The sequence below is a fragment of the Chrysemys picta genome, chromosome 9 (genome assembly GCF_011386835.1).
Source record: "Chrysemys picta bellii isolate R12L10 chromosome 9, ASM1138683v2, whole genome shotgun sequence".
NCBI classification, from domain to species: Eukaryota; Metazoa; Chordata; order Testudines; family Emydidae; genus Chrysemys; species Chrysemys picta.
The window spans coordinates 70,135,549-70,207,637 of record NC_088799.1 but is presented as its reverse complement, the minus strand read 5'-3'; the positions used below and the strand labels follow the sequence as shown (position 1 = coordinate 70,207,637).

At 42.2% G+C, this 72,089-nt stretch overlaps 1 long non-coding RNA gene across 1 annotated transcript; it reads right to left on the bottom strand.

The window, feature by feature from the left end:
* Positions 1-22,939: 22,939 nt before the first annotated feature.
* LOC122174000 (uncharacterized) lies at positions 22,940-50,122 on the bottom strand. Its single transcript, XR_010590242.1, has 5 exons — positions 49,894-50,122; positions 46,807-46,868; positions 41,015-41,204; positions 34,780-34,849; positions 22,940-23,551 (listed from the first exon to the last, which is right to left on the bottom strand). It is a non-coding gene; the product is annotated as an uncharacterized LOC122174000 (long non-coding RNA).
* Between the last annotated feature and the right edge of the window lie 21,967 nt (positions 50,123-72,089).

Below are 72,089 nucleotides of genomic sequence, written 5' to 3'. Positions count from 1 at the left end.
TGCCGGGAGATTCCACTGCTGTAGTCTGGAGCCCAACAGCTCTGCCTTACTCTAGGGTAGTTCCAAATCCCTGACAAGGTCATTCAGTTCACCTTGTGTTATGAGGGGTGGTTCAGAGGAGGAGGATGGGAGAAAATGTGGGTCCTGTGACATTGATGGTTCAGGACCAGAAGTTTCATCCTCTTCCTCTTCCTCTTCCTCGTCCAACTCAAGTGAGAATGATGATGGTGCATCAGGAACCGGCAGTCCTTCTCCATGTGGTACTGGGCGTATAGCTGATGGAATGTTTGGATAATGCACAGTCCACTTTTTCTTCTTTGACACACCTTTCCCAACTGGAGGCATCATGCAGAAGTAACAATTGCTGGTATGATCTGTTGGCTCTCTCCAAATCATTGGCACTGCAAAAGGCATAGATTTCCTTTTCCTGTTCAACCACGGGCGAAGATTTGTTGCACAAGTGTTGCAGCATGTGTATGGGGCCCACCTCTTGACCTGATCTCCAATTTTGCAGCCAAAATAAAGGTGATAGGCTTTCATAACCATAGTGGTTATACTGCGCTTTTGTGATGCAAAAGTCACTTCACCACAAACATAGCAGAAGTTATCTGCACTGTTCACACAAGTACGAGGCATCTCTGCTCACTTTGGCTAAACAGAAATGTGTCCCTTTGCAAAATCAAACACTGACAAATAAGAGAGCATGACACTGTATGATTTTTAGAGCTGATATAAGGCAGTTTGTTCAGCAGATTGATGTAAGCTTCGTTATGATTGCATCATCCATGACTTCTAGGAATAACATGATGCAATTCATATCATGTATGACGCAATACCAGCTTCAGATTGCATCATTCATTGTTTTGCCTAAAAAGCAAGTACTATCCAAACCCAGTCATAGATTAATTCATAGTTCCAGTCAAAGATGTATTTTAGTCATTTCTGGTTTAAACTGAGATCCCTTCCCTTTATAACTCACTTATCCTCCGCCATTCCCAAGTCAAGGGTCGTATATACTGACCCAATAGCATATCTTGAAAACTAGAGCCAATCAACAATTTTAAGCATCATTTTCGTTCTCAGTGACCCAGAATTAGTAAAGTTCAACTACATTTATTTCAGAAGCCTTTTGGCTGTAGAGCAGTGTTATTAAAGGTCAGCGTGTTCATCCTACATTTGAATGCATCAGCAGGTGTGCAGCTGCCTACTATGGTGATACGCTTCCTATCAATTAACAGAACAGTGGAAGACAGAAGGAAATCGTCTAAATTGGATAACAAGAAAAATTGTCCTATACCTTGCAGAGTTAAGGTATAAGACACAGGGGTTGTCATTCCGACAGATGGTGATCAGTAAAAGAGCAAATTCAAAGTGACCTCTTTCCTTGATCCAGGAGTATGGATGTTATTCTTAGACACAGTGGCATGAGGAATTTCAGCCAGCGCTGGAAGAGATCCACAGCAAAAATTCATTTCTATTGATTTTATCCCAACAAAATAAAATACATTTTAATTTCAATAAAACTGTTTGGGAGTTTGGAAAACCAAGAAGTTCTGAGTTGCCCCTTTCTCCCTCCCCCTTTTCCAAAGGAAGAAAAAGGAGCAAAAAAGTGAGATGGTGAAAGGGAGGGGAAGGAAATAAGAACCAAAAGCCAAAATGAAGCAAGGTGTTTCAATCTGAAACAAATCTGTTTCATGTCTTTGTTTAACAAACAATAGGTTAGTGAAATTTCAAATAAAATGGTTCTGCTGATTTTTTTAAAAAGGAAAAACACTTGCCATTTTCCAAAAAAGCCCTAATTTCAGCTGTTAGTGATCTGGGATTCCCCAGCGCAGGATTGAGGAAGATGAAAAACTTGCTCATGTTCAAAGACCCTCTTGCAAACACTAAAAGAGGCCAGAACAGGAGCAGATTACAGCATGAAGTGTTGAGGCCCACAGGCCGGCCTCAAAACATGGCCATAACTTGTTTATATTGTATGAAGGGGCTATGGAGCAGCCAAGGATTTGGACTGTTGTGACAATTGGGCCAACAAATGTACCCTAATTGTAAGCACAACTGTAAAAAGTGAGGGAAAGTTCATAAATAGTCACAATGAGCAGCAATATAAAATTGTTTAAGAAAAGATGTACGGGTGATACAGAAAAACTGAATTAATTTAACCAGAAAAGCTTTTACTGATACCATTCAAGGACTGTGTTATGATTATGTCTGGTAAGCAAGCAGAGTTGAGAACTGGAAGTCAATAAACCAAAATTGGTGTGTCTGAAATTAGGCCTATTGGTGGACAAAATAATGCGAGGATGGCTATTCCATTCAACCCTCCTTTTTTTGGTTTCTTACAAAATAAAAGACATTTGGGAAAAACGTTTGTAGAAGCAGCAGTTCTCTGCCAACAACTGCTGCAGCAAGCTTTATCATCACAGCTGCCACCCATCTCCTGGAATCCTGGACCTTCTTCATCGTAATCTCAAGAGATGCCCTGACCAGACCGAGCCAGAGAAAGGGAGCCATATGGCACCACCACCAGAGGCTCCACTGGATCTGGCTAAAACCCAAACACCAGATGGGATGGGAGACTTTGTTTGCCCCTCCTCAATTATGTATCCTTTCCCATCCCTACCTTATTTCCTCTCTTTCCCATCTCTCTCCTTTGACCATCTGTGTAATAAGAGTCTGGCTTAATCAGCCAAGGTGCTATATTTTGTAAAACTGCCATAAGCCTGTGACTAGAAAGTGGTAGCTAAAAAAAAAAAAAACCCTAAGCAGCCCAATGCTGGCACACATCTGCCAGGTCTCAGAGTGGCTGATAAGACCGGGGTGCTATGCCTGTGTTTTTCCAGCAGTGAAACAACAAGTGAAAGTCAACACCATCAACAGAAGCTGCATTTTCTATCTTTGCTGTTCTTTTCTCTCCCCTTCTGTGTGTGTGTCTTGTTTTGTCTTCTCAGGAAATGGGGTTGGACATTAATAACTGCAGCAATAACAATAAGTTGCGATGGCCTGGACCAACAACTTCTCTTTTCCCAAAAATTAAAGTTACCACCATCTTGGCCTATGTCTGCACTACCACTTATGTCATTATCATTTACGTCACTCGGGGGTGTGAAAAAGCCACTCCCTGAGCAGCATAAGTTACACCAACCTAAGCACCAGTGTGGTCAATGCTATGTCGGAGGGAGACCTTCTCCTGCCAACATAGCTACTGTCACTGGTAGAGACTGGAGTAATCAAGCTGATGGGAGAGCTCTCTCTTGTCAGCTTAGAGTGGCTACATTAGAGAGCTTGCAGCTGTGCCACTGTAAGCTCTCTAGTGTAGTCATAGCCCAAGACTATTAAACAAGGGTTTTTTCCTTCTAAAAATTCCCTCCAGCTAAAAGGGAAGGAACAAATCCTTACTTCAAACTGTTTAATATTGGATCGTTTCAGGGTCACCACTCCACCTTTGATTCTTTGGCCCCTTTATTCTGCATCCTCCTGTTGTATTGATTTAGACAAAGTTGGTTTGAAGCCACTATAGCCCTCATTTGCCTGGGCTGCACCTTTGCTTGGGGTGGCACGTAACTTACTTTCTCAGTTTTCAAAGGGCGAAGTTAATCCATTTTCTACATTCTGAAGGGTATGAGTCAGCACTGGACAATTTAATCCTTTTTTAACAAAGTTTTGTGGCAGTTAATAGTGTAGACAGGTAAAGCTGCTATGAGCCACTAGTTGCACTAATGCAGTTTATCCCTGCTTGAAACTAGAGCAATCTGCAGTAGTGCAACGAGCAACTTCCCTTACTTCAGGAATTTACACCGGAGGTGGATGGGGTTTGCTCTGATAATGGCAATCTGCACATATAGACAAAGCCTAAATGAGACTTGTCCTGATAGTCTGAAATGTGGCTGCCCTAGGGCCACCACCTATTCTCCAAAGAACCATAATGATAAGAAAGCCACTTTTAAAAACATTTTCCTAATAAAGATGAAGAAAATATATGTGCACAAAAAAAGAGAGGTGAATTTTTATAAAATCGATGCAGTTTTATTACACAGCAATAACAATTTGAGGACTACCAGCTATAAGAAAGTGAGGGGTGGTGGTGTGGCTGGCTTCATGTTTTATTTGGAGCAAGCAGAGAAGTGGGGGCAGTAATGATATAGAATGTTATAATTTATAATACACACACACATGGGCCCTGAGCAGTACTCCTCCAAACAAAAATCCCATTTAAGTCAATTAAAATATTCAGAGATATCAAAGCCAAAGGGGCCATAATGAGCAACTGGTCTGACCTCCTGGCTTGCACAGACCACCAGAACCCCACTCAGTAATTTCTACATCAAACTCATAACTTCTGTTTGAGATCTAGCATATCTATTAGAAAGACATCCAGTCTTGACTTAAAGACTTCAAGTGATGGAGAATCCACCTTGTCCTTCAGTATGTTGTTCCCATGGTTAACTACCCTCATGGTTGATTTGTGCCTGAGAGAAAAGAGTGAATGAGTGCCGAATGTGGCACTAACGGTGTTGGTAAACATGACTATTGAGTTCACCACAAACACACACAAATGAAAAAATATTTTCATTGCTAATCATCGAAGTGTATACATATGCAAAGTAAGAAAAATGTTGCATGAGAAATGGTTAGAGTGTGATTTGCAGATGTGTTTTACTTGTAATATTGACAGTTTGTCTTTTAATGGTTATAAAGCTTGGATTTTTTTGAATATCAATGCCTGTCATTAAATAGTTATTGTTTTATCCCACACACACACACACACCCTGCCCCCCCCCCACAATTTCCTGCAGCTGTGAAAATTTAAATTGATAAAAATGGAAAAGAGCTTACACACATTCAGGGCCGGCTCTGGCTTTTTGGCCGCCCCAAGGAAAAAAAAACGGGGTGGCCAGAAGGGCAAAGCAAAAATAAAAAAAACCTGCGGCGCGGCCGGAGCACGGGTGCAGGGGGACCAGCTGGGGGTGGGGGGAGCGGGCGGGAGAGAGAGCGAGAGAAGGGAGCAGCCAGGGCTACACCAGGCTTTGCTCCGGTCGGCGGGGAGGGAAGGAAGAGGACTGCGCTCTGGTTCTCCGCTCCGCCACCCCCTACAGGGCGGCCGAAGCAGAACAAAAAAAATAAAAAGCGGCCGTGCTGCCCTGGGATTGGGCAGAATGCCGCCTCGAACAATCTGCTGCCGCAAGCACCAGCTTGCTCAGCTGGTGCCTGGAGCCGGCCCTGCACACATTCATTGGCTCTAACTGCCTTTAAAAATTTTATAAATAGAAAAAAAATGCCTAAAAATAAACAGATACTTATCAAAATTATAAAAAAAAAATTGCAAGTGGCTGTGTTCCATGGTAATCTCTCAGCAAGCTAGTATTTGCCTACAGAGAGTTGCCTGGGTGCTTTCTATGATTAAAAGCCCTGTGATGTTTGGATTCGTTATTGCTAAATTCAGTTAGCAGCTATCCCTAGCCCCAACTCTCCCAGCTGCATCTGTATTTTTAGAATGAAACTCTTAAATAGTTCATAAGTCTAATATTCCACCTACTGTCTCGAGGTTCCCAGGTGAATAGCTGCATACTTATGATGTGAGCTGCCATAGCACATAATCAATAAGGTACATGGGCACTAAATACACAAAGGACAATTTGTACTGCATTTACCTTCAGTTTCTGTACTCTGGTATTTCATAGTAACTCACGAGCACAAAAACTTTTAAAAACTTCAGCTTCATTGACCACAAATATATTTATTTTAAAAATACCTTTTAAAAGGCACATTGAGGCAATTTTGTGTTACTTTTTTATCTTTGTTTTTCAACCTACATTTAGGCTTGACATAGTTGGATTTTTTGTTTAATAATTTTAATGCATTTATTTTTTGCATTTTTCCTCTTATCAATTTAAATTTTCACAGCTACAGGAAACTACAGAGGTCAGACAATTATTTAATTATAGTAGTTGTTCAAATTCAAAAAGTTCAAGCTTCATAACCATTAAAAAAAACCCACACCCCACAAATGGTCACCATCACATGTACAATGCACAAAGTAAATATCCTTAAATCAAACTTTAACAAGCTCTAAAGCAGCAATTTTCTTACTTTGCCTATCTGTAAATTTCAATTATCAAAGACATTTTCAACTCTTTTGGTGTGTATGGTGGAAGTCAATGTTTACTGAAATTTACCAATAAAAATCTAATCCTTCCAAGCCTATGTTGCACATGACAGGAAATCAGGTAGTTGGTGTGCCCTCTCCTGACTGTGGCACTGAATCATTGTGTAACCTCGCACAAATCACAACCATGCTGTGAGCAGGTTCCTCCAGCTGCAAAGAGAGCAGCTCACCTTTCTGTAAGGCTCCAAGAGCCTCAAATCAAATGAGCTACTGTATACACAGTAGGCAGAAGCATCATTAGTATTCAAGGACGACTGCCCTGAAACTTGAATACTTATTACTTGAGCCTGCAGATGTTTAAATGAAGAGCTCACATAACTAAAGTGTCTTGAAAGATTGTACCTGGTGAGTTTGAAAATACAGGAAGAACATGTTCTCTCTCACTGTATGGCATTATGATGGAAGTTTATCTAGGACAGAGGTTCACAGCCATAAGAAAAAAAAAAAGCAACTCAATTGTCCTGATTTTTCAAGAGTTTGGCTTGGGGGGGTGGTGCGTTCAATTCTATGACTTATTAGCAGGGGAACTGGCAAACTGTTTCTTATTTTTGCAGGCAGTTTCACCCATCTCTAATTACAACCAGATAAAACTTCCAGAAAAGGAAGTCTCTCTCCCTACAACAATTTCCATGGAATTGTTTCACCCCATTGCCTGTTAAAAATCAGAGGTCAGAACTATTTTGATGGTTGCCATTCTCCTGCTATTTACCTGAAGAAACAATATCTGTTCATGTTACATAGCACCGAGCACAGTGAAAGTACTAGAGGAAGAAGCAGTCTGTCCCATGCAGCTTAGGGTATGCCTACAGTGCAACATAAACTCAGGGGTGGGGGACTGAAATCAGCTGACCCTGGATTAGCGAACGTCTACTTGAACGTCTACACTGATTGTTAATCCTATATTAAGAATTTTCTGACCTGGGATTCTGGCATTCACACTGCAGCATGAAAATCCAAGTCAAACCAACCATACCCTACACTCCCTAGTGCGCGCTTGGAATGTGGCTGCTCTAGCCATTTAACCATAGTACATGGGAAACCTGACTATCCAGTCTGCTTGTTACAGGAAATTTGAACAGTCTATCAATACATCCTGCCAAGCAGTCATTTTGGTCTGTGTGCTCTCAGTTACCAGAGTCAGCACCACGGATGCGGTACCTTTTGCCAATCTTATTTTGCTTGGACTTCACTCCTGTGTCAGGAGTGCAGGCAGAGCTTCCAGGAGATGCTGGAGGACACTTGGGTGGTATTTTCTGACCCAACAAAGGCACCTGACAAGGTTTATGATGGAGCAGGAGTACTGACTCAAGGCATACTCAAACTGGCTGATACTTCTCAGTACAATCAGTATAGCAACTGATGCTCCTTACATAGATCGGTGCTTCTGGAGCAGGGCCACAAATACAGACTGGTAGGATCAGAGCATCATGCACATCTGGAATAACTAGTAGTGGGTCCAGAACTTTTTCATTACAAAAGCTACATTTCTGGAGCTTTGTGAATTGCTGCCCCGCCCCTCCAGTATAAAGACACACGCATGAGGGCAGCCTTGCCTGTCCAGAAGTGGGTTGCCATAGCTGCCTGGAAGCTGGCTACCACAGTCTGCTATAGGCCCATTGTCAACCAGTTTGGTGTTGGAAAGTTGACAGTGGTAAAGTGGTGGCAGAAGTTTCTGAAGCAGTCAGGCACCTGGTTTCCCCCAACACGATGGGCATAATCCCCCCATAACGCAGCTGCTTTCTGGCCCTACGGCCATGGTGCTTTACTGCTCGCCCTGCACATTACAGGAAATTTGAAGCCACTCACTTTGCAAAAGACTTGATCAGTTCTCTCTCCACTGCAAACCCAGGAATCCCTCTAATAGTGTACTTGCAGATGAGTGATCAGAAGAGAAGGGATTAACACTGACCTGAGCTGCTGCAATTCACAAAGGGTGGTGATGGTTTCTGCATTCACTAGAGTAGATTGCAGATTGTTGGAAGAGAGAGGACTAGGGAAGTTGTCTCATTGACTTGTGGGATATTTCCGGCTCACTCCTGGGATCTGAGTCAAGAGGGGCTGCACCTACACTGCAAAACAGAGCTTGGACCCTGGGTCCTGGCTTAACTCGAGTTTGGACCCTCCATCTCTGCAGGATCCTGGGACTCCAGGTCCGAGCCCTGGGTTAGTGAAACTGCAGTGTAGTTAAAGTAGAGGATAGGCTTGAGCCTGGGCTTATGGGGCAGTGTAGACCTATTCTTGAAGTCTAAATTTGACAGCAGTTGCCATTCAAGGGTGATATGTTCAGAAGTATTTAAGAAGTTGGCATTTCTCTTCCACTGAAAGTCAGTGGGATCTGGGCACCTTACTCACTTGGGCACTATTGAACCCACCCTCCCCCCCGATGAAATCTTACATGCTAATTATCTATAGGACCAAATTCTAGAATGGTATTTGCTAGTGCAGTATTGCATCGAACACTAGTTTCTTGGAACAGAAAACATTTAAAGGTACCCTCTGCCTCTTTTTATACATTATACTTGTTGAAAAATAAAAAAAAATCCCAAACCCAGCAAACATTCTTCTTAATATATTCTGTAAATTGCACACCACTGTATTGAAATGATTCTTTGCTCCTGTACAGTAGCTTGTCATTTCTCCTGTTCTGCTACTTACGATCCCAGACCAAAAAAAAAATCAGATTATTGCCCTCCAAGCAACATTAGGAAAGTCAAATTAACTTGAGAATTCAGGTTCCTGGAAGGAAACTACCAGTGCAAAGTATCTACATCTTATGAATTAGTTTAGCATCGACTTTGCAACTAAATTATCTTATTATCTCTTCCTTAATGCTACTGAAGCAAAATGAAGAATGTCACAGGTAAATGAAGTAGTAATGCAGAGGTATGCGTCCCTTTGGATATGCTTCATTCGTATGCATCACATTTTACTGCTGAGCCGATTAGTCATATGTCTTGAGAGTGTTATCAATTTACTGCACAATTGTGACAGAGCCTAATAGACAGTGTGGCTGGGATCTTAATACTTAAAGGAAATAAGAGGCAATTGGAAGAGAAGCTGAGGAAAGCAAGGCACAGTAGGAGGTACAGTGATCACCATTTACATGCCAAGTTACCTAGCTGTGCCTAGTTATCGCACAGCTCCCATACATTAGTTATTGTTCTACAGGCAGGGAACAAACAGAAGATGCTGGCATCTCTGATGGTGCCATTAGGTAAATTTTGGAAATGTTAACTTTTTAATACAGCTCAACTTGTACTGGTAACTCAGTGCTTAAGTGTCCTTAAAATCAGTTTAATAAGCTGTTGGCAGAGACAGTATGGAGACACAGTTGGTCAGTTTGACCGTGTGCTTGATTGCTTGCTTGTTTGTTTGAAAAGTGTGAATTGGGAGTGCTTTGTTCCAGGTGGGCCTTGAGTGGGCCTGACTGGTATATAAGGGCAGTCAGCAGCGAACCAGCTGAGCGGCGAACAGCAGAGGCTAACAGCAGGAGTTTGCCTGGGAGCTGTCCAAGAGGAGGTATGCTAAGTGCTGCATTAGGGGGGCTGTGTTGGTGAGTATCTGAGTGCCTGCTGCTGGGACAGTTGGTCAGTTTGACCGTGTGCTTGATTGCTTGCTTGTTTGTTTGAAAAGTGTGAATTGGGAGTGCTTTGTTCCAGGTGGGCCTTGAGTGGGCCTGACTGGTATATAAGGGCAGTCAGCAGCGAACCAGCTGAGCGGCGAACAGCAGAGGCTAACAGCGGGAGTTTGCCTGGGAGCTGTCCAAGAGGAGGTGGGCCTTGAGTGGGCCTGACTGGTATATAAGGGCAGTCAGCAGCGAAACAGCTGAGCGGCAAACAGCAGAGGCTAACAGCGGGAGTTTGCCTGGGAGTTCGCGTGGGGAGAGCGCACCGAGGCTTTCATCTGCAGGTTTCTCTGAGTAGTTCCTGCAACAGTTGAGGAAGCTCTTAAGAGGACGGTGATATGGAAGGTGAGCGATCAGCTGTTGTAACCTGCACAGGTTGTGCCATGTTTGTCTTTCTTCCACAGGACAGAAGCGACTTTGTCTGTACAAAGTGCAAGCTGGTCTCCATATTGGAAGAGAAGGTTCGAGGGCTGGAGAAACGAGTATCGACTCTGAGTTGCATAAGGGAAAATGAAGATTTCCTGGACAGACGTCAGGAGATGCTTCTACGGCCGCAATGTTCTGAAGATTCAGAGCAGGCGCAGCAGGGACAGAAGGATTGTGAGGAGGTTTGGCAGCATGTGACCTCCAGAAGGAGAAAGAGGAGCGTCCATGCACCAGCAATGGAAATACAGGTGAGCAATCGTTTCCATGTTCTCTCTACAGGTACTAATGCGGAGAGTGGACTAGATGACCCATCTGAGGGAAGGGAGCAGAAGGAGACTCCACTGATTGGAAGGCAAAAGATGCACTGTCCTAGGGATGGGGGTTCCACGACCACCACTCCCAAGAGGAGGAGGAGGGTGGTGGTGGTCGGGGACTCCCTCCTCAGGGGGACTGAGTCATCTATCTGCCGCCCCGACTGGGAAAACCGAGAGGTCTGCTGCTTGCCAGGAGCTAGGATACACGATGTGACGGAGAGACTGCCGAGACTCATCAAGCCCTCGGATCGCTACCCCTTCCTGCTTCTCCACGTGGGCACCAATGATACTGCCAAGAATGACCTTGAGCGGATCACTGCAGACTACGTGGCTCTGGGAAGAAGGATAAAGGAGTTTGAGGCGCAAGTGGTGTTCTCGTCCATCCTCCCTGTGCAAGGAAAAGGCCGGGGTAGAGACCGTCGAATCGTGGAAGTCAACGAATGGCTACGCAGGTGGTGTCGGAGAGAAGGCTTTGGATTCTTCGACCATGGGATGGTGTTCCAAGAAGAAGGAGTGCTAGGCAGAGATGGGCTCCACCTAACGAAGAGAGGGAAGAGCATCTTCGCCAGCAGGCTGGCTAACCTAGTGAGGAGGGCTTTAAACTAGGTTCACCGGGGGAAGGAGACCAAAGCCCTGAGGTAAGTGGGGAAATGGGATCCTGGGAGGAAGCACAAGCAGGAGAGCACAAGAGGGGAGGACTCCTGTCTCATGCTGAGAAAGAGGGACGATCGATGAGTTATCTTAAGTGCCTATACACAAATGCAAGAAGCCTGGGAAACAAGCAGGGAGAACTGGAAGTCCTGGCACAGTCAGGGAACTATGATGTGATTGGAATAACAGAGACTTGGTGGGATAACTCACATGACTGGAGTACTGTCATGGATGGATATAAACTGTTCAGGAAGGACAGGCAGGGCAGAAAAGGTGGGGGAGTTGCGTTGTATGTAAGAGAGGAGTATGACTGCTCAGAGCTCCGGTATGAAACTGCATAAAAACCTGAGAGTCTCTGGATAAAGTTGAGAAGTGTGAGCAACAAGGGTGATGTCGTGGTTGGAGTCTGCTATAGACCACCAGACCAGGGGGATGAGGTGGACGAGGCTTTCTTCTGGCAACTAGCAGAAGTTGCTAGATCGCAGGCCCTGGTTCTCATGGGAGACTTTAATCACCCTGATATCTGCTGGGAGAGCAATACAGCGGTGCACAGGCAATCCAGGAAATTTTTGGATAGTGTAGGGGACAATTTCCTGGTGCAAGTGCTGGAGGAACCAACTAGGGGCAAAGCTTTTCTTGACCTGCTACTCACAAACAGAGAAGAACTAGTAGGGGAAGCAAAAGTGGATGGGAACCTGGGAGGCAGTGACCATGAGATGGTCAAGTTCAGGATCCTGACACAAGGAAGAAAGGAGAGCAGCAGAATACGGACCCTGGACTTCAGAAAAGCAGACTTTGACTCCCTCAGGGAACAGATGGGCAGGATCCCCTGGGAGAATAACATGAAGGGCAAAGGGGTCCAGGAGAGCTGGCTGTATTTTAAAGAATCCTTATTGAGGTTGCAGGAACAAACCATCCCGATGTGTAGAAAGAATAATAAATATGGCAGGCGACCAGCTTGGCTAAACAGTGAAATCCTTGCTGATCTTAAACGCAAAAAAGAAGCTTACAAGAAGTGGAAGATTGGACAAATGACCAGGGAGGAGTATAAAAATATTGCTCAGGCGTGCAAGAGTGAAATCAGGAAGGCCAAATCACACTTGGAGTTGCAGTTAGCAAGAGATGTTAAGAGTAACAAGAAGGGTTTCTTCAGGTATGTTAGCAACAAGAAGAAAATCAAGGAAAGTGTGGGCCCCTTACTGAATGAGGGAGGCAACCTAGTGACCGAGGATGTGGAAAAAGCTAATGTACTCAATGATTTTTTTGCCTCTGTCTTCACAAACAAGGTCAGCTCCCAGACTGCTGCACTGGGCAGTACAGCATGGGGAGAAGGTGACCAACCCTCTGTGGAGAAAGAAGTGGTTCGGGACTATTTAGAAAAACTGGACGTGCACAAGTCCATGGGGCCGGATGCGCTGCATCCGAGGGTGCTAAAGGAGTTGGCGGGTGAGATTGCAGAGCCATTAGCCATTATTTTTGAAAACTCATGGCGATCGGGGGAGGTCCCAGATGACTGGAAAAAGGCTAATGTAGTGCCCATCTTTAAAAAAGGGAAGAAGGAGGATCCGGGGAACTACAGGCCAGTCAGCCTCACCTCAGTCCCTGGAAAAATCATGGAGCAGGTCCTCAAGGAATCAATTATGAAACATTTAGAGGAGAGGAAAGTGATCGGGAACAGTCAGCATGGATTCATGAAGGGGAAGTCGTGCCTGACTAACCTAATTGCCTTCTATGATGAGATAACTGGCTCTGTGGATGAGGGGAAAGCAGTGGATGTGTTATTCCTTGACTTTAGCAAAGCTTTTGATACGGTCTCCCACAGTATTCTTGCCGCCAAGTTAAAGAAGTATGGGCTGGATGAATGGACTGTAAGGTGGATAGAAAGCTGGCTAGATCGTCGGGCTCAATGGGTAGTGATCAATGGTTCCATGTCTAGTTGGCAGCCGGTTTCAAGCGGAGTGCCCCAAGGGTCGGTCCTGGGGCCGGTTTTGTTTAATATCTTTATTAATGATCTGGAGGATGGTGTGGACTGCACTCTCAGCAAGTTTGCAGATGACACTAAACTAGGAGGCGTGGTAGATACACTAGAGGGTAGGGATCGGATACAGAGGGACCTAGACAAATTAGAAGATTGGGCCGAAAAAAACCTGATGAGGTTCAACAAGGACAAGTGCAGAGTCCTGCACTTAGGACGGAAGAATCCCATGCACTGCTACAGACTAGGGACCGAATGGCTAGGTAGCAGTTCTGCAGAAAAGGACCTAGGGGTCACAGTGGACGAGAAGCTGGATATGAGTCAACAGTGTGCTCTTGTTGCCAAGAAGGCTAACAGCATTTTGGGCTGTATAAGTAGGGGCATTGCCAGCAGATCGAGGGACGTGATCGTTCCCCTTTATTCGACATTGGTGAGGCCTCATCTGGAATACTGTGTCCAGTTTTGGGCCCCACACTACAAGAAGGATGTGGAAAAATTGGAAAGAGTCCAGCGGAGGGCAACAAAAATGATTAGGGGTCTGGAGCACATGACTTATGAGGAGAGACTGAGGGAACTGGGATTGTTTAGTCTCCAGAAGAGAAGAATGAGGGGGGATTTGATAGCAGCCTTCAACTACCTGAAGGGGGGTTCCAAAGAGGATGGAGCTCGGCTGTTCTCAGTGGTGGCAGACGACAGAACAAGGAGCAATGGTCTCAAGTTGCAGTGGGGGAGGTCCAGGTTGGATATCAGGAAAAACTATTTCACTAGGAGGGTGGTGAAACACTGGAATACGTTACCTAGGGAGGTGGTGGAGTCTCCTTCCTTGGAGGTTTTTAAGGCCCGGCTTGACAAAGCCCTGGCTGGGATGATTTAGCTGGGAATTGGTCCTGCTCTGAGCAGGGGGTTGGACTAGATGACCTCTTGAGGTCCCTTCCAACTCTGATATTCTATGATTCTATGATTCTATGATTTCTTTCATTAAAAAAAAATGGAAACAAACATGTTAAACAATCCTAAGGTGTATTCAATGCAGAGTTCTAGTGAGCTAAAAGGTATTTCTTTGACATCTTCATTAGTTTGGGGGCAATGCTCTCCCATACTAAAAAAAATCAGGAAATTCTGTAAATTTCAACTCACTTAGCGTTCTGCTAATTATTCCATCATTGGAGTGGGCTTAACATCTTCCAGTGAATGAGGTGGCAGTTTGGGCTTTAAACTATTGGATGAATCCTTCAGCTAAGGTAACCTAGTGCTTCCACACAACCAACCCTTCTACCTTGGCCCCATGGTTCCCGGAAGAGCTCTAATGTTATTTATTCTTTCCCCCCATGCAGTAACTACTATAGAGAGGACTAAAAAGAAGTTAATACAGATGGGAGCAGCATGAACTCTTTGTTGGATATCCATGCAGGGGAGCATACCAGGGCAAAGCTAAGAATGGAAATTTGAGTAGGCCCCAACCTATGGTAGATGGACAATGACCAGGCCCAGCCCCATTCAGGCTTGGACTCTGCATAGAAGGGAGCTAGCACTGCGCCTGATCTAGCCCTGGAAAGTGACAGGAGCTGGATCAGGCCCAGGGATGAGTCTCTGCCTCTCAAAACCCATCCTTGTCTTGCCTGTGTGGAGACACCATGAGGTCTACCATGTTACTGAGGGGGCTGCTGTCCCCCAGCTTCTGTGGGCAACAAGCAGCCAATGTTGCTGAAGTGTCCTCGGCATTTTCTCCTGAAAACCCTAGGTGAGCGTGGCTGCACCTCAGGTATGCAGCTGAGGACCTGACTCTCTCTCTCTCTCTAAAATTACCCATTCCAAGCTGCAGTATAGCTGGTGTAGTGAAGGATCCAGGGGATTCTGATAGCAAGATGCCCTTGGGTTTGCTGGCTTTGGAGTTGATGGAAAAGGACAAGATAACCTACTTAAATTACTGAACCAGAAGAGTCTTTGCAAAGAAGTGGCCCTAATACCCTGTGAAGAAGTCACTCTGGGAAAAGCAAAAGCACTCTAGAAAGTTGCCGAAAATCAGTACCATCTACCTCTATCTCAGATTGACTGACCTCTCTCTGAGACACTCATTTTATCACTGGGCCACAATAGGAAGTCTAAGATGTCATCAAGAGGTAGTCAGTGCTTCTCAACACTGATAAAGGAGAAGCAACCATCCTGGTCTGGCACCAGTTCCATCTCTTCCATCTGGCAGCTTAGTCTCACCAGCACCACTGAAGACCACAGCTGAGAGGAGAAAAGGAAAACAGACACTGGAAGGAGTTCCGAGTATCACTGATGTTCAGGAGGAAAGGGAAGAGACTTTGGCCTGAGTCCTCACCTACCATTAGATTGCTGGAGCCCAAATGGAGACTAATGATCTATTGGATGCAAACCATGAAAAACCGTTGCTTTTCTGAATGCCATATAAACTGTTCAGACCTCATATGTCATATATTGACAAGGAGAGAGAGAGCACAGCAGGACTTACCAAAGGCTGCTGTGACCATGGAAAACCTCTGACTGATACAGAGCAAAGTATGGTAGATTTATACTACATGACAACTCCATTTTGTTGGACAGCTTGTTATATCTCCCCGTCCTTCATCAGAAATCTGTTTAGAGGGATGTCATGGTACATGTAGGGTTGTGTGTTAAATCACTGCACAGTAAATCCGTTATTTTAGCAGGCATCATCTTTTATTATGCAGCCTTTTGAGTGGCTTCTGTTGTATTGCACTCTATTTGTGCTGATAGTTTATCTGGTAGATTTTCAAGCTCCCAGAGCAGCACTCTTCCTAGATGGCATTCATAAAACAGTAAGGGAGATGGGTAATTATAAATGATTACTATTTATATCTATCCCAGTATGGCACTAAAATTGATAGGGAAACATTTCTTTGGGCTTTTATCAAAACAATATATGTGAAACCGATTGGGGAAAAGGATCATCCTGCATTTGAAGGTCAAGAACAAAAGTGATTTTCATTCTCTATTAACCAACACTACAGAGAGGATAGGGATTTTACATTGGCACTGGGTACTTAGTTATTTCTTTATTAACTTTGGCTTGTACTACATGTCACAGGGCTGCATTGTACCATAGATTGTTAAGTAGAACTCACCCTTTGAAATCAGCAGGGAGTTCTTTTGTGTTTTAAAGCAGAACAATGGCACAATGTGGCTCACAGTTTTATTGGGAAGATATAATCAGACTGACAAACTGATGCTTACACAGTCATTGAGACCATGAAAGCCAGCTGGGCACACTGGATTGCCTGGCTACTGTTTATCAAATTGGTGACTTGGTTTATTTTTTCCAAACAGACAGTTGCAAGTTCTATTATTCAGTCAAGGAATTTAGAGGCAGGATGCAGGGATTGATCAATACACCACAGTGACTTTGTTTTTATTTTTTAGAAACCTAGGACCCACCTTCCATATCCTTGTCCTTCCCACTGAAAGAAAGAGAAGGACATTTAAAGTGACTGAAGAAATTTCAAGAGCAGCAGTGTAACACTACAGATTTATCTTATCTCTCTTTGCTAATTGACCCTCTGATATTGCAGTTAAACGTTGCCTCATTTCACCAGTTTCTGGGACCTGAAATTTAGCCTAATTTTATTTCTGTGCTTTCCCACTTAAAAATATTTAGCTGTGTTCTGTAAGATTTTATAACAAAAAAGCCCCAAAACAAATGAATAAGTAATTTTCTTTGTTTATTATTTTGTCTCCCAAACTCTTTTGTGTTGTTAGTTTCCCTTTTATGTAGCTACAATCTTCTCCTGTGGAACTGGTTTCTAAAAAGTTTTATTAATCAAGACACACAACTATTACAGTATTTCAAGATGAGGTTGATAATGTACACCTGGTTCAATTTATGGAATTAAGATGTATGAGTTAGGTGCAAGGCACATGATTAACCCAACTCTATGCTCAGTAGCCTGTTTAATAAAACATTATAGCACTAACTCAACTGCATGGAATAGAATATTTATTTTGCCATATACATAACATTTTCCCCTGGATAGTCCAACTGCTTATCCAGAATATGAGCTACAAAGCATAAAGACTATGACAAATACATTTTAAAAGGCAAAAAATCAGAGATTAGTGTTCCCCTGAAAAGTGACAAAATGAAACCATATTTATTGCTTCTCATATCATAATTGCTTAGTTTACACATACAAATATAGTTATCAAGAACCAGCCATGCAACCTTCCATGGGGTGAAAGACAATCTTTGTCATTTCTGGTTTATGCATCTTCATCAGTAATAAGGACTTGGACAAATTCTATATTCCCTTTACATCTCTGCAACCCAGTTTAGAACTAACTGGAATTTTGTTATTGCTGTTTGTGGTTACTTGAGCCACGGTAGACTCCAGTTTACTCTCCTGTATGTGCAGCGCTAGGAAGGGTTAATAGGAAAAAAAACCCTTGTCAATAAAACAATCAGATATTACTCTGAACATCCATACATCTAGTCTGTTGATTAAGAAGGTGATATTTTAGAGTCACTTCTCAGATAGTTACAGTTTAAGAATAGTGAATATTTTGGGGGGAAAGGGGAGGAAGAGATTCATAATTGAAAAGTTATAAAATGTTTCAAAATCAGTGTGCACACTGGGACTTTGTTTGCTAATTTCAGTAAAAGGCAACATTTCTGCCAAGGTCAGAAACACCAGAAACTAAGGTTTCTCAATTTCTTCCTTTTTTCCCCTTTTTGTAGTCCCTTTCCACTTTCCCCAGTGGAAGTACAGTGCATTGATAAAGAGCTATTTCATTGATATGGGCAGAATTGGTGACAGCCACTAATGAAGTCAACAAATACAAGTATTTAAAATTGTACATCACAGGTTATGAAATAAAGGCATTACTGTAATGGTTACCACTAGTGTCATATCTGTCTTCCTGAACAACATAACCAGTTCAGTGAAGGGTATCTTCCTTTCTTTGGAAATTAAAGTTTCAATTTCCACATCAGTCAGGTTATCCTATATAATTAATTGTTACACTAGCCCAAATATGAAATTTTGATTGTATTAGTTTTTAAGCCAGTGCCTTTTATTTTTCTTACCAATTAACAACTTGTTTGAACTTCATATCATGCATGATACTTGATTAGCTCTCTTAAATATACTGGAGGTTATGCTGTCTCTATTTATGTCATTCATTAATCACAGCTCAGTAAGTGCTGTCAGAAAGTTGTTGTCTTTGATGTCTCATTATTCGCTGCATTCTTTATTTTTGGTAGTTAATCAAACACCCTCCTGCTGTGGTCAAAGAAGTTTGATAATAGCTTAAGAGGTGATCTGGCCTAAATAAAACCAAGTTTAGTTATTTATTTGTATCAAGGTAACTATAAGGTTCCATTTTGGAGCCCCTGGCAAGACACATCCTTATTCTTTATCATGAACTTATGCCTAAGTAGCTGGGAAAATGTCCCTGTAAAATCTGCTGTTTAAGTGAAACACATTGTAATGATCGACTAATTACTTGCAGGTCTGCAAAGAGTTGTGAATTCTTCTGCTGTCAATCATGGTGAAAATAATGTTTCTTTTCAACAGATTGGAGCTAGAACAATTGTCAAAATGTGTTACAACTTCAGGGGGCAGTAAGTCAAATGAGAGTATCCAGCTGAGAGAAATTTCTACCCTAGGATAAAAATGAACTTTTTATTTTCATTTCAAGAGCTTGACTGAGACAGATTTACTTCTAAAACATATAGAAATAAAAATTCTCAATAGCAAGATTTAGTGGGCACACAGAACCACAAATGAAGTGCCAGCTCAGAAGGGAAAAAAGGTAAGAAAATGATATGGGAGTAAGATTTGTCATGTAGGACAAAACTAAATCCAGAAATGGACTGTCTGACTAAGACAGTGATTTTATTACTGTAATAGCGTAATGTCATAGGGGCCATACTGCACTGTTGATTTTTAAGCAGAACTCCTTATTGATGTCAATGGGGAGTTCTGCTTAAGAACTGATGATAGGATATGGTCTATTGCTTTTTAAACTGGAATTTTGGGGAATGTAAATAGCACTTTTCCATTTGTACAAGAAACAGTCCTTGAGAACATCCCAGCTGTGACATGAAGTGTGTTGCAAACAAAAATTAAAGGACTGTGTTTTGGGATGGGAATATTGTAATTATTGCATTTTTTCAAAGACCCTAATCATAAGAACTGTAGAGGGCCCTGAACCAGAGCCCTAGACTCATCCCAAGCAGAAAAAATGTCCAGACTCAGATTCAAAATCCACTGCTGGCTCCTATTTCTATATAATTCTACAAGTCTGAACCAGACCCTTCTATTTGTAAACACTGGAACTCTGGGATTATTTGCACATGGAACTAAATTCAGTAGCTCAGGCCTAGACATAAGGAGAAGAAAAAAAGTATCCTGTGTTCACTTACCCAAGACAATCAAAGGATTTTGATTTCTATGTTTATTATTCTGATATGTTACTTGACTATTTATTTTACATGCTGTTTATTTCTGGTGCAATTACACATGTAACTGAAGTGTTTGATAGGGTCATTCCTACTTATCATCAGACTGATTTCGGAGTGTGTGTCCTCCACAGTTGCTGAGATGTCCCCTGACTTTATTAATAACACAAAAATGGATACCTCCCCACCCAAAAAGTATTTTATTGAATTTGTTTTCCAAAAAATAAGGGGAGGTTAAAGAAAGAGACAAAAAGAACAAAAATAAATAAAGTAATAGGAAGGAAGGGGGACAGGGAGGGAAAAATAAGAGCAACATTTTGGTTTCCATTTGCTAGGAATTAATCAAAGATTTCTAAAAGAGTTAGACAAAGTCTTTTCAAATTTGTCTAATCTCCATCTTCTACCTGCTCTTTAGCTGCCAGATCAGCTAAGTCTCTGTGGTGCTTTTTTTTTTTCTTTTTACAATTGTAGGGTACAGCTGCTAGCCCAACAGGACTCCAATCCTGTTTGGGCCTTTTGGTGCTTCCACAATGTTATGGCTCTAGCAGCTGTTGAGAATAAGAAACACAACTGATAGAACCGTTAACAGATTAACACATGAAAAGGCACTTGGTTGCATAAAAAACTCCTGACGAGAAAGACAGGACACCCCAGCTGCAAGGTGCACACTGCAAAGTTGGATTTCTTTCTTCCATTATTACAAGAGGTAGTAAATTGAGCATTCTTAGCTTGGGGAAATAATCTTTTTGCCTAGTCAGCATTTTCTCTGGAATCAGAAGTCAGTAGTGCTTATCGACTCCATTTTAGGTATTCTCAGGTAACGTCTAAGGGTATGTCTACACTACGAAATTAGGTCGAATTTATAGAAGCCGGTTTTATAGATATCGGTTTTATACAGTCGATTGTGTGTGTCCCCACATAAAATGCTCTAAGTGCATGAAGCCGGCGGACCGCGTCCACAGTACCGAGGCTAGCGTTGACTTCCGGAGCATTGCACTGTGGGTAGCTATCCCACAGTTCCAGCAGTCTCCGCCGCCCATTGGAATTCTGGGTTGAGATCCCAATGCCTGATGATGCAAAACAGTGTCGCGGGGGGTTCTGGGTACATGCCATCAGGACCTCCCCCTCCGTCAGAGCAACAGCAGACAATCGATTCGCGCCTTTTTACCTGGGTTTCCTGTGCAGACAACATACCACGGCAAGCATGGAGCCCGCTCAGCACAGCTCAGCTCACCGTCACCATATGTCATCTGGGTGCCGGCAGACGTGGTACTGCATTGCTACACAGCAGCAGCTAATTGCCTTTTGGCAGTAGATGGTGCAGTATGACTGGTAGCCTTCATCAGCTATCTGGGTGCTGGCAGACGTGGGGCTGCATTGTTACACAGCAGCAGCCCCTTGCCTTTTGGCAGTAGATGGTGTATTAGGACTGGTATCCGTCGTTGTCGTACTCCAGTTCAACCATAGGCACCTGGGCTACATGCTTTGTTTCCTGGAGACTCAGTCCTGCCGGCAGTCTTATTGAACCATCTTGACGATGATGGCTAGCAGTCGTAGTACAGTATCTTCTGCCAAGCACCCAGAAGATGCCGAGGGCTATCAGTCATGCTGCACCGTCTGCTGCCAGCTTAAGATGTAAAAAATAGATGGACCAGATTTGTTCTGTATTCATTTGCTTCCCACTCCCTCCATGAAATCAACGGCCTGCTAAACCCAGGGTTTTGAGTTCAATCTTTGGGGGGGCCATTTTGTGTGACAGTTGTTTGTGTTTTTCCCTGATGCACAGCCACCTTTGTTGATTTTAATTCCCTGTACCTGTACGCCATGTCGTCAGTCGCCCCTCCCTCCCTCTGTCAGTTTCCCGCCTTTTTTCAGACTAAACGCCATAGCACTGGGATCATGGAGCCTGCTCAGATCACCACAGCAATTATGAGCACTATGAACACCATGCGCATTGTCCTGGAGTATATGCAGAGCCAGGACATGCCAAAGCAAAACCAGGACCAGCCGATGAGGCAATGGGAGAGCGGCAACGAGAGTGATGAGGAAATTGACATGGACACAGCCCTCACACAAGGTACGGGCCCCAGCAATGTGCAAATCATGGTGTTTCTGGGGCAGGTTCATACCGTGGAATGCTGATTCTGGACCTGGGAAACAAGCACAGACTGGTGGGACCGCATCGTGTTGCAGGTCTGGGATGATTCCCAGTGGCTGCGAAACTTTTGCATGCATAAGGGCACTTTCATGGAACTTTGTGACTTGCTTTTCCCTGCCCTGAAGCACCAGAATACCAGGATGAGAGCAGCCCTCACACTTGAGAAGCGAGTGGCGATAGCCCTGTGGAAGCTTGCAACGCCAGACAGCTACCGGTCAGTCGGGAATCAATTTGGAGTGGGCAAATCTACTGTGGGGGCTGCTGTGATCCAAGTTGCCAGGGCAATCGAAGACCTGCTGATATCAAGGGTAGTGACTCTGGGCAATGTGCAGGCCATAGTGGATGGCTTTGCTGCAATGGGATTCCCAAACTGTGGTGGGGCGATAGACGGAACCCATATCCCTATCTTGGCACCGGAGCATCAAGCCACCGAGTACATAAACCACAAGGGGTACTTTTCAATGCTGCTGCAAGCCCTGGGGGATCACAAGGGACGTTTCACCAACATCAATGTGGGATGGCCAGGAAAGGTACATGATGCTCGCGTCTTCAGGCACTCTGGTCTGTTTCGAAAGCTGAAGGAAGGGACTTTATTCCCAGACCAGAAAATAACCGTTGGGGATGTTGAAATGCCTATCGTGATCCTTGGGGACCCAGCCTACCCCTTAATGCCATGGCTCATGAAGCCGTACACAGGCAGCCTGGATAGTAGTCAGGACCTGTTCAACTACAGGCTGAGCAAGTGCCGAATGGTGGTGGAATGTGCATTTGGACGTTTAAAAGCGCGCTGGCGCAGCTTACTGACTCGCTCAGACCTCAGCGAAAAGAATATCCCCATTGTTATTGCTGCTTGCTGTGCGCTCCACAATATCTGTGAGAGTAAGGGGGAGACATTTATGGCAGGGTGGGAGGTTGAGGCAAATCGCCTGGCTGCTGATTACGCACAGCCAGACACCAGAGCAGTTAGAAGAGTACAGCAGGGCGCGGTGCGCATCACAGAAGCTTTGAAAACGAGTTTTGTGACTGGCCAGGCTATGGTGTGAAACTTCTGTTTGTTTCTCCTTGATGAACCCTCCACCCCCCCACCCGGTTGACTCTACTTCCCTGTAAACCAACCACCCCACCCCCCTTCGAGCACCGCTTGCAGAGGCAATAAAGTCATTGTTACTTCACTTTCATGCATTCTTTATTAATTCATCACATAACTAGGGGGATAATTGCCAAGGTAGCCCGAGAGAGGTGGGGGAGGAGGGAAGGAAAAGGACACACTAGAGTTTAAAACTTTAAAACTTTAACACTTATTGAAGGCCAGCCTTCCAATGCTTGGGCAATCATCTGGGGTGGAGTGACTGGGTTGCCGGAGGCCCCCCCACCATGTTCTTGGGCGTTTGGGTGTGAAGGCAATGGGACTTGGGGAGGAGGGCTGTTGGTTACACATGGGCTGTAGCGGCGGTTTCTGCTCCTGCTGCCTTTCCTGCAGCTCAACCATACGCTGGAGCATATCAGTTTCATGCTCCAGCATCCGGAGCATCGATTCTTGCCTTCTGTCTGCAAGCTGACACCACCTATCATCTTCAGCCCGCCATTTGCTCTGTTCATCCCGTGATTCAGCACGCCACCTCTCCTCTCGTTCATATTGTGCTTTTCTGTAGTCTGACATTGACTGCCTCCACGCATTCTGCTGTGCTCTTTCAGCGTGGCAGGACATCTGGAGCTCCGTGAACATATCATCCTGAGTCCGCCGTTTTCTCCTTCTAATCTTTGCTAACCTCTGTGAAGGAGAAACATTTGCAGCTGGTGGAGGACAAGGGAGAGATGGTTAAAAAAGACACATTTTAGAGAACAATGGGTACACTCTTTCACGTTAAATTTTGCTGTTCACATTACACAGCACATGTGCTTTCGTTACAAGGTCGCATTTTTCCTCTTATTTTGAGGGCCTGCTGGTTTGGTGTGAGAGATCACTCACGCGGTGCCAGGCAACAGAATTCGGCTTGCAGGCAGCCATGGTAAGCCACAGTCTTTTGGCTTTTTTAACCATCATAACATGTGGGAATGGTTTCAAACAGTAGCACCTTCATTTCCCATACCAAGGACCCATTGCGTTGGCCATTTAAAATGGGTTTGCAATGTAAAAGGAGGGGCTGGGGTTTCCGGGTTAACATGCAGCACAAACCCAACTACCCCCCCTCACACACACCCATTCTCTGGGATGATCCCTTCATCCCTCCCCCCCCCGACCGCGTGGTTAACACCGGGGAACATTTCTGTTCAGCCGAGCAGGAACGGGCACCTCTGAATGCCCCCTTAATAAAATCACCCCATTTCAACCAGGTGACCGTGGACGATATCACTCTCCTGAGGATAACAAAGAGAGATAAGGAATGTATGTTGTCTGCATGCCAGCAAACACCAGGACCATACGCTGCCATGCTTTGTTATGCAATGATTCCAGACTATGTGCTACTGGCCTGGCGTGGTAAAGTGTCCTACCATGGCGGACGGGATAAGGCAGCCCTCCCCAGAAACCTTTTGCAAAGGCTTTGGGAGTACATGAAGGAGACTATACTTCTGTTAGTCTTAAAGGTGCCACAGGACCCTCTGTTACTTTTTACAGATTCAGACTAACACGGCTACCCCTCTGATACATGAAGGAGAGCTTTCTGGAGATGTCCCTGGAGGATTTCCGCTCCATCCCCATACACGTTAACAGACTTTTCCAGTAGCTGTACTGGCCACGATTGCCAGGGCAAATGAATCATTAATCATTAAACAAGCTTGCTTTTAAACCATGTGTGATATTTACAAAGGTACACTCACCAGAGGTCCCTTGTGTGCCCTCAGGGTCTGGGAGCATGCCTTGGGTGAGTTGGGGGTTACTGGTTCCAGGTCCAGGATGATAAACATATCCTGGCTGTTGGGGAAACCGGTTTCTCCGCTTCCTTGCTGTGAGCTATCTTCATTGTCTTCATCATCATCATCATCATCTTCCGCATACCCCGAACCCGCTTTCCTGTTGTGTGTTTCTCCATTGACGGAGTCAAAGCACACGGTTGGGGTACTGGTGGCTGCACCCCCTAGAATGGCATGCAGCTCCGTGTAGAAGCGGCATGTTTGCGGCTCTGCCCCAGACCTGCCATTTGCCTCTCTGGCTTTGTGGTAGGCTTGCCTTAGCTCCTTAATTTTCACCCGGCACTGCTGTGCATCCTTGTTATGGCCTCTGTCCTTCATGGTCTCTGAGATCTTTTCTAATATTTTGCCATTTCGTTTACTGCTACGGAGTTCAGCTAGCACTGATTTGCCTCCCCATATAGCGAGCAGATCCCGTACCTCCCATTCTGTCCATGCTGGAGCTCTTTTGCGATCCTGGGACTCCATCATGGTTACCTGTGCTCTCCACACTGGGCAAACAGGAAATGAAATTCAAAAGTTCACGGGGCTTTTCCTGTCTACCTGGTCAGTGCATCTGAGTTGAGAGTGCTGTCCAGAGCGGTCACAATGAAGCACTGTGGGGTAGCTCCCGGAGGCCAATGACGTCAAATTCCGTCCACACTACCCCAAATCTGACCCGCAAAGGCCGATTTTAGTAGATTTTACTCGTCGGAGGTGGAGTAAAGAAACCGGTTTAAAGGGCCCTTTAAGTTGAAAGAAAGGGCTTCGTCGTGTGGACATGTCCAGGCTTAATTCGATTTAACCCTGCTAAAGTCGACCTAAACTCGTAGTGTAGACCAGGCCTAAGTGATGTTATTTATACCTTCACACAGTGCCATCTGGTGCTAGTAATGTGGTACTTTAGCTTTCCCAAAAGTAGAGAAGTGGCTCAATGCTAGGATTTTTGTGTTTTTATTTTTTTATTTTTGTTCAAATTCTGGTTTACGCAGGTGGAAGTACCCGACTTCCATTTCTGGATTTAATTTTGTCTTGTGTGACGATTCTTGCTCTTGTCTAACTTTCTTACTTTAAATTTCCAACTTGATTAACTTCCTTCTTTTCATTTTCTCATGACAGTGAAGAGTGGAAGAGGCAAAATATTGAGAGGTAAGTTTGTAGCTCAATTCTGCAGACCTCACAGGTGGGGATAAGCTGCCAAACTTTGGAGAGCTTATTTGAACTGAATCGCTGAACTTTATGAGGTTCAGAGGGAGTAATGAGAGAAAGGGAGCATTATTTAATTGCTAGAGAAAAGGACTAGGAGTCTGTGTGTTTATTGCTTTCTGGAACTAACTTGCTTTGTTACCTTGGAAAGTCACTTAAGGACAGATTCTCAACACTGAGCTATGACAATTTACACTAGCTGATGACCTGTCCTTCCATCTCTTTCTTCCTCTGTTTTTTACCTACAAAATCACTAATAATGGCCATTTGTTAAAAGTAGGGGAGGTGTACATACAGAAGGATACAAAATCTTTTGGAGGATGAGGAGAGGGAGGAAAAAAAGGTTGAAAATTTTGGAAAAATATTCAGAAATATCCATACTATTAATTGCTTAGGTGAACTAGATCTTTTATGACCTACTTATCTCACTAATAATTTCAAAACATATCGCTGACCATCATTTTATATAACTTGTATTATTATTGCCATACCTCTTTTTGTTGTTTTCACTAGATTCATCATGATGAACTTCCAGTCCTAATGATAACATAGCTTAAATAGACCACTTATAGTTTAACTTTGTTCTATTTTCCCCTTTTTCTTTCAAGATTGAGCATAAAAAGAAAATGATGTTTCAGCTCCTGGGAGCTTTCTTCAGACTTCCTCAGATGGCTCAGGGACCAAAACAGTTTTCTTTCTCTTCATTCCTGTAAGTACTTAAGTTCCACCTGACTCATATCCCTGTGGCCTCAAACATTTTCCTTTCTGCTTGATTCAAAGAAATAAAAGGAATATGTTAAAATGTAAGCAGTCTGTTCAGACTCTTGTCATAATACACCTCTCAGTGTGCATTATGATTGAAGAAGAGCTTTATAAAAGTTGAACAGACAGCTAAAGGGAGTAAACTATCATTGTCCTAATAGCACCCACTGATCTTATTCAAAATCTAAAGACTAATTTGATAAGGTTAAAGTGCAAAGACAAAATTCATAGTGATACCTGCAGGCCTCCAAACAATCTTGAGCAGAGAGGTATCCAAAGTTCACTGAACAGATTAGCCCAGCTCTATTCCCTGTATTATTTGGCTTCTCTGCAGCTAATTTAGGACATTTCTGATTCAGAGGCATGCAAAATTGTAACAAAGCTTCAGGAAAAAAAGAAACAATATCAAGGCTGAGATCCAGTGAGGTGTTGAACTTCTCCTGCTGAGTGCTAAAGTCAATAGAAAACGGGGGCACTCAGCATCTTGCAGAATCTTTTAAAAACATGCATTTTTGTAACGGTGTAGCCCAATCTATAGTTTATGTATTAATTATATTAATTACTTAAGAATTCTCAGTTATCACTTTGAGGATTGATAGGTTTTGTCCCAAGATCAGGCCCAGTATTATTAAAATTACTATGTAGTTGGTAGCCCGATGTGCCTGATTGTAACACTCACACTGTAGGAACCCTTCTATATTTACAGTAATTTATTAATACATTTTGCAAAGTCACACTCTAACTCAGTAAGGCAGATAATAAAGAATGTACATCTGGACAACCACACTCATGTTATTCCTTGCAGAACAACCTAAAATGTTAGCCATTATCTTCCTCATCACCACCACCTTCTCCTCATCACTAGTGGCCATCATTCTGGCTACATCTCTCTCGCCTTCTGCCCACAAGCTGGGATACAACTTTTATAATCTGTTACGCTGATGCCACTATATCCAATGCATATTCAATAGATGTTTCTCCCCTCTTCCTTATTTGCATTTTCTTACCCTTCTAATGTTGGTATGACTTCCTCCTATAGGTTAGTATATGAATGACCTCAACTTGTTGCCATGGCACTCTTGTGGTCAGACAGCTGCGGATGTTAGCTCATGTTCCTATAGTTGGCTGCTGGCGGTGTAGTATATTCCAGCAAAAGTTCCCCTTACACACTCTATTCTTAGTTCTCCAAAACTTGGGGGTTACTTTTGGGTTGTTTATCTGTGCCAAAGTTCAGAGGCCTCAAGCCTTATGCTAACTACTGAAGCTAATGTCTAACAGGGTACAGGCTTGTAGGTTCCTTGCATTACTGCTGAATATAATTTAGGCAAGTCAGTGAATATAATAAGGGCAAGCTAGCGCTACGGGCTACAAAGGATATATTTTTTATTAATTCAAGGGCCTGACTCTTCTTTCACGGATACCAGTTTTCTACCACTGACTTCACTGCAGTTGTTCTGTACTGATTTACAGAGGTGCAGTGAGAGGAGAATCAGGCTCAATAAATCCATATTGTTAAGTATAAATTTCACAGAAGCCAATTAATTTACACCAGCATGAATTAGGACCCTGATTCCTTTATTCAGTTAACAGAATGTAGTGATAAAGTGCTGCAGTTATTCGAGAAGGCGATATCAGGTCCTCTGGTCCTTTTGCATATATCTCATACAAAACTCAGTTATACAGGGTGAAGTAAGTGATCTGTAGCTTCTTTGTTAGAATGACTACAGAACTCTCATGGGAGCATGGGGCATGTCATATGACAAACTAACTAAAAGAGTTTGTTTCACCTAGATAATGAGAGAGACTTGTTTTACTTCTTTAAATAGGACCATGTGTTTGCCTGGGAAAGGCAATATGCAATACGCAGGGGAGTTCTGAGGATAACTTTTATGTAGAGTTCAGCCAAGAAACTCAAATTTTAAGTCTTTGTATATTAAGAACCAAATTCAGTAAAGCCTGATCAGCATCTGAGTCACAGAAGCCCCACAAAAGTAATAGATGGTCTTTTTATTGAATCTGGAATGATTAGGGGATAAAATTGTATTGATTTAAGATGTATTTTGACATGTTGGCCAAAGCTTAAAATTAAGTGTGATTGATTGATTTATTTTTGTTTGCTTGCAGTAAACATAGAAGGGCAGAAGCCTGTAGTCCCTCAAGTTATAGCATTTGGTATATTGCTATGCATTTGCATTACACTTTTAAATGCAACAAGGTGTATATTATTTAGGCATTCTACTAGAGGTGTGGCAAATATCCACCATGGTCAGAAGTTTGTCTTGATGAAGCTTTTTTATTTTTTAAAGTGTGTGTCAAGGGCATTTGACTCTGTCGCTCTCATTTGTTATTGGGGCTCACAGTTTGTCAACTCTTTGGTGTGTTAAAAGGCAAATTGACCCCTGTTACGCCCTTGACATGGAGGGAACCAAAGTCTGAGAAATACTGGGTAAATAGTGGGATTGGATGGAATAATGAGAATGGCAGCTAAGTAGCCCACTAGACGTAGTAAAATTAGTCACCTGTCACAGAAAGGATGGAGATTGGCAGCACTCGCATTTTTGTTTACACAGCAAACACCCACAACGTACTGGTAAATGGCTGCATTACTTAATATACTCCTTGGAGTACCAAATCCTGCTACACAGCTCCCACCCTTTGGACCCACAGCTTAGGTTGGTTCACAGCTTAGGGCAACTTGTTAATGGCAAAAGGGACAATAACACTAGCTGCTCTGCTAGGGAAGCATGGGTTGAGGGGAGAAGAAAGTGGGCAAGACCATGCACAAGACGGATGCTGGGGGCACTGTGTTTGAATATCCTGACATCTAAATGGTTGGGGCCAAGATTTGTGACATGTTTTTAAGGTCAAGGCCCACACCCCATCCATTCTGCCTCCCTTTGAAAGGAAAGAATACAGCATGCTTCTCAAGTTGTCATTCTAACACATATTAAACTAAATGTTTCCTATTATGTGAAGGTATTCCCTCTAGTTTCCTCACCCCTCCACACAACACTCCACCAAAGGGCAGAAATTTAACTCTCTATTTTGAACAGAAAGCTTGTCAGTTTTGGTTTATGTAGTTTTGTAGTTTTGTGTTGACCTATGATGTTGGTTAAAATCCATTATAATAGTTCCTGCTATATCCCGTGAAGATCTAGCACTGTGGGATAAGATGTTAGTTTGAGGCATTAGGGGATTTTGGTGCTAAATTTTGTTTAGTTTTACTGCACAACAAAGGGCATGCATCAGCCTCATATTCTATGGGTGTGCAAAATTAGAGTGACATACACAGAAGGGCCAAAAATAGGGTGCAGCTGGAACAGAGGGTGTAGTTGGCTGAATAGAAAGTGTTGAAGAGGCAAGTTGTGAGCTGGTGCATGCAGCCCCAAACTAGAAGCTAAACTGAACCCCACAATAAGTAGATATAACTCCCATCAACTTCCATGGGACTTGCACTCACTCCCATTCTGCTTGAACTCAGGAGAGATGGACATAGGGAAGGAATAAGTTTAATTACATCCCTGAATGAAGAATTCCATTGGGTAACATAACTCTTGTAAAAAACACAAACATACATAAATCCCTCCAACTTTTCCTTCTGCAGGACAGAAAGAATTGTAAAGGGCTTTCCTTTGGCTGAGCAAATCCACTTTTCCTGATGCAACTTGCTTTCTAACCCATCAGCATCAATGTTACCCTAACTTTGTAAGCCTCTTCTCTTCTTACAACTCCCTCCTTTTTCTCCCCCATCACAGATGCAGAGGTTTCTTGTCTGCTGTCCTTCTCTAACCCCTCCACTTGTCTCCGTGACCCAATACTATCTTTTGATCTCCCTTGTGGCCACTCATATTTTCCCTTGCTCTCCTTCTCAAACTCTGTCTTATTTGAATTTTTCTCCTCACAATACAAGTATGTTTTTGTCACTCCCACCCTTACTTCTCCCATCTCCCTTCCCCCTTTCATCTTTCAGCTCACTCAATCGCTGTCTACAATTGCTGTCTGGAGTTTCTTTCCTCTAACTTCATTTCAGAGCATCTCCAATCTGGCTTCTGCTCCTTGCCACTTCACTAAAACCCTTCTCATCAAAGTCTTAATGACTTCTTCATGGCAAAAAGCTCAGAACCAGTACTCCATCCTCATCCTCCTTCATCTGTCAGCCAACTTTGATCATGTTCTTCTTTTCTGAAATCTTGTTCTCCCTTGGTGTCTGTGATTCGATTCTCTTCTGATTTGCCTCTTACCTTAATCATACCTTCAAAGTGTCCATCAGAGGATTCTCCTCTTCTTTCCCCCCTCCAATTTTCTGTGTGGGTTCCACAGGGTTCTGTCCTTAGTTCCCATCTTTGGGTAATCTCACAGTACTACCCATTCAGAATGCTGCCGCAAAGATCATGCTCCTACTCTGTTGCTTTGACTATCTTGCTCCTCTCTTGCATCCCTCCACTGGCTCTCCCTTCTCGATCACATCAAATATAAGTTGCTTGTCTTCACTTTCAGGCCCTTTCATGGCCTATTCATCAACTTATCATTTCTCATTGACTATTGAGATGTTGAGTTCCAATCTGCCAAGGTGGTCAGGCTCCACATTGCTCCTCCTGTTTGGCAGGAGCTCCCCATAAGCATCCACAAAGCTACCTCATTCTCCTCCTTCAAAACCCTCCTTTTCCCTGACATCTACAGCAAGCTTGACTATGGTTAGGGTGCTGGTGTACTGAGACCATTGCCTATCATGCTCTCTCGTTGTACCCCTCCCATCTGTCTGTCTGTAGCCATCTACTTTCTCTTATTTTATATAAAGATTGCAAGATCTTTGGGTCAGGGATTGTCTTTTTGATACTGTGTGTGTACAGCACTTAGCTCAATGGAGTCCTCATCCACAACTAGGACTCCTCAGCATTAGGCTAATACAAATAAAAACTAACAATAAAATAAATAATAATGATGATACTTTGTTACTTACACTAGTTTCCTTCCTTATTTACAGCTGAGAACTACAATAACTCAAACTACCACTGGATTTTGCCCACTTTCAAAGTAAAATGTAAGACCCATCATTTTGCAAAAACTCCCCCCCATCCTCAGACCTCTCGTGCTTTCAAATTACAGCCTTAAAGACGGGCTTGGCCTTAAGATGCTAAAGGAAGAAACAAAAAGCATAAGAAAAACTACAAATACATTCTCATATAGTCATAAGAGGAAATGATGGAAAATAGAATCTTTCTATTTGGACATTTAAATTGGCCACATCTTCATAGAATATAGAATCATAGAATATCAGGGCTGGAAGGGACCTCAGGAGGTCATCTAGTCCAACCCCCTGCTCAAAGCAGGACCAATTCCCAACTAAATCATCCCAGCCAGGGCTTTGTCAAGCATGACCTTAAAAACCTCCAAGGAAGGAGATTCCACCACCTCCATAGGCAACCATTTCCAATGCTTCACCACACCCCTAGTGAAAAAGTTTTTCCCAATATCCAACCTAAACCTCCTCCACTGCAACTTGAGACCATTACTCCTTGTTCTGTCATCTGGTACCACTGAGAACAGTCTAGATCCATCCTCTTTGGAACCCCCTTTAAGGTAGCTGAAAGCAGCTATCAAATCCCCCTCGTTCTTCTCTTCTGCAGACTAAACAATCCCAGTTCCCTCAGCCTCTCCTCCTAAGTCATGTGCTCCAGCCCCCTAATCATTTTTGTTGCCCTCTGCTGCACTCTTTCCAATTTCTCCACATCCTTCTTGTAGTGTGGGGCCCAAAACTGGACACAGTACTCTAGATGAGGCCTCACCAAGGGGAATGATCACGTCCCTCGATCTGCTGGCAATGCCCCTACTTATACAGCCAAAAATGCTGTTAGCCTTCTTGGCAACAAGGGCACACTGTTGACTCATATCTAGCTTCTCATCCACTGTAACCCCTAGGTCTTTTTCAGCAGAACTGCTTCCTAGCCATTCGGTCCCTAGTCTGTAATGGGATTCTTCCATCCTAAGTGCAGGACTCTGCACTTGTCCTTGTTGAACCTCATCAGGTTTCTTTTGGCCCAATCCTCTAATTTGTCTAGGTCCCTCTGTATCCTATCCCTACCCTCTAGCATATCTACCACTCCTCCCAGTTTAGTGTCATCTGCAAACTTGCTGAGAGTGCAGTCCACGCCATCCTCCAGATCATTAATGAAGATATTGAACAAAACCAGCCCCGGACCGACACTTGGGGCACTCCGCTTGAAACCGACTGCCAACTAGACATGGAGCCTTTGATCACTACCCGTTGAGCCCGACGATCTAGCCAGCTTTCTGTCCACCTTATAGTCCATTCATCCAGCCCATCCTTCTTTAACTTGCCGGCAAGAATACTGTGGGAGACCGTATCAAAAGCTTTGCTAAAGTCAAGGAATAACACATCCACTGCTTTCCCCTCATCCACATACCCAGTTATCTCCTCGTAGAAGGCAATTAGGTTAGTCAGGCATGACTTGCCCTTGGTGAATCCATGCTGACTGTTCCTGATCACTTTCCTCTCCTCCAAGTGCTTCAGAATTGATTCCTTGAGGACCTGCTCCATGATTTTTCCAGGGACTGAGGTTAGACTGACTGGCCTGTAGTTCCCTGGATCCTCCTTCTTCCCTTTTTTAAAGATGGGCACTACATTAGCCTTTTTCCAGTCATCCGGGACCTTCCCCGATTGCCATGAGTTTTCAAAGATAATGGCCAATGGCTCTGCAATCACATCCACCAACTCCTTTAGCACCCTTGGATGCAGTGCATCCAGCCCCATGGACTTGTGCATGTCCAGTTTTTCTAAATAGTCCCGAACCACTTCTTTCTCCACAGAGGGCTGGTCACTTCCTCCCCATACTGTGTTGCCCAGTGCAGCAGTCTGGGAGCTGACCTTGTTTGTGAAGACAGAGGCAAAAAAAGCATTGAGTACGTTAGCTTTTTCCACATCCTCTGTCACTAGGTTGCCTCCCTCATTCAGTAAGGGGCCCACACTTTCCTTGACTTTCTTCTTGTTGCTAACATACCTGAAGAAACCCTTCTTGTTACTCTTAACATCTCTTGCTAGCTGCAACTCCAAGTGTGATTTGGCCTTCCTGATTTCACTCCTTCACCACGGGCGAAGATTTGTTGCACAAGTTTTGCAGCATATATGTGGGGCCCACCTCTTGTCCTGCTCTCCAATTTTGCAGCCAAAATAAAGGTGATAGGCTTTCTTTACCATAGTGGTTATACTGCGCTTTTGTGATGCAAAAGTCACTTCACAAACATAGCAGAAGTTATCTGCACTGTTCACACAAGTACGAGGCATCTCTGCTCACTTTGGCTAAACAGAAATGTGTCCCTTTGCAAAATCAAACACTGACAAATAAGAGAGCACGACACTGTATGATTTCTAGAGCTGATATAGGGCAATTTGTTCAGCAGAGTGATGTAAGCTTCGTTATGATTGCATCATCCATGACTTCTAGGAATAACATGATGCAATTCATATCATGTATGACGCAATACCAGCTTCAAATTGCATCATTCATTGTTTTGCCTAAAAAGCAAGTACTGACCAAACCCAGTCATAGATTTATTCATAGATCCAGTCAAAGATGTATTTTAGTCATTTCTAGTTTAAATTGAGATCCTTTCCCTTTATAACTCACTTATCCTCCGCCATTCCCAAGTCAAGGGTCGTATATACTGACTCAATAGCATATCTTGAAAACTAGAGCCAATCAACAATTTTAAGCATCATTTTTGTTCTCAGTGACCCAGAATTAATAAAGTTTGACTACATTTAGTTCAGAAGCATTTTGCCTGTAGAGCAGTGTAATTGGATGCTGTTTTTCATGGGAAATTATCTGTGGAAGGACTTATGTCCCTCACCCTCACAACATTCATAAAGTAGGGAGGTATTATTCCCATTTTGCAGATGAGGAACTGAGACCCAGAATATATTAAGCAACTTTCCCAAGGACACATAAAAAGTTTGTGGTTGAGCCAAGAATTAAACCCAAGTATCAGACCATTCTTCCTAGCACTAGCTGTGGGTGTTAGGAATGCACGGCATGAACAAGATATTTTTTGTGTGCTATACAAGGCTGACGTCTATGTTATCCTTATACTTGGGAAGCTATTTAGAAGCTTGGCATAAAAATGCTTCTCTTTAATTTCAGGCTCACCAGTATCTCTGTTGTTAAAATTCACGCTGGGCAGAAGCTTGGCACACAAAGTCTCGGCTCAGGATGGAAACTGAAAGAAACGGAAAAAGAAATGAATCACTTTGACTTAAAAATGGAATTTATAATGAAAAACACTGATAGAATCTTTGTACAGAAGTGTTTTCAGGTGTCACTGTGGTAATACATACAGCCTGGATATTTCACCATAATCCTAATATTTGCATATAATTTAAATTTAATTTATATTAACAAAAAGCCAAAGGATTGTGAAAGTGGTATTAATAAATGATGGATCAATTTAATCCAAGATAATTCTGATATGGGGAGCTAGGAAACTGAAATAGCATTAAGTGGCTCCTCTCCTGCCCTCCTCTGCCTGTGATCATATCTCATTGGAGTCACTGCAATTGGGATTTTTAGATGAATTGTTCACCCACTCTTTATGCTTCCTTCAGCATGCTTGCTTCCTTTCTAAAAGAGAAGAACAACTGCTCTGAAAGAAGAAAATGATCTTCTGATACCTAATCTGAGCTTCTAAATGGAGGAAATTATTTCAGTAACACTTTATATGAAGGGTATATACCACCCACAGTAATTAAATTATATTGAAGTTTTGCAGATTTAATTAATTTAATGTCCTCTATTCAAAAGCTCCCATTTGTATTCATACAGGATTATGAAATATATTTGCGATATGTCTTTATACCAATATTCAGAATTAGTTAGGATTTTGGAGCTGTCACATTCATGACCATTTAGATTTGACAGTCATGGACATTGCTGCCATGTCCATCTTTATGGGGGTCTTTTTTGTATGCACTTCTCCCGTGTGATAAGGGAGTGTTGTTGGTAGAGCTGATGGTACTAATTTTACCATGAATAGTGTATATGCCAGGAGTTTTTAAGCATATTTATACATGTTTGAACGCCAAGGAAGTTGTTAAGGCACTGGAACAGGATCAGTCAGAGACCTCCATTCAGTTCTGGCTCTGCCACAGACTTCCTTTGGGCAAGTCACTTAATCTCTCCGTTACTCAGTTCCTTGTCTTCTGCTTGTACATCATATCTCTTGTTTATTGAACATGGAAGTTAATTGAGCAGGAGCTGTCTTATTGTGTTTGTACAGTGCCTACACCACGGTGGTGGGACAATGGTGCTAGTTTTCATGGACTACAGCCCACTTCTTCGGATGTAGTCCACGAAAGCTTATGCTCTAATAAATTTGTTAGTCTCTAAGGTGCCACAAGTACTCCTGTTCTTCTTTTTGCGGATACAGACTAACACGGCTGCTACTCTGAAACCTGTCATTATAATGAAAGACATACTTTCAACTCATAATACTGTTAATAAATGCACTATAAACACAGGTAATTTCTGGGTGCGTGCACATTTGACCAATATCCTTGAGTGCCATATCATGTTCATATACAAGGTGAGACTCAGCGTATTGTTGGTTTGTTTAGTTCCATCAAATTGTTTTTAAGCATAAACGATGGTAGAAAGAAGATCAAAACCTATTTTCTTTTTACATTACCCAGAGCCACTGAACAATTAAGTAATTATGACTCTATAAACAGGCAGACATAAAGCAGGCTTGCAATTCCAAGCAAAGGGAGCTTGGAAAGAAAAAGCCTTATTGGAGTACAATAGGGATTTTTCCATTTACATTTTCACTATAATTGAATCATTAGACTACAGGGTGCAATTAATGGCAAAATTCAGCTAAAGGTATCTACTTAAAGTAGATTATTTAAAAAAAAAGCCTTAATTTTTTTTTACCCATCCAGTTCAAGTCACCTGTCACAGAGTAGGAAAATAATATTTGAGGCAAGGAGACTGAACATGATACAGTTAGGGACTCCACAGCTGTAAGCTGGGATTCTGTTTTGGAGAAAGATCTGTTTCAAATCTTTGAATGGCACCATGGGACTATTTCACCCCATCTTGCTCATTGTCTCAGTAGGAGAGTCAGCAAAGCCTGTATAGAGATAATAGCCTAAAGCAGGGGTCTCAAACCCACGGTCTGGGGGCCGTATGCGGCCCGTGGGGTTGTTTTCTGCGGCCTATGAGGTCCTCGCGGCCCCTCCCAGTGTTTACCTAGAGCGGTTCCAGCCCGACGCGCACCGGGGGAAGGGCAGGCTCCCTGCCTGCCCTGCCCCCTGCCGCTCCGGGAAGCGGCCGGAACGTGGGGTAGTGGGGGCACAGGGCTCTGTGGGTTGCTCTTGCTTCAGGCAGCGCCCCCAGCAGCTCCCATTGGCCGCAGTTCCCCGTTCCCGGCCAATGGGAGCTGCTGGGGGTGGTGCCTGAAGCAACAGCAAGACACAGACCCCTGTGCCCCTCCTCCCCCAGGTTCCGGCCACTTCCCGGAGCGGTGCGGGGACAGGCAGGCAGGTGGCCTGCCCTGCCCCCAGTGAGTATCGGGCCAGAGCCCGCCCCCCGAGCTCCTCCTGCAGCCCAACCCCTTGCTGTACCCCACACCCCTCCTGCACCCCACACCCCAACTCCATGCCCTGAGCCCCCACCACACCCCACACACCTCCTGCCCTCCCTGGGGGCAGGAAGGGGGCAGAGTTGGGGTGGGGATTTCAGGGAAGGGGTTGGAATGGGGGCAGGGCCTCATAGAAGGGGTGGAGTGGGGGCGGGGCCAAGGGTGGCAGGGGGAGGTGTCAGTAATGCAGCCCTCGGCCAATGTACTAGCCCTCATGTGGCCCTCGTGGTCATTTGCGTTTGAGACCCCTGGCCTAAAGCATGGGGATAGGCTTTCCCTTGTTGAACAAGTGCATTCCTGAGGTCAGCCAAAATAAGACACTGTTGCCAGCCATTTAGTTTTAACCTAGTTAGAAGTAAATGGCTGGTACTTGTATCCATCCATAGGTCAGGGCCCTCCCGTCATTCCTCTTGTCTCCTGTTCTTTGGTTTCTGGACAATTGGCGGGGGCGGGGAGAAATATCCATTGAGGAGGTTGCATTAATTGCTGTTTGCACACCATGGCCACTTAGCACTTGATTGTGAAAGCATGGCTGGAACTAAAATATACTTGCTTTAAAAGCACAGGCCTCTTTTTTCCCCTTGAGATAAATGAGACTCTGCATTAACTACCAGCCACATAGGGCGTATGATGTATGATGTAAGTGAACAGTTCTGTGCAATAGACGTCATGGCTACAGAGGTGCACTGGCTATTGTCCTACTGTTCTTACAGCTAGGAAGTTTTTCCTGAGATTTAATTCTTGGTTCATCAGCTCACAAAGTGTAGCAAAAAGTGAATAGGGACTAGCCCATCCTTATCAAGAAAAATTGTTCTGTAATTAGATGGGACTGTTCGTTAGCCCAAGAAATTAGAGAGAACTCATATGGCGTAAACAATATAATGCAATCTTGTTTATTGTCTCTATGGTAATTTTTTTCCTTCACAGTCTCATGATTTGCAATAATGTTTTGATTTTCAGTGTAAATTGTTTTGATTTCTCCTGGTTCAGCTACTGTCTTTATGAACTGTAATGAATAATGGTAATGAATTAATTTTAATAGCTGAGCATCACACTAATATTGTGATTTTTAACTAAAAAAAATCGCCAAGGTTTTAGGTGTGTTAGAATGAGTTTTAATTGTCCTTTTGCTCTCCCATGTTTTTTCACAGTCCCCTTACATTCTGTTTGAAAAATTTAGGTTACAGCCCTCTCAGTGTGTATTGGGCTACAGGATGAGCTACTGTTGTCACAATCAGGATGTGGGCTGTCTGACTTAGTGGTCAGAGCAGGAGTTGGGAGTCAGGCAGGGGATGCCAGGAAGTCAGAGTCCAAGACAGGCCATACCAAGAGTCAGATGCCAGGAGGCAGACAGGGTCAAGTTACGGAGAGAGTGGGTTTGGGTGGCAGGTTACAGCCAGCAATCAGAGAGCAAGGCTGAGTATGAACCAGGGTCGGAAGCTGGAGTCTATCAGGGTCTGGAACAGAAGCAGGCAGACCGTCTGTGTTGCTCAGACAGTTCCCCATCATGGCTTCCTGGTTTATATACTGGTATCAGCCAACCAGTGGCCTGTGAGGGACTGGACAGTTAGAGCAGGGAAGAGAGAGTCAGGAGCATTGCCACTAACACACTTTGGCTCCATTGGCACCTTGCAATCAACCTACAGCAAGTTTCACTGCCCATGAACAGACGAGGACCAAATTATGACACCCCACCCTTTTTTTCAATGGGGGAAGGAAGCGGTACCAGCTTTTTCCTGGCACAGCTCACTTCTCTCAATGAGTTGGCTGGTTCATTACAGGGGGCAGAACCAAAGTTCCATCTACATGGGAGGAGCACTAACAACCAACAGTTACTATTCTTTCCCCTCTTAGATCCCCCCCCCCCCCCCCCCCACACACACATTGTGACTTGCAGTGTATGAGATCCTTGCAGAATGTAATGCGGTCCTTGTGCCTCTCACTCCACTGGGCCGATACATAGGCTGATTCACAGCTGAGCCCTGTGTGACTCTGAGAAAATCTCAAGGAGCATACTGAGTAAGAGTAGTGAGATTATATCACTATTATATATGGCATGGGTGAGATCACTACCTTCCGGTATCCAGTTCTCCTGTGCTTCAGCAAGGATGTTAAAAAATTAGAGAGATATTAGAGAAGACCATAAAGAGTTCTACAGGTTGGAAGCTGAAGCTAAACAAGTCAAAAATGGAAAGAAGGTGCACAACTTTAATAGTGAAGTTAATTAATAGAACTGATCAGAAAATTTTTATTTCCCACCATGGAAAATTGTGACTTTTCATCAAAAAACCTGAAAAGTGAAAATTTTGTCCCCAAACTGAAAAATTTTGTCCCCACACTGAACATTTTAAAGAAAGCAGATACTTTCTGTGGAAAAAAGTGTTTAATCAAAGCCCCAATTTTTACACACACACACACACACACACACACACACACACACACACAGTCAACACAATTTTCAAGTATTCCTAGTAATCTATCATTGGAACAACTTTACCAAGAGATTTGATGAATTCTCTATCATGTGAAATCTTTAAATCAGAGTTGCATGTCTGGTTAAAAAATATATTCTTCAGTTCTCTCACATTATTGTGTTTGATTGAAGATTTGCTGAGTGAAATTCTATGTCCTGTATTATGCAAGAAGACAGACTATATGATCACAGTGATCCTTTCTGGCCTTAAAATCCAAGGAGCTATATCTGTGCTTTGGTTGCCAGTCTGCCAGAAAGGTATAATTAACGTTTGCCACTGGTTTAACTCATCACAGAAGTGAATAGGGGGCAGAGGATTTTGCAAAGAGCCAGAATCCACCCCTATGGTACACGCACATTTGTGTTTTACAGCCTGCATCTATCAGCCTAAATCAACAATTTTTTTGGACTTGGGCTGATGTTTTCACATAGTGGGTGTAGTGAGGCTGAGTGGCCTCCCTCCGAGCAGGAGACCGAGGCACTATTACACGCCCCTTGGAGGGTGGGGCCTAGATCGCCCCGCCCCCCTCGCCGGAAGGACGGGGCTGGAGGTATAAAAGGCCGGCCCTGCAGCTCAGCTGGGCGAGAGCCTGCTCCGGAGAAGGACGCTCAGCCGGTTCTCCAGAGGCCTCGACAGGAACCTGAGCCTGGCTGTTCCCGATCCCCAGATGTGGATGACAACTGATCCAAAGTATCTGCTGTGGTTTACCCTGAAGATCCAGAAGAGGCCTGGAGGTTGCAGGAAACAAACCCCGGGGAGGCAGGAAGTAGCCCAGGGGCAGCCACAGAGCAGCCGGCTGCAGAGCCCAGCGTGGCTCAGTCGGCATGTTGTGGCTGGATCCCCGCCGACATAGGGGCAGCCAATCCTGCCCCTGCCAGGGCCCTGGGCTGGGATGCGGTGGAGTAGGGTTGGCCCACATCCCCCTGACACCCCACCTTTGGTGGCTGACCCCCTACACGGTGCAAGGAGGCTCTAGCCCAGGACAGGAGCTCCCTTATCACTTACCTTTAAAGACTGTTTGTTTGCTGGCTGCCTGAGCCCCGCCCAGGCCAAAGTCAGCTCTGATAGACTGTGTTTCAGGGCTGCCTACTGGAGCTACTTAATCCCAGGCTAAAGCCTGGTAGGGACTGTTAATCGCACAGCCCTAATGGGAGGCTCTTGCTGGTCGGACAGACTCTGGCCCCGACCCGACAGGACGGGCCTGAGTGGCCTCCCTCCAACCAGGAGACTGAGGCACCATTACACGGGGATTCCTATAGGGAAGGAAAGCTACCTTACAATAGATGAGCTTATGGGACAGGTGGCTTTTCCTCTCCTACTTCTTCCAAGAGTAGAGTGGTCCTCTCTGCTCCTCTTAAAGAATCTTTAGGAGGCATTAGATGGCAGCTTATCATCCAACTGCTTGGTCCAGCAAGGTCTGCAGGAGGAAGAGTTATTTTCCCCATATATGAAGAACTGGTTTCCTGTGAATGTTATACACATGCCATAGTGTTAGTTATACATCACATATTGGTGCTGTTCGCATTTGACACATTGTATAATGGGAGCATTTTCACATAGTGCACAGGGAGTTGTTGGATGTTTCAAGTTCAATAAAGACATGCCATTTTAAACTAGTGGCATATCTAGCTCTTAATTCTTAGCACTGTTTTTTAAAAGTGTACCTTTTTCTTCTCTGTTGTCTTTGATTACACCAAATTATTCAACATTCTAAGAATACAACAAGAAGATAGTATAATTTCTATCTATCATTGATCCATGCAGGGCTGGCTTGGAAGAGGGATGAGAGATGGAGAGAAGAGAGAGTACCACCTCCCTCAGCATACAAAGCACATCGTCATCTAACCCTGCCCAGAACAGGACTAATCAACACAGAACCTCAGATGCAGGTGCCAGCCAGCAGCCCATCTTTAAACTAGGGGTTCCATCCATGTTAACACTGATGGAGTAGTACCAGTGTTAACAACAGTGGAAGTGGTGCTTGCAAGCTGCTAGTGTAAGAGAGAAGAAATTCCACAAGGTTTGCTAGTGGAGTTTTCCCTCTGAGTCTTACATTGGAAGCAGGGGCTGGGATGGAGTGCAACACCCACCCTCATGCAGAAAAGGTAGATTTGCCCTTGTGATGGGGCACTCAACTGTTAAGTGCCTTCTAGGGGTTGAGTGTGGTACTGTAACCTTTTCCCAGCTCCTGGCAGTTTGCTAACCTTGCAAGACATGTCTTAAACAGCTCAGCTCTCCGACCAAGTCACACAGTCAAAAATGATCCCCTTCAGGGACAGCAAAGAGTTCACCAAACTGTCTTCTCTCAACAGGGTCTTCAGCCCTGTCTCTGGGCTCTTTTAAATCCAGCCCTTCACTTGGCCTTCTTGCCCCTGTGACTGGTTCGGTCACAGAGACCACCTTGGGACTGTCACTTGATGTGCTGAAACTACTTCTGAGCCCGTTTTCTCTGATGGCTTGGGACTCCAGAACCCTGTCTTGTTGAGCCAGACATGCTAGCCTGGTGCAACACAGACCCAGGGTCTGAACCACGTCCCCAAAACTGCAGAAAACAGTTAACTGAAAACAGCTCAGCAAGTACTCCTGTCTCCAGCACCCAGACACCCAGCTCCCAATGGGATCCAAACCCCAAATAAATCCAGTTTACTCTGTATAAAGCTTATACAGGGTAAACTCATAAATGGTCCTCCCTCTATAACACTGATAGAGAGATATGCACAGCTGTTTGCTCCCCCAGGTATTAATCACTTACTCTGGGTTCAATAATAAAGTATAAAAAGTAGGATTTAAGTGGTTTCAAGTAGTAAATCAATGGAGATATCCCATCTCCTAGAACTGGAAGGGACCTTGAAAGGTCATCAAGTCCAGCCCCCTGCCTTCACTAGCAGGACCAAGTACTGATTTTTGCCCCAGATCCCCAAGTGCCCCCCTCAAGGATTGAACTCACAACCCTGGGTTTAGCAGGCCAATGCTCCATACAGAACAAAGTAAGTTACTAAGCAAAATAAAACAGAACACGCAAGTCTAAGCCTAATACATTTAAGAAACTGAATAGAGGTAAATCTCACCCTCAGAGATGTTCCAGTAAGCTTCTTTCACTAGACTCCTTCTTAGGGTCTGTCTATACTTACCTCCAGGTCCGGCGGTAGCAATCGATCTTCTGGGATCGATTTATTGTGTCTTGTCTAGACGCGATAAATTGATCCCGGATCGATCCCGGAAGTGTTCACCGTCAACGCCGGTACTCCTGCTCCGCGAGAGGAGTACGCGGAGTCGACGGGGGAGCCTGCCTGCCGCATGTGGACCCGCGGTAAGTTCGAACTAAGATAGTTCGACTTCAGCTACATGAATAACGTAGCTGACATTGCATATCTTAGTTCAAAGTGAGGGGTTAGTGTGGACCAGCCCTTAGTCTGGGCTCAAGCCTTTCCCTGGTACAGCCCTTGTTAGTTCCAGCTTGGGTGGTAACTAGGCGTTTTTTCATGACTGGTGGCCCCCTTTGTTCTGTTCCACCCCCTTTTATAGCTTTGGCAAAAGGTGGAAATCTTTAGTCTATCTGGGTCCCCACTCCTTCTAAATAGAAAAGCACCAGGTTTAAGATGGATTCCAGTTCAGGTGACATGATCACATGTCACTGTAAGACCTCCTTCTTCATTACCTACTAGCTGGAAGACAGGCACATAGCAAGGCTTACAGGTAAACAAGCTCATTCACAGTTTGTTGATTCTGAAGCACCCTTAATGGCTTCCACTTAACATATCTACATCAATAATATAAGTTTATATCTTATTCTCCCAACTCCAGACATAACAATAATACATGCAAACAAATAGGATGACCACACTCAGTAGATCATAAGCTTTGTAATGATACCTTACAAGAGACCTTTTGCATGAAGCATATTCCAGTTACATCATATTCACACTCATTAGAATATTTTCATAAAACATATGGAGTGCAATGTCAGGGCTTAGGCCACTTCACCAGTGGGGGAACCAGGGTCTGCCCACTACTCTGGAGCCCAGTCTCAGCACTGCTTTTTTTAATTAGTTACTGTTCCATTCCCGGGCCTCTTCCCACCTGTTCCCTTTACCTTTACCCATTACTTTAGGGTTAAAATTCTCAGGTCCTCTCCCCCCACTGGGCCAGTAAATGCAGCCTGCTGAGCTTCTTAGGCCAGAGAGGAGTATCCCCCGCTGGGCCCCAGCTGGGAACTGACCTCAAGCCCTTGCAGATCCTTTTTTCTGAGCCTGCTGGGCACTGACTGGTTGCTTCCATGCAGCCTTCTTAGGCGGGCCTAGAGGACCCACCTCTGCAGCTCTTTCCTGGGGTGGAGTGTAGCAGGACCACAGGTCCTCCAGCAGAGGGCCACAAGGGACCAGGTATATCCCATCACAGTCTCTTAAAAATCAAATGAACATGCAAGAACCTTGGACACCCGGGCCACCTGAATTGGTTCCCTGATAACCTGAGTCCTACAGAAGTGATGCCATCCACTGCGCTTCACAGAGGTTCCACAATTTGAAGAGTAAGGCAGGTAAAGTTGACGCACTCACACAGATCCTGAATCTTGTGCCGGTTTCGATAGGCAGCTGGGCAATCACTTGCATTGAACACCAGTTTCCTCATGGTTTATAGGGACCTGCACCCAGGGAACTGGGAGGATGCAGTTCTCCCAAGCAGCTAGAGACATGCTACTTTGCTTAGAATCTGCCACCACAAAAAATTCATTCAATAAGCAGAAAGACCACAATTCAACCACTGAAAGATAACCAAGTAAGCAATATTTATAAAAAGGAGCAATAACCTGACCTGAAAAAAAATTATTCATTCATTTAATTAATTATATTATATGATCCCAAACAGAGTTTTTTCAAAGAGATGTATATATATATATATATATATATATATATATATATATATATATATATATATATATATATATATATATATATATAAAATCTTAGCTGAGATTTTATGTACCAAGAATTTAGCCTGAAGTGAACATTTATGGGAAACTTATAAAACTCTTGAAAAAGGTTTGTAACCGCTGCTAATATAAATCTATAACTGTAGCAATGACTAATCTGTAAACTATTTTACTGATTTAAATGGATGTACTTCTCTGTTTTATTAACACAGTTAAGATTTTTTCATATGCTCGAGGGTGAAAACAAGGAAATGATAATTGTTGTCCCTTAAACAAATGAGCTCCCTTTATTTTGCTTATATATCAACAATAAGATGTAATAAACATGTAATCAGAATGCTGAATAGCTGCGCTTAAAAAACAAACACATATTGGGGCTCCATCTTTCTCATTTGAAGCCAACGGTTGTAATTTTGTTACTCTATTGTTTTGTTGGTATGTAACTGAGCGTTAATATTGGTTCATTCATCATAAGTGTAAATGCCATGGTACTTGCGAATGCCACCATATAATATGAATGAACATACAAGACAAGAGTTGAACTGAAGAAATAAAGTGTTGACACTCATTAGTCACACATTTGTACTGGCCAGTGGAAAAGATTTAAAAACAAAAGAAAGTGGTTGTTCCGGTACAAAGGTACAACTCCAAAAAGTGGGGGGGGGAGGGGAAATCACATAGCTGACTAGAAATGGGTAATCTAACAACTCCACAGTCTCAGCAGCCAATAAGATATGTCCTAACCAACTAGCACCTAAGAGCAGATGGAATTCCCACATTGTTCTCTGAACAGAATCTAACCTTACCCCCTTCCTGGGGTTTTGCTTGAATAATTGCTCTAACAACCACCAACACGTAAGTGCCTCCCTAAGCATGGCAGTCCTTAATGTTTTCTTCTCTCTCTTTGACCCTACTTCCCTCTATCCAAGAAGCCCCTCCTACCTTCTTTATATTCAGGGTGGAGTTAATGAGTTGATGATGAGATGATTTTGCAGTTTTGACCTTTTTTTTTAATGCACTTTTTGCCTGTCATTTGCTGATTGTCTCTTTGCTCCAACCTCCTCACAGTCTTCACCTAAGCCTCACTTCACATACCCACATCCATCCCCCATCCTTCTTTCAACCTACCCTATCACTTTATCCCTCTTCCTTCCTTTGTCCTCTTTGCTGTTATAGATGGACAACATCCTGGACAAACCTTAGGGAATTAAGATAAACTTAATTGAATTAGGTATAACACCTTTAGGGTCCATTGTACTAGAAATGAAATTGTGTACATGGTCTTTTAGATATGTGTGTTACTCTTAGGAGGAGGGGGTTACTAATATAATTCCTCCAGTTTGAAGCCACCTCCTGGAGAGATGTCCATATACCACTGGATTCTCGGGGACTAGCAGGCAAAGAAAGGATTTTTGGATAAACAATCTGGTTTTAAACCTGATCCTACTGGTCCATAGAGGCCCCTATATTTAGAAGGAAGGACTGGGTCTACTGAGACCCTATAAGACTGTATGCTTATTCTGAGCTGAAGCTGTGATGAATTTGAAATCACAAGGAAACATCTTGGGTGGGGTTTTGAAAGAATGCTCCTGCCAGAGACCATATTAGGGTCTAGTAATCTTATTAGCAGCATGTAGGTTTTTATGTTTTCTCTGTAGTACTTTTACCTTAAAAATAAAATAGATTTGCATAGGAACTTTATGCCTATGGGTGATTACTCTGTTATTAGTCTCTGAATAGAAAGTAAGCAGGCCAGCTTACTAAGGCATTCTAAGGGATATTTACACCAGCTGCCAGCCCTAAACTAGATCTGTTGGGGAGCATGCACTACACCTGACAAAAGGTACACAAGTCAGTCCTGAGCGTGCTGCTCCCCCAGTGCCACAGGAGCATTCTGCCTCTCTGGCCTCGGCCACCAGCACGGTGTACTGCCGCACCACCCCTAAGTTCAGTGTGTGGCTATCAAAACAGAGCTCTATCCTTTTGATTTAAACAATATTCTTTTATCCTGGACAGGAAACACTGAACATACAAAGAGTGTTTAATAGGCCCCTAGATACAAAGAAAATGGACCTTGGAACCTAGAAACAAGTAATATAAAACATTTCGGACATTATACCTAATCATACCTGTACCTCTAGTCATTTTGAGTCCCAGTTGGAAAGCAAACTTGTCTTCTAAAGGCTCCAGATTAAAGCTGCAAGAGATATGGAAATTCATGCACTGTAGCAGGCAAGATCAGAAGTCTAGTGAGAGCCTAATTAAAGTCAATGAAAAAAATTAACAAATGAAAATGAGAGAGAGAGAGAAAAAGACAGGACATAAAAGAACAGGGAGAAGAAAAATTAGGTTTTTCTTAATGGCTTTGTGTACTTTCCTGTAATGAGTCACCCAACCCACCAGCAATAACACACCGCTCTGTACATAGCTGGCACACACATCTGATTATTTTAAAATTAAATTCTGTGTTCACAAAAGGCACCAAACTGATATATGGAGCCAGAGCAGGTGCAGCAGAGACACAGACAGTCCAAGTTTCCTCAACATTGTTTTCCACAATCTGCCTTAATCCAGTCCTGGAGGGACCACATCTAGACGGGAAAGGTTAGTCCAGCCTGTGTGTCCGTGCAAAACTTGACTTCTCTGAAGAGACCCCTGAGAAAGGGTCCCAGTTGCAATGGTGGCTTTGAAAGATCAACACCTGCTTGCTAGAAACGGGATGGAGACATCACAGCTAAATAATTTCACCCAGGCCACCAACACGCCATCAAATAGCAATAGCTTATTGTCACTACCCACTTTTCAGGTTTATTTTAGTTGCTCCTCTGTTCCTGAGCCTCAGACAATGCACACACACCAGGCTGCCCACTTTCAGCTTAATTTTTTTTGAACCACTGCCTCTCTTCTTCATACTTTGTCATTTGTTCAGCACATTGTCATACAGTGAATTAGACAAATGCAGGCACTAACAAGAAACCTTAGTCTGCCAGTTTGCCCTATGGACCTTGCACACTTAGTGAATATTGCCAATGTAACTCCTATTAGTGTTAATGAGTTACATCTGCTCACTGAAGGGAGACAATATCCTATAGCTAGAGGGATGGTGCTGAAGTGATTATACTTATATTTGTGGGACCCTGATTTTCCCACTTCTAAATCCAGAGGTTTTGCTTTGTCTGCTGCTTTTATATTTTTCTTTCTAAAGTAAGTGAAAATTGCTCACAAAACAAAAATTGTGACCACTTCACACAATTTCGTTGCTTAAAGTGGGGCTGTAATCAGAAGAGTGACTGTGAAAATGGCACTATAAATATCTGTGCCCCATGGTACAACACTTCTGAGTCACATGTACTGAATTTACTGACAAAACTATATATTTTTCTTCCAGACCACACTTCATAGCCAATATAGTTATTTAAGTGCAAGCAGAGATGGTCATGAGCCACAGAGTTCAGATCTATATTTAAACACTCCCAAACTTCAGGGGTGTTTAGACATGGTGTTTCAGTTCAGCCCATAGTAGAAATGAGGCCCTATCCTACTTCTGTTCAGCCTATGGGCTTGGGCTACTCCATGTGGTTCTGTTCTGCTTCACGTGCCAGCCAACTGAACAGTTAGTGAAATCTGATTCCAGAAGTCTGGAGGTTCTGGCCTGGGAAATACAACACAACATATGCAAGCTCTACAAAAATGTGTGTGAACTTTATATCCAAAGTTTACATCATTATAATATTCCTTCCACCTACTTGACCCTTCCCCACAAAGAAAAACTCCGCATCTCACCTATTTCATATATTAAAAATAAATGCTTGTCTTGCCCATAATATACATCAGGCCCCTCCAGCATAGACTCCTGCACTCCATCGTGGAGCATCCATATGGCACATGGGACCATGCTAGCAGATCACAATGAAAGATTAGTACGATTCTTATTAGAACAATAATGATGCAAGTTTTGAATAGCAAAGTGCTCATGCAAGAATAACACTCCATACATTTAAAGAGTGTATTGGTTTCAAATGGGAGGAATAAGGGATGAAAGAGCAGAGATTTTTGTAGCTAGATCCTGCTATGTGCTTGCTGTTGGACTTCTGGGGAGTTACTGAATGCCTCTGTGCATCATTTGGTCTTTAAAACGGAAATACCCCATGTGTTAGCAAATGTCCAGAGCCTTGCTTGCAGGATAGCTTGCCAGTGGAGGAGAAATTGGTGATGTGGAGTCTGGGTATACTCTAAAAGTAACTTGCTTTATTCAGAGACGCACACCAGTCCTAGAATGGCAATGGTCAAACAGCATGCACATCAATACTTTTCTCCAGGAATCTCAGCCCAATACCAATGCCAAATACCCAGGGAGCAATTCTGCCTCAAGAACGTACTCTAAACAGAGGGCAAAGCAGAGAGCAAATTTGCCTGCTGCTTGCACAGTTCCCTCTACTCGGAACCTTGCATAACAAAACTAAACATCAGCACAGGGCATGTCTTCCCAAGACAAAAAAATTTCTTGCATGCTAAGAGAGAGCTTGGAAGACTATAGGTATGTCTACAGTGCAATCAGAGATGTAGAGCTACACAACCTGACTTGATCTAGCTAGCTCAAATAATTTTAGCAGTGAATCTGCAGCAGCACAAGTGGAAGCAACGGCTATATAAGTTCATCCAGGACCTTAGATATGTATTTGAACAGGTTACCTGTGATGCTGTGGCTTCACTCCTATTGTTATTCCAGCTAGGTAGGGTATGTCTACACATGTTGCAGTCACACTTCCAATTACAGCATAGACATATCAGGTAGTACTATTACACACACAGTGATAACTGACATAACAGTACTCATCGACCTCCACAGGAATCTTGGGAAGCTAACTTATCTCATGTAAAATGTTTTGACATCTTCAGGTGAAATGGTTCTCTGTACGAGTAAATATAGAATGCCCTTTATGCACATGTACAAGAGTGATGTGTGTAGATTTAGGGCATTGCATAGACCTTAGTCTGGATTCTGGAGTGACTTAAAAGAGATGCTTGCTATATTGGCAATTACCAGCCTATACATTCCCCCATCATCTTCTCTGAGCTATGTTTCTCTCTCTCGCTCAAGCACACACCAAAAAGAAAATAGACAACAAGCCTATTAAAATATTCTTCTCTGCTAAGTTAGAGCTTCCTACAAATTAATATTATGGGCACAATGAGCACACAAAAGGGAGTAATATACTTACAAAGACCGAGTCACTGGAAATTTGCAGATGCAGATTTTCCTTCTCACTCAGAGCAAATGTGATCATTTCTCTTGATGAATTAGAAGCAGAACACCGATTAGGTTTGCTATAAATCTCTGTGCACTCATTTAAATGGTTATATTATTGCATAACTGGGTGATTATTCATTTGACAATTTTAGAAGTCACATGAACATTTAGAGCCAACAGATTTTTACCAAACTCTTCTGATGTTGCCGTAACATAAATTTACATGTTTCCAAGCAGTCAGCATATTTTTTAAACTGTTCAGTTAATGATAAATGAGGCTGTTTGCTGCTACATGAAAAGATGATGGTAAAACCTTTGGTCAAATTAGTATCCGTATTCTAACAAAGAAAATTCTTTATAGCTTAGTAGTACTAACTCAGTTTGTATTAGCTCTGCAATATGCCCGAGGCTTGATATCAAAGAAAATATAAACTGGTTGGCAAATTCAGATTTTCCCTCCCACTTCCAAACTGAATGGCTTTGCTTAACAAACAGGTCTGAACACTTTTGCCTTGTAAAAGTGATTAAAATGACTTGTAAAAGCATGTAATTCCATCTTTTTGCACAGAAATCGAGTCACAGATTAATTGTTTGCTTGGGTTTTAAATAGAGTACAAGTATTTTGTCTTTTCACTGGCTCATTTTCAGAGATGATTCCACATTTTTATCAATATGTTCTTTGCTGCCCTACGCAGTTTATCTACTGCATAGAAGTGTTAGTGCTCCAGGATCTATCATTAAACAAAAACAAAGAAACAAAACAAAAAACAAAAACAGCCTTTGGAAGCACAGCCCAAAGTGGAACAGAGAAAAAACCCATGACCACCATCACCAGACAGAATGCAATGCATATCGCATCCTAGCTGCTTCAGCTACTCATTCATCTTTGTGAGACATTATTGACAGAGTAGATTAACACTCCACATTTCATATAAAATACAGCCTGCAGAGAGAACCTCTGGGTTGGTTGAATCATGAATTCTATATCAGGTGATAAAGAAAAGAAATCTCCACTTGATATTGGGATCTGCATAAAGCTGCTGTGTCCCACTTTTAGTCAGCTTTTGGTTAAATAACGGGTAGGAATTAAACTACTAGACCATGAGCATTGTTTGAGTGTTCTACATTACTCAGGACCATGAGCAATCTGAATGAACCTCTGAAGCAGCAGAAGTTCAGGGATCTTTGAACTCTGATTATAAAGATATTAGTGGTAGCAAGTACAAGCTCACACAAGGAAAGAAATAGGGATAAAGATGAAGAAATTGCAGCAGGAAACCTTAGGTTTAAGACATCAGCATCTGAGCAGAGAGCATGAGAAGTCAGGTCAGAAAGAAATCACAAATATATCTGTGTCATGTGTTACAGTTTCCACAGAAATCTGAAGTTAAAAGTGATGTACAAATATCAGAACAAGAGCACCTACAATGTATGAGGAACAAATCCCTAAGAAGACTGTCTATGCAGCATGATCTTTTTCACTCTGGGTCAAATTCTATTTGTTCCACCAGGTATACACCTTTTAAGAGGTTGGTGAATTGAGGTACAGACAGAAAGCACTGGCACTTGCACTTTAATTAATATGGCACCGATATAGAAGCTCCATTTTAATAGCCAAGTCTGGCTCACACATTGCGCAGGGCAGTCCAGAGACTAAAAGTATTATTTTTTCCTAGTGTGTTTGTGTGTGTGTGTGCACGCATACGCACGGGTGGCAGGGGGTTGTTTTTTTCTGTAGGACTATGTTTCTCTAGTCAACCTATATTAAAGGAAAATAAAGTTTTTTTTTAAATTCCAGCTCCTGTATTTCTTTGTCTAAGTATTTAGATTCTGCTGCTTGTGCTGCTACCTCTCCTCTGGAATAAAATAAGGCCCAACCCAGCTTTCTGTTACAGCTGTCCCTTCAAGATGGTTGACTATGCAAAAGGCATGGTACTTAATGTAATTTTAAAAATATCTGCAGTAATAGCATTCAACCTTTATCTCTCTCTGCCTCTGGGTCATTTGGTTTTAAACAGCTAATGCATCTTGTAGTGTCTCGTTACCAAGTATCATCAAAAACTCATTTTTCCAGGAAAGCAATACAAGTTATATAAAAAAACTTGCATCGGGAATTGACTCATACCCTGAAGCTATAGTAGATTCCTAAAAATGAATTCACATAATCAAATACAAGTGGTTACCCTAAAAATTTCTTGACAGTGGCTGGATGGTCTGACACACACCAAGTCTCTGGATCAGTCTTATGCAGGATGCCCAGTCTATTTTTAATAAACTTTATGGTGCTATGAATGTTCTATTGAAGAGTCTTTTCCATCACCTTTAGTAGTATTTGGGAACTCAATGGGTGTATGCTTGTGAATACTACTCAACACGAACAAGGGCAACAGAGTTGGACCTTTTAGTGGCAAATCCAAAGCACTAGAATGTTGATGAAAAACAAACTGGACACAACATCCTGTCTAATAAGTCCATGGATCCAACAAATGCACAGAAAGATAATGGGAACTACCCTGGTGAGTATGTCTTGCAGAATCAGACTGGTGTAATAACTAGAGTTGGTCATAAAATGGGGGGAAAATCACCTAAAAGTTCAAAAAATTGAAAAAACAAAAACAACATTCAGAGTTCCAAATGCAACAACATCTGGGGCGTTTGAAATTTTTCATTTTCCTCCTTTGCCTCCTTTTTGCCTTCTCTTTGCTACAGTGCAATAAAATGAATCAGATCCAGGGTTTCCGTCCTTCCCTCCTGACCCCTAAAATGTCTTTAGTTTTCCTTTTACTACTCTAACTTTATAAAACCTCTTGAAAAGTGGCAAAATTACAGAATTTGTTTGTTTTTTTGTTTTGCCACTCTGTTCAAAGTAGAGGCTTTGGGAAAGCTTGAGTGCATGTGTATGGCAGAGGAAACCCCAAGCCAAGACATCCATTCTATTGCATTCAGTGGCAAAAAGGGAAAAGAAGGGGACCCCAAAATCTAAAAAGTAATGTTTTGAAAATGTTGTTTTTAACGAAACACAGAAAAAATCTAAAACCAAAAAGCTTTTTTGTGACCGTTTTCTGTTTCAGAAAAGTCCACTTTTTATTGAAAACAAGTTTTAAATGAAAAGTTTTGACCAGCTCTAGTCATAACCTAGAAAGAATCCCATCTGACTTTTAGACCCAGACTTCGGAAAAAGAAAAGAAAAGAAAAACATTCTCAGAAGAAACCTGTTTCAGGTTTTTCACAAGACGTAGGATTGGACATTGAAAGTTTTATGAAATGCAGTCAGACAGTTAACAGTATTTTATGCAGAAATGCAGTCAGATAGTTAACAATATTCATTACAGCTGCCATTTGATTTACTGCTGAGTCTTGGTGAATATTAAAGTTCTCAAAAGGCCAAGATATGAGGGAGTAGAAAATGTTGGCTAGTATGATTCAAATTCATCCCAGTGACTCACTTACTGTGATATCAGTTGGACAAACATAGGGGATATCTTGGACAGTGACTTGCAATGCAGAAAAAGATGATGCCTCTAGAAATGCAGGGAAAGATTTTGAGGATGCTAGAATCTTAAATTTATGTTTTGCCTTCATGTTTTCAAATAAGATGGATGGGGCCATATGATGTAGTAAGCTAATGCACTAGCTTATCAACTGTGAAGCCTAAGGGCAAAATCCTGGTTCCATTGAAATCAATGGCAATACTCCAACTGACTTCAGTGGAGCCAGGATTTTACCATAAAAGTTTATTCACAATTTAGGACACAAAAGGAAATTCAGAGAATCTCACTGGAGATTTAATTGGCTTCTGTCCAAATAAATAAATCCAGAACATTTGTTAACATATGCTCAGTAGAGACCCAGGATTGAAATAGTAGTAAGATTGCAGGTAAAGACTGAAGTGAATTGAGAGAGAGAGAGATGTCAGAAACCTTGGATTGTGTATGGCACCTCTCTAAGTATCTTTGATTCCAGGCAATTCCCTTGCTCACTTATTTTCATAAATGTCATGTGACCAAGAAATGTATGCCATTGTAGTGTCAGTAGAATTAAATGGTATTTCCAATCTGGCAAGCAAGTTTGGATAAAATATTCACTGACTTTTGTCTTCATTTAAAGCCCCCACCATATTTTTATTTTGAATTTGGGGAACAATAGCAGGCTGACATGGGGAAGCTGTTACTGAACCCCATTCTGTAATTTATTTATTCCCAGAATTAAGACTTCTGTTTGCAGGAATCAAAAACTCACAAGATCTATTTTTTTCTCAGAGGCCTCCTTTCTCTCCTCTTTCTTTTTTGATATACATTCTTAGCTTTAAGTTCAATCTGCATTGTTGTTTCCTGCACAGCACCCAGAGGTGCTGACTTGGCATATCCCACCAGCCTGAAAGGTATGTCTTCCTTAGAGTGTGGCAGTTAATTACTATTACTATTCCCAGAACTATGCTGACACCACTGATAACTCCAGTGAACAAAGAGGCATGATACAATGCTATTCAGTTTGAATCCACTGTTGTTAAACAAAAATAGCCAGCTTTAATAGAATACTCATTCTGGACAAGTAACAAGGTGGCAGACTGAGGAATTAAATAACAGACACAACTAAGAACTCAAAGTGACTTTATACCAATGTGAGAAGCTTAAAAACAAGGTTCTTTCCCTAAAGTATGGCCCAGAATCTAACCAGTGAAAAGTCTGAATGAGGAAAACAAAATAATCTGTATGGATACAAATCCTCAGTCAACCATACCAGTATTTTTATACCAGAAAAAATGATATTACAGGAGATCAAAGAGGATAGCTAAAATCTAATAAAACAGGAATAACAGATGACTTTAGACACTTGTATATAAATTGGGCCCAAGTCAATTGTACATGAAACCAACTTTTAGCTCCCGAGTTTAAAAATTTTGGCCCTATTCTAAAGCTGACCCATATTTGAATGCTGACTCCTCTGCCCATATCTGCTTTTAGCAGGACCTTATTAAAGCTTATTGGGTTTTCACAATTTTGTAGCTAGCTGCATGGAATTTGGAGGGAAGATCGCAGGCTGCAGAAGAGAAAAGTTTGGAGCTGCAGTCAGGAAGTCAGTCTGTAGGTACATGGCTGGAATGCTAGCTGCAGTTGCAGCCCCTCTGTAAATAGTCCTCTTAATAAAGAGCCAGTTTAGTTTTTAGAAATAGGGAACCTCTCATGATATTATCCAGTGCACAGCATAGGAAACAAATGTGGATGGAAATCTTGCAAGAAAAGAATTCAGCAAGGTACTTCCTGCTTCTGGGTTCAATGCACAATTCCAATGCACAATTCACCACAACTTCCCTTCCATCATTGCAGCACCAGTCAGAATATGGAAGTGCAGTACTACACAGAATTTTTTATTCCTTCAGCTTTTTCTTCTACATTCTAACCTGTTTCCCCAGAGTTCTGAACAGAAGTGAATCCTGATGTACACTAAAGATCACTGCTTCTCATCTTTGGTGTATCAGCAGTACCCTTATTGCACCTGCATCTATTAGCAGCTGATTCCCACACCTGAAATGCTTTAAATTAGCCCCAGTTGTAGTCTATGCTTAATGGCAGTGTGACGCTCTGTACCTCGGAGGAACACCCAGCACCCCCATGTTCATCCTTATAATATGATTTTGTGGTATCCAATGCAAAGTTTGTCATGCCGGGTGTCTTCTGAAGGCTCATGATGCACTGAGCATTGTTGTTATAGTGATGTTATAGTAATGTTATAGGTTGTAATTTCATGTATATAGATATGAGGCTGAAAATGTGTCCTCATGGCTTAAAACAGGCAAAACTCTCCAAGAACATAGGGGCAATGCACACCTCATCAAGTCATGTATGGGACAAACCCAGCCCAGCCTCACAGGAACAAAGGACACTGGCCTAGGCAGCAACAAAGGATCTGTTAGACTTTTGAGTGAATCAACCCCCTTCCTTTGGTCAGTTTGGGACTGCAATGAGGTCATACTCACCTGACTCTGGGCGGGGGGCAAAGACAAGAGGGAAAAAAAAAACATGATAAAAGGGAAGATGTTTTCCATTCTCTTCCTCTCTCTTCCACCTATATCTACAGACACCACACCAAGTGACTGAAGTGCTGATCAGCAACCAGCCGGCCTGTGGTGAGAAGCATCAGAGGGAATGTCTACACTACGAAATTAGGTCGAATTTATAGAAGCCGGTTTTATAGAAATCGGTTGTATACAACCGATTGTGTGTGTCCCCACATAAAATGCTCTAAGTGCTCTAGTCAGCGGACCGCATCCACAGTACCGAGGCTAGCGTCGACTTCCGGAGCATTGCACTATGGGTAGCTATCCCACAGTTCCCGCAGTCTCCGCCGCCCATTGGAATTCTGGGTTGAGATCCCAATGCCTGAATGATGCAAAACAGTGTCGCGGGGGGTTCTGGGTACATGTCGTCAGGCCCCTCCCCCTCCGTCAGAGCACCGGCAGACAATAGATTCGCGCCTTTTTACCTGGGTTACCTGTGCAGACAACATACCACGGCAAGCATGGAGCCCGCTCAGATCAGCTCACCGTCACCATATGTCATCTGGGTGCTGGCAGACGTGGTACTGCATTGCTACACAGCAGTAGCAGCTAACTGCCTTTTGGCGGTAGACGGTTTAGCATGACTGGTAGCTGTGGGGCTGGCAGCTGTAGGGCTGCATTGCAGCAGCCCCTTGCCTTTTGGTAGAAGATGGTATATTACGACTGGTATCCATCGTCGTCGTACTGCAGTGTCTGTCAATCATGGGCACCTGGGCAGACATGCAACTGTCTCGATGATGATGGCTATCAGTCGTAGTATGCTATTTTCTGCCAATCGCCGAGTATTGTCCGCTAAGCATCCAGAAGAGGCCGAGGGCGATCTGGGTTCAGGCAGACATGGGGCTGGCAGACGTGGGGCTGCATTGCTACACAGCAGCAGCCCCTTGCCTTTTGGTAGAAGATGGCATATTACGATTGATATCCATCGTCGTTGTACTGCAGTGGCTATCAGTCATGCTGCACCGTCGGCTGCCAGCTTAAGATGTAAAAAATAGTTTTGTTCTGTATTCATTTGCTTCCCCGCCCTCCGTGAAATCAACGGCCTGCTAAACCCAGGGTTTTCAGTTTAATCTTTGGGGGGACCATTCTGTGTGACAGTTGTTTGTGTTTCTCCCTGCTGCACAGCCACCTTTCTCGATTTTAGACACACAAGTAATCCTATTCATTTGAATGGTACCAGTTGCAGTTAAAGCTAAGCACATGCTTTTCTGGATCAGGGCCTTATATTACATAAGATATAAATAAATACACTATTTAACCAAGAAAGAGCAGATGGCAGATGTTGCATGGCCTAGTTCTGAATTTTTTATAAATCTTGGTGTGTTTTAGGATGTAACTTTCACTAGAACCATTAGCTGTTAGCAGTAACCTTTGCTTTCCTGAACCTATTAGTGCTCCATGAATTAAGCCTATACATCTATCTACATGCAAAAAACAAAGATAATTATTTATTTACTGTAACTATATAAAGAGAATAAACTGAGAACCATATGATTATCACAATGATTTTTAAAAATCTTTTAGCATTATCGTTTCAAAACCCTCTTCCACAATACTGTGCATAATATTCAACTCTGTTGAGGGGGAACTATCACATCATAAAATATTTAATTGGAACTATATGTTGAACATGCTACACATCACTTTATCCCACAGAAATAATCATACTTTTCTCCAGAACTACTAACTCAACTCTCTTTTACAAAGTGACAGAATCCCCTTGGCTTTATTAATAGTTAACAGATGTGTAAAACTAGAAGAGAAAGCTGGGGAAAAAAATGCCACACAGAAGCTACAAAGTCAGAGATGCACACTGGCCTCTCCATCTTTTTGTGTTTCAGTTTTGAGCCCTACAGATCAATTACATACATATGCTTCACCTGATCTAAGACCAAAGAACTGGGAAGAGAAAAAAAAAAAAAAGAGGCTAGTACTTTAAAGCAAGCTGTTGCTGCATCTTTTTTATTATTAACCAGTTTTACCTTGAATCAGACTACATTTTATAGTTCAGTTCTACAAAAAAGCTATTCCTAGGGGGCACACAGAGCCAAATAACTTTCTTCTTCATGCTTAACAATCTCATATGTGAGGAGCCAATCTAATTTGTGGAAACGAATTGCTCCTCAGGGTTATGTTATTTCAACCAAAACTGAATATATTACTCATTTAAAAAGTAGTAATAAAGATTATATAAGATGTAATTCATTATTTTTCTAAATGTTCCATGATTCCATCGGGAGGTGAGACTTAAATAGCTTACAGGAAGCATACCTTAATTAGGTTGCTTTCAAATCAAATATAATATAATTTTAACATAAAAATGTCACTCAAGGGAAGCATTCCATTTGCAAGGATGATTAATGAAGTTTAAAGGGAAAAAAACGATGTAGATCTACAGGTTATATAGAGTGCGAGTGTGCGTGTGTGCATGCATACACACCAACACCCCCTCCACACACAATTATACAGGTAATTATGATTTTTACACACATGTCTGTTTATACATGTACAGACTTACACACACATATCCAGAAAAGGTAAGGACATCATGACAAGCAGAGCAGCCATGGTCAGGTGATTTATGTCTTCCATTACAAATCAGACCTTGTTCCTGTTTTTGTTTGTTTGTTCGTTTGGTTGGTTTTGTTTTTAAACACTAGGTTTTGTTGTACATACTAAGGAATAAGAAGAGTTTAGCATAAAAACAGCTTGAAATCACATTATATTCTTTGTGCTTATATTTGTAAGAATCTGTTTTTAAAACTATGAAAAAATAGAAGAAAACTTTTTAAAAGCTGTTTCTCAGAGATTTTGTTTGATTTTAAGACAAACAGCTCATTGTTGGAAGCTCAAATTGTGACGGAGGTACTATTACTCAGCCAATCCTCAAAAAAGGGAGTGCTATTAAAATTTCAACAGGTATAGCATAGATTTTGAGATTTAGTAGTTATTGCCTATTCTATAGATAATAGGCATAGAGAAATATTTCAATGGTGTAGGGAAACAAGGTGGGTGAAATAATATCTTTTATTAGACCAACTTCTGCTGGTGAGAGAGACAAGCTTTCAATTTTACATGAAGCTCTTCTTTAAGTCCTGAGGAAGAGCTCTGAAGACCTGAAGAAGGGTTGTGTGTAAGCTCCATAGTTTGTCACTCTGACCAGCAGAAGTTAATCTTATAAAAGATATTACCTCAACCACCTCATCTCTCTAATACCCTGGAACAACATGGTTACAACATTACTACAACATACCATGGTGTAGTAGTAACTTTCGGTAAATATTCACTTTTTCACCAGGACCACTGTAGTTGACTTAATTTGCAGACTGTGGTCCTATTAGGTTTGAGAGGCAGTATCTTCTAGCAATTAAAGCTGCTGCCTGGGAGGGAGATTCTATTGCAGGCTTCATGACTTTCCTACTGTGCAAACTTGGTCAAGTCACTTAAGCCAATTTTTTCAGACTTGGATGCCTTAAGATAAGCAGCTAAATCCATCTTTAGCTATCTAAATAAAAGACCTGATTTCCAAAAGTGTTGAGCACTCTCAGCTTTCATGGGCACTTGACCCTTTTCAAAGCCTCTGTAGCTACCCAGTAGCTTTGGAAATCAATGTGGATTTAAGTCCCTGAATTGCCTAAACCCATATATAAACATTTTATCATTAACTTTTGTGCATCTCCATTAACCAATTAGGGAAATGGATATGCTCAAATACCTGAAATTCTGACAAAAGTGTTTGAAGCTTAATGACTTAATATTTGTTAGGCATTTTGAGACCCAGGAATGGAAGATTCTATGTAACTGTGTATTACAGGGCTGAATCTTGCATCCATTATTCAAGCACAACTCCTGTTGAAATTAATGGCAATTTTGCCTGAGTAAAGGGTTTGGGATTCTCACAGCGAAGCAACACCTTGTTAAAGCTTTGCGGCAGCTTTTACCATAATGATTGCTGTTGAAGAGTGATTACCTGTGACTAAAATAGAATACGAATCCGCCCCTCCCCCCCCCCGGGTTATGCAAACCTGACTTATGCAAATCCACACTGACGAAAAAAGTTCCGTAAGCTAGAAATAGGAGTCTTTTTGGTTTTTTGCGTGTCGGGTATACGTTTCCGACTTACGCAAAATTCGAGTTACGCAAGGCGTTCCAGAACAGAATGCTTGTGTAAGTCGGGGAGTGTCTGTACAGTATTCTGTGTCAGTGACCACTTAGCTCTCCCAGTGATGAAACAGCCCACTCCAGTAATCCAAACTATTTTTGACCAGTCAGAAGTGATGATAATATTTTATGAATTGCAATCTCTTTATCGAAGACTTGTGTTTGGTAATATGCCAGAAATCAAATCAAGTAGAATCAAATCACATTTGTTCTAGTGAAATGCAATATAGTTTTCAGTATCATGCTCGTGGTGAAAACCTATCACTTCCATTGTTGGCAATAAGATCTTTGCATTGTAGTTTCAGGTATGTAATCAAATGTAGCAAAGTATACTGTTAGGAAAGGCGTTACCTCATTGTCCATAGAAACTGAATATTGGGTGAACACTTTTCCTAAAACGATCACTATATCTGACCTCATTCTCAAAGAAAACCTGCACAACACATTCAAAAGATGAACTTGTGAGCTCAAATTCATAACTTTGCTAGAATCTAAAAATCATGGAGTGAATAGACACACTTGATTTATGGCTTATTACGACCATCTTTAAGCCACTAAAAACCCATACCCCCAGTTGCCACTTCACCTTGAATGGTCCCTTGAAAAACATATTTACTACTTTTGCTAAACAATCTGTTCCACCTTGTATTTAGCTGTGAAACTCTGTGTAATTTGCCAAAGCTGAAGAAGAGCTGTGTAAACTTGAAAGCCTATCTCTCTCACCCACAGAAAGATCAAATAAAAGATATTACCTCACCCATCCTGTCTCTCTAAAATCCTGGGACTGACACAGCTACAATGACACTGCATACAATCTTTTCATAATGGAGAAAAGAGAGATTAGAGGCTATTTTAAAACTGGAGACACCTTAGAAATAGGAGGGTCTGCTATTTAAAAAAATGAAAAACAATTGATCAATTACAAGTGGCAATTTGGAAGGAAAGTAGTTATAGTGATGCCTTGTCACATACAATCAATGTGTACCCAAACATTTATTACCTGCTTTATAGTATTATGTTTTCCATATTAATTATTATGCATATTTTAAGTAATTTGCATCCATTGTTATGATTAATCTTTAATGACATTTGACATATGCCAGTCATTTCTCCTGCATCACCGACTCCCTATGTCTACGTTTGACCTTATCTTCCTCCCAGCCCAGATACATAGTGATTCTGGGAGCAAAAGTTCCAGTTCTCACTGCAGAAAACAGTGCACAGTTAGTAGAGATTCTGTCATCACGGGCCTTTCCAGATGACCCCACATTAATACTGGAGAACCCTCCTTGGTGATCCACCAGACCTTGAAGTACCATGGAGAAATATTCCTTTCTGCTGATGAACTCCGAGGTCTGGTGTTGGAGGCAAAGAATAGGCATATGGGTACCATCAATGACTCCAATACAAACTGGGAATGTCAAACCTGCAAATTCATCAATAACTTCCTGTGCATTGCCAAGCCTTAGGACCAGAAGACAGCAACTTCTAGATAGCAGTGCACACCTCCATGACAACAGCCCTGACAATTGATCTACTAACACCAAACTGGTCAGCTACTGACGGGTAGCAATCAGTGGAGGCAAGCTTCCAAATTACAAATTGCCACATGCTTCTTCACACTGAGCAGAGCTCTCAGGCTGCAGCATACAGGTTTCTAGAAAAATGGCATTTGACATCCTGGAGTTCTGCTGCCACTGCTGTTCATCCCAGCGCTACAGCACTATCCTGTCCCACCAGTCAGCGCTATCCTGTCCCACCAGCTCAGCCCAGCAGTGTCAGCTCACCTGAAGCTGCTCCAGGAAAAGCTCATGCAAAAATGACTGCTCAATTTCATCTTTCTCATCCTCCTCAGATGACAATATTGCCCTGCCTCTCAAGTTATTGCACAAGTTGATACATGTGCATCAGCTTGTTCATATTAATGTCCATCAGAATCACAGTGCTCAGCAGAGTTTCTGCCATGCTACCTGACAGTACTTGGAAAATGGCACTGGGCTTGAAAAAGCCAGATGAATGATGTGATGAAAGAGAGGAATTGTGGGGGGGGTTTTAAGCATTCCAGGGACTTCTTATAGGAGTCTCACAATGCACAGTAGAAAAAAAAATCCAAGAGTGCACAGATGCTAGCAGCAGAACATTGAACCATGACATGTCTGCCCAGAATGCTGTGCACTTATTTCTGAACACACCCCATACTTCATTATGACATTGATTGCTTCAGGAAATAAATAGACAAATATTATACCAATAAAATAAAAACCAGCAGGATCTTATTAAGAGGGATAAGGCAAAGATGCCACATTTATTGTAAATATAATGATAAAGCAAAAGATAAAAGTAAACAATGTTGTTTGACTATTTATTCTTATCACTACTTATTCCTGATAGATAGATAGATAGATAGATAGATAGATAGATAGATAGATAGATAGATAGATAGATAGATAGATAGATAGATAGATAGATCTCCATTCACACAATCATTTATTCAAGTTCTGTATAGGTGTTATAGTTACCACCCTAGAAGTTGCTCATGCCAAGTTACTGGCCAGGTATCTTGGTCATGAGGATGGAGCCGATTCCGTGTCAGGTGCACCTGATGCTCCTGGAGGCTGGCAGCAGAACCAGAGACTCAAAGTCCTCAGTCTTTAGAGTCCATTCTTATTAGAATTAATTCCTAGGTTAGTCTATGGGAGCTGTTTCATCCTGCTGTTGCTGACTCAATCAGCAGATGGCACATTCCTGGTGGCTCCACACTGTCCAAAGTGGCACATTCCTGGTGGCTCCAAACTGGCACATTTCTGGTGGCTCCACACTGTCCAAAGTTTGTGTTTCTCATCCTTCCAGGTGATGGGGAGGATCCCAGTTTATCCTCCGGGGATTGTCTGGTGGTCCACTTGACACATTCTTCGGCCGATGGATACTACCTTTCTAGGCTGGCACCTCCCTAACCATTCATGTACATCAAGCATTCATCAACATGCATTCCATATCTTAACCATATTTTAATTTACTGTCTCCACCACTTTCAGGGTGTGTGCTAATTCATTTGAGACTCCTGGCCCTTTAATCACAGAGGGTGGGGGTCTGTTCCTAGGAGCTGTTGCTGTTACAATGAAGTGAAAGTCACTTAACAACTTATAGCATTTGTTTACATTGTATCAATTACTTCAAGAACAAAGTCAATTAACTTGTTTGTAAGTTTTACATAGTAATAAAGTATCTTTCACAGGACAGATACAATCAATGGTTTCTACAGACAGTAGCTTACAAGTTTTAACAGAAGACCCAAGAGATTTTTGTACTTGGTGAAACTGTTGGATTTTAAAGTGTGGGGGACAAATTATGGGGGGGGGGCACTGTCACTTGGGGGAATCACTGTTAGTACCTTCTTTAATATCCCTACACAAATCCTTAATAAACATCACATCTGCCACATTCTCACCACCATTGAGAGGATAGCTATAAAGGAAGTCCCTGAAATCCAACCACCAGGTTGAGGACTAATGTGGCACCAGCAGACAAACGGGGTGCCACATTAGTCCTCAACCACGATGACTGCATTAATGAGGCCAAATGACAACTCTCCAACACCACCTACTATAAAGAACTAAAAGATGATGCCACACCACAATTTATACAGGAATTTAAGAATATCACATAATCCTTCTCCAAACAACTCCAAAATAAAAAGCTCATTCCCTAGGAACCCACCTCAGGGACCTTCTATATGCTTCCCAAGATACACAAACAAGGGAATCCAGGCAGATTCATCATATCTAGCCATGGTACTGTTACAGAAGGAATATCAGGACTCACACAGATAATCCTCAAACCACTTACCACACAAAGGGCCAGTTTCCTCCAGAAACTTGGCAACATTGAAAACCTCCCTCAGAAAACCATCCAGGCCACCTGCTGATACAACAACATCCCTCACTATGATGGCCTCACTACCTGCCTCAAATATCTATTGACAATGGATAATTCTCCGATGCATATCCATACTAAACACATCACCAAAGTCATGCATTTCATCCTCATCCATAACAACTATACATTTAAAAACAAACACTTTGTCCAAACTATGAGAACAGTCACAGGTACTAGAATGGCTCCTTAATATACCAACCTCTCCATGGGCCAACTAGAGGAATTTTTTTTGGAAAAAATGTACCACAAAACCAATTATATACCTGAGATACATCAATGATATTTTCATCCTCTGGACAGACCTAAACTCCCTCATAGATTTCAATGTCAAAACTATCACCCATCCATTCAACTCTCTCTAGAACATTCCTGCAACAGTATCAATTTCCTGGGCACCATTATCAGCGTCAGCAATGGAAATCTACAGACAACTACATACAAGAAACACTTACTTCCACAGACCCAACAATCAACCCAGGAACATCAAGAAAGCTGGTATCTACAACAGGTACTCAGATACCATAGAATAGGCTCTGAGAAGAAATGTTAATCTTAAAACTGCCTTCACCAAATAAGGACATTCCATCAGAGAAGTAAAGCACATCATGGAATGGGCCAGCGAAATAACCTGGAAGAACCTGTTTCAATATAGGAAAGAAAACCCCACTAACTGCACACCCCAAGTTGTCACCTACCACCCCAAAAACCCATAGGGGATCTCAAACATGCATCCCATACTACAGGATCACATCCTGAAATAACTCTTTTCTGACACCTTTGCTGGCCTCCAAACTCCCCACCCTTACTAAGCTCATCATCAGAAGTAAGTGCCCCTCAGACCAGGACACATCAACTCAAAGTGGCACCAGAACAACAGATGCAAAAGCTACAGACATATCTCCACTGCAGTGATAACCAATACCTCCCCACACAACATGTTTCAGGATATATGGGTCCTACACATGCCTATCACAACATGTGGTGTAGCTCATTCAGTGCATCAAATGTCCCAACAGCAACTATATGGGTGAAACCAGACCATCACTACACTGTCAAAAGAACTCCCACAGAAAAATACTAAAAAGCAAGATCACCCTATCACTTATGTGCAAACACTTTTCACAAAGAGATCACTGCACATCTGATTTACCAGCACTGTTCCTCAAGGAAAACTTGTACAATGCTTTCAAAAGACAAGCCTAGGAACTTAAATTCATAACTCTGCTAGACTACTAGACACTAAAAACCATGATCTTAAAGACACTAGTTTTATAGCTCATTACAACAATTTGTAACCTACTAACTTCCTTTGTCCTATGATTGCTGAGGTGCTAATTGCCCACTTCATTTCATGTGGTTTCTTGCAACATATGTTAACTCCTTATGCTTAACAATCTGTTCTACCTTGTATTTGGCTGCCTTTTCCAGATCTGAAGAAGAACTCTGTGAAGCTCTAAAGCTTGTCTCTTGCACCAATAGAAGTTGGCCCAGTAAAAGATATTACCTCACCCACCTTGTCTCTTATTTTGGAACAACGCAGTGCTGTGTGGTTATGATTATCCCAAAGGGAAGTATCTTAACATGGGATAAGAAAGCAGTAAGGATGTACTGCTCTTGCACCAGTTGTTCTGGATCACTTACCGTGGATAAGCATAACCCAAAACAACTTTCACTTGTAGACAAGTCCTAATTATTAACCTTCTTCTTCACTATACCAAAGCAAGAATGTAAGAATTCTGGCACAGTAGTGGTGATAGGTTATCCCAGAAACTTTATATACAAGATAATGATGATGTTATTTCTACCCTCTACTGGGACGCGTGAATTGGTCTTGAAAGATTCTAAACCAGTCCAAAAATTAATGTTCCCATATCCCCACCCTAAATTATCTTATTAAATTTTGATTGATTCGGTTAAAATACATTCTCATTTGTCTCTGTATCTGAAGCGAGCATATTACTCCAGGTTTTAACAATGTTTTCTGAAATGGTGCCAAACAGGATTTGTCCTTGGCTACCCTTTCAATTAAAACCAGATTCATCCTCTACAGAACTGTGCCAGCTGCTGTCACTCATTGTCAGCAACATGTAAGTAGCCCAGCATGGACAACTGAGTGCGCTGGAGTTGATGATTCTGCCACTCCATGTCCAAGATGGAGATCCTCAGTGCACAGCCCAGTTAGCTGTTGCTCTGGACTGGAGGCAAGATCTGCCATTAAAAGTAGAACCCTGATCTTGTAGACACTCATGCATGCACTTATACTCCAGCTCATCAGTCATCTCATTGACTTAAATACAACTGCTCACCTGCTGCAAGACAGGCATGTGTGTAAGTACTTGGCTGAATTGGAGCCTCAAAGTGGACATTCAGTTCAAAAGCAAACACAAATAATGGAAATGTTTATTGAGAAATCAAAATGGTTGACAGGCATATCAACTAATACCACTAAGATCATCATCTGGGACTTGCATAGCCCTTTGAAACCATTTGGAACCTAAGCACAAATTATATGAGGACTATTCCCAATTAGCAGACAAACCTTTAGATTTCCACATTGGAATACTAAAAACAAAATCTATGATTAAAAACCAAACATGTGGTTCAACTTCATGTATTTAAAATAAATCAGATGTGATTCATTTTACAGTAAATATGGTTTCATTAAATACTGTTTCCCTACAGTAAAGTAAGAAGGGAGGCAAATTCTAGAAAAAAAATATTCTTCAAAGGAGAGGAATTTTAAGTTGTGGATTTTTCTTTGCTACTATTTTGTAGCCTGTTCTTCTCATTCTCTAAGTAAGAAACAGCCTTCTCCCGTCTTATCTGTGAAAAGGAGATAAGGACACAGCACAGTATTTTGAACCATCTCCTAGACTTAAGCTCTGCTCTCAGGCCTCATTATTCCCAAAGGATATTGATAGAAATGTCTGTCTCAGGGGTACACATTTTTTTCAAATTATATAGCAAGTCTTTAAGAGAGGATATTTGTCTGTTATGCAGCAATATGTCTAGAAAAGGTATCCATCATGAGTGAGGAAAAAAATCATTAATTTTCAGACCTGTCAGTCTGAGCAGACAAAATGAGTACCCATCTCAGCACAGGAAAATATGGGCTGCTCATCCTCCATTAAAGTTTATCACCATAAAGAGACCTCTAACATATATTGAGTTAGTTATTCTTTCCCAGCAGTTATTTTACTTTGTAAAAGGAAGCGCAAACTTAAAGCTGGAGTACAAGTATTTTAACTCTCTGATACCAAAGAAGTGATAAAAAAAGTTCATCCAAAAAAACAAACATTTAAGTCAAAGCTGAATTTGTTCCTTACCTATGCCTACAAGGAAGTGATGGATTTGATGGAATTACATGACTCAGCTTTGGTGCTTCTCTGTGATGCATTTTCACCTGTGGCAATTGAACTATGAATATTCCATATATATATATAAAGATGATACAGTGGCAATTGAAACCCCATACTATGTGGAAAACCCACCAAACACAGCAGCTGTGGTGACATGATTATCCACTTCTCAGGCATGAGTCTCCTTTCAGGCCATGTCCTGGCAGCTCATTGCAATTACAACCTTGGCACTGATAGGAAGTAGAAGCATTCATGCTAATGGCCACATTATCCCATTCTGTAATACAGAATTCACTTCCACTGAAGTAAATTGATGTTTAAGCAACTAAGGGCATGACTATACTTACAGCTAGATCAGCACTGCTGTGATCGATGCAGCGGTGTCGTTTAAGCAGGTCTGGTGAAGACCCGCTAAGTTGATGGCAGAGTGCTCTCCCATTGACTCCAGTACTCCAGCTCCCCGAGAAGTGTAAGGTGAGTTGGCAGGAGAGGGTCTCCCATTACACAGCATGGTGTAGACACCGCTGTAAGTCAACCTAAGCTACATAACTTATGTAACTGAAGTAGCATAACTTAGGTCGATTTACAGCTGTAGTGTAGATCAGACCTAAGATTGAATAATTAAGAATTGGGTTATATTAGCTAATGTTTAAATCTAGATAAGATGTTTCCCACCATGGCCCTATGATTGTCCCTTTGTACAGCAAAAGGAAAAAATACTCTCTTGGATAGCTGGCAGCTTGCTCCTTAACCTTCTTGAGGTAGCCCTACCTAGGACATTTTCTGTAGCTGAATGTCTAGATCGTGGATTTTGAATTCTTGACCTTGAAAGGTATAGGATTGGGGCTGGGATTTTCAAAAGAACCTTTTGAAAATCTTTGAAAAAGGATTACAGCAAACCAACCTCCATGGAATAGCCACTATGGGGGACATGAAACACACAGAACTTACTTCTCTCACTTGAGGAACTTCATCTCAAGTGTCTGACATCTTCCAGAGTTCAAGCCCACTTGGGTGCCATATATACAGCCAATCCCAGTAAGGCTACAAGTAGAGTTTGAACCAAATCCTAAAAGCTCTTTAAACTATACACACTTTGGGGCAAGGATTGTCTATTTTCTGTGTTTGCTCAGGACACAACACCATGGGGCCATAATCCTCCTTGGGGCCTTTAGCTACTATCATAATATAAATATATAATTAATAACAAATAAATAAAATAATAATAATAATAATAAATAAAAAACCCAACAACAGATAATAATAATAAAAGTATGACCCTCTACTACTTGATATTATGTTGACTTTACACTGTGCCTGCACCAAGGAATCCTCTCCCGGATCCTAAGTCCACTAGCAGAAAGCAGTAGCAGACGCAAAACTCTGTAGCTCAGCTATTAGAAGAGGACACTTAACCTCTGAACAGAAGGTTAAATTTCCATAAGTATACAATGATTTAGCTGTTTCCTATGGCAATGAAAATTAGAAGATAGAGAAGTCTTGAGTTACAGGATCTTTCTAATGTACAAATGAACAGAGAGAAAAGGTGGGTGAGGTAATATCTTTTATTGGACCAACTAGTTTCCTAGACATCAAGAAGAGTTCTGTGTGGCTTGAAAGCTTTTCTCTCTCATGAGCAGATGTTGGTCCAATAAAAGATATTACCTCACCCACTTTGTCTCTCTAATATCCTGGGACTGACACAACTACAGCTACAATGCATAATGAAAAGGCAGGCTTACCAAAACATACTGCATTCTTTAATTATTATTTAAAGATTTTCTTATCAATCATAAATTCATTTTCTAAATATAGATACTGTACATCTATTGTTCTACCCTTGTAAGTGCTGTGTAATTATATTGTGTTGGTACTAATGAAAAATTTTCAGTAAAGGAAAAAAGTTATAACAAATGGCACATTTACAGGACAAGATGACAATTTATTGAAAAGATTTTCAAATTTGCTGCTGTATTTCTGTTTAATAACTACATAGTTACTATAGCAATTGTATCATCATGTGGAATATATGTTCCAACATGATATGGTAATTATGATTGTAGTTACATTTGCTATGGTAACTGCAGTTCTTGTAAAACTGGTTTCATAATCTAAATGGTTCTCAGAAATAAATTAGCAAGGAAAACAAACACTTCCCCCCCCCCCCATTTTAAGTAAATAATGTTTTAGTTGGAAATATTAATTGTAATTTGACATATTTCTAACCAGTTTGTGAAATATAGCTCTGAATCAAAAGCTTTGATTTCCAGTTACTATTTACTCCATAAGGTAATTTCTGTACCTTTTAAAAATAGCAAAAAATTAAAGACAAAAGTCCTGTGTTTTCCTGTAATGAGGAGGAAGCTAGAGCAATGCTGTCACAGCCTCATTGGCCATAGCTTTTCTTGCACAGCTTCCTTTCCATTTTCCCCAAGGAGAGGGTTCCATGGCACAGAAGAGAAAACTAATGGAAGCTGATGCATCTTAATACTGTATTTTATCAGCTCCTACTGTGCTTTTGGTTAGACGAACCGTGAGGAACCTAGCTAATACCCCTACTCCACCCTCTACCACCTCCAGCCTCACCTCTCCACACACTCCAACTCTCAGAAGTTGAAATCCTTAATGAGGGCTTTTTATGGGATCTTGGAAAAGGTGCATTATGCCACAAATACATAATTCAACTTTTTGCTCCCTTCCTTCCCCATAACTTATAGTAAGAGAGAATTCTCCACATTCCATAGCAGCCCAGAATTTTCCTACAGAACTGCATTGCATTACTGAGACTACTCTAACATCCCATCCCTGACATGTCCCTGCCCTCACCTATACACCAAGGCTTCTGAGGAGCGGTATCCTAGGGCAGATTATGTTGACCTGACACTATGCCTGCACCAAGAAATCCTCTCCCAGACCCTTGTGGCATATTGGGCCCAGGGTGGGGGACTAAGTCTGTACCAGTTAAGCCCTCACTCATTTGTATTCCGTACTGACTACAATGTAGTTAATACCACTCATGTCTTTATAGCTATTGGAATCAACTTCCCCATTGCTCCTGGGAATTTTTCTGATGCATTGTTTCCCCAGACCAGTATGTGGCAGCTCTTAGTAGATAGGCTGACTAACTGAAAGGCAGTAAAACTTGTTGGATTACATTTTTGGCAGACTCAAATAAGCTTCTGGGCTGATTAAAGATCCTTATTATGGGCTGAGTGTTCCTGTACCCCATGCAGCTGCATAGTTACAGGGCTGATTCCATGCACTCACTTTGTCTTGCTATAGCTACTTACTGCAGTATAGATCTCAAACTTTGAATAATGTGTAGGTTTATTTGTAAATGTGAACCTTCAGGGACAATTTACAGAATAATGTAAAAGGGATTAAGGAGGTTGAAAAGATGTGCCATTTGTGTAAAAATATTAAATTAAAAAAAGCCTATTTCAAAAATAAAATCAAGCCCAGCAAAAATATACAGGAAGGAGCAGATTTATTTTTGCCAGTGGTGAATTGGGCTCTTAAAAAGGGAACAGTGTTAATTTAGGATCTGTCTACTATTCTGCTTTTTGTTCCTATATGTCCAGGTTATAAAACTATGTAGGAGTAAAATGAAAGTCTTCAAGCCTTAACTGTAAAAACATTTGAACATTGCCATGCACTCTGAGATCCCAAGCGCCGTCTCTTCCCTTCTTTTTCAGCAGCAATTTCTAGCGAAGGTTAACATTCTCAACTTGAGCTGCTTGTTCCACTCTAATCCATGTTCTCCTGCTTTTAAGTGGTACTCAAGAGAATAAAGGAAATGGGTAAGAGTACAATATCTGAGGGCAGGATTTGAGTGAGCAGGCTGCCAGATTCTTGAGTGGAGTGAACTTCCAAATTGTTAAAACTGTTTTGCTCTGTAAAATTTAAGAGATTTGGTTTTCCCTGACCACTTTAGACCAACTGTTTTTCTCCCATTGTCCTTAAAATACCTGCATATGGTCATGAATTGTGTCATTTAAAAGGTTTTATACAAAATTCTGCAGAATTTGAGCATTACTACCTCAAGTTGATGATATAGTATGCTTTATCGCAGTGCTTCAAAGTAATGAAGTGTTCACCTTTCAAATGAAACCACACAAGATTCAGTTACTATCCAGTTTGAAACCAGGAACAACATTAGTCAAATTTCATGTGAATTTCTTCTGGACCAACAAACTGTTGAATGAAACTGGAAGAAATGGGGTTTTCTGTAACTGAATAGACTCTGAAGATGCTACAAGGCCATCCAAGGAAGGAGCTATGCCAATAAAAGGTGACAGTGGCAGATATTTGAATCCAGAAAGAGCCATCTACCTTCAATGGGACTATGCACAAAAAATGAGTATAAATTCCTTTGAACTAAGACATGAACTCGTGTGTGCATGTTCTTTTCCTTATTCTATTAGCCTCATGCATTCTTTATACATGTTACTCTCTTATGTACTCTTACACTCTCAATACTCAGCTTAGCTTGTTCATCTCATCTTTCTAAGCAAGTAAACAGCAGCATCAAGACAGCTAAGAAGAACAAAGAAGTCACTTTCAGTTTCAAGAAGATGCAGCCTTCCAGACCAGAACTGCTTCTGCAAAGTGAAGACAAAAATTGTTGGAGAGATGGAGTTTGCAAACACTTAA